Source organism: Setaria viridis, chromosome 9 (genome assembly GCF_005286985.2).
Source record: "Setaria viridis chromosome 9, Setaria_viridis_v4.0, whole genome shotgun sequence".
Classification (NCBI taxonomy): domain Eukaryota; kingdom Viridiplantae; phylum Streptophyta; class Magnoliopsida; order Poales; family Poaceae; genus Setaria; species Setaria viridis.
In genome coordinates, this window is record NC_048271.2 from 4,983,771 (window position 1) to 5,043,113 (window position 59,343).

General features: G+C 49.5%; 5 protein-coding genes across 7 annotated transcripts; 3 read left to right on the forward strand and 2 right to left on the reverse strand.

The window, feature by feature from the left end:
• The first annotated feature begins 404 nt into the window (after positions 1–404).
• On the forward strand, positions 405–4,622 carry LOC117839757 (uncharacterized protein At4g37920). 2 transcript variants are annotated; one of them, XR_011897140.1, is made up of 7 exons: positions 405–693; positions 969–1,243; positions 1,439–1,604; positions 2,046–2,287; positions 3,228–3,415; positions 3,597–3,833; positions 3,969–4,109. XR_011897140.1 is itself a non-coding variant. In XM_034720167.1 (6 exons), the coding sequence occupies exons 1-6, from the start codon at positions 474–476 to the stop codon at positions 4,180–4,182; spliced, it is 1,305 nt and encodes a 434-aa protein (XP_034576058.1). In that variant the 5' UTR covers positions 407–473; the 3' UTR covers positions 4,183–4,622. The 2 variants fall into 2 exon arrangements, 1 of the variants encoding a protein (XP_034576058.1); XM_034720167.1 differs by lacking the exon at positions 3,597–3,833 and having other exon boundaries at positions 407–693; positions 3,969–4,622.
• An 8,142-nt stretch (positions 4,623–12,764) lies between these two features.
• On the reverse strand, positions 12,765–15,806 carry LOC117836228 (uncharacterized). Of its 2 annotated transcripts, none has more exons than XM_034715614.2 (7): positions 15,546–15,806; positions 15,000–15,442; positions 14,688–14,771; positions 14,427–14,492; positions 13,865–13,930; positions 13,546–13,599; positions 12,765–13,450 (listed from the first exon to the last, which is right to left on the reverse strand). In XM_034715614.2, exons 2-7 carry the CDS (start codon positions 15,429–15,431, stop codon positions 13,160–13,162), a joined length of 993 nt encoding a protein of 330 aa, XP_034571505.1. In that variant the 5' UTR covers positions 15,432–15,442; positions 15,546–15,806; the 3' UTR covers positions 12,765–13,159. The 2 variants fall into 2 exon arrangements, with proteins under 2 accessions (XP_034571505.1, XP_034571506.1); XM_034715615.2 differs by having other exon boundaries at positions 12,765–13,417; positions 15,546–15,803.
• Positions 15,807–20,699: 4,893 nt separating this feature from the next.
• On the forward strand, positions 20,700–23,788 carry LOC117835351 (probable receptor-like protein kinase At5g61350). Its single transcript, XM_034714715.2, has one exon. The coding sequence runs from the start codon at positions 20,980–20,982 to the stop codon at positions 23,536–23,538; it is 2,559 nt and encodes an 852-aa protein (XP_034570606.1). The 5' UTR covers positions 20,700–20,979; the 3' UTR covers positions 23,539–23,788.
• A 931-nt stretch (positions 23,789–24,719) lies between these two features.
• Positions 24,720–27,019, reverse strand: LOC117835353 (origin of replication complex subunit 5). Its single transcript, XM_034714716.2, has 4 exons — positions 26,118–27,019; positions 25,528–25,953; positions 25,127–25,439; positions 24,720–25,045 (listed from the first exon to the last, which is right to left on the reverse strand). Exons 1-4 carry the CDS (start codon positions 26,894–26,896, stop codon positions 24,995–24,997), a joined length of 1,569 nt encoding a protein of 522 aa, XP_034570607.1. The 5' UTR covers positions 26,897–27,019; the 3' UTR covers positions 24,720–24,994.
• Positions 27,020–40,586: 13,567 nt separating this feature from the next.
• Positions 40,587–42,739, forward strand: LOC140221505 (uncharacterized). The gene is made up of 3 exons (XM_072291212.1): positions 40,587–40,760; positions 41,255–41,788; positions 42,023–42,739. Exons 1-3 carry the CDS (start codon positions 40,587–40,589, stop codon positions 42,737–42,739), a joined length of 1,425 nt encoding a protein of 474 aa, XP_072147313.1.
• The last annotated feature ends 16,604 nt before the right edge of the window (positions 42,740–59,343 follow it).

A 59,343-nucleotide genomic window follows, 5' to 3' on the forward strand; every position in this document is an offset into this window, starting at 1 on the left:
TATGTATAAATAATTTGATATGAATATTGCTTTTAGATACATTTAAGTATTTATTGGTAACATTTCATATATATATATATATATATATATATTTGTTATAATTTTTATATGAAAGGGCTAAGTTTTATTTTCGCGCCGGCACTCCAGATCTCGGGACCGGCCCTGACTGTGCCTTACATCCATAGATAGCCGCTATAGCCTTTGGGAAGCTTCGGGCTAAGATATTATCTTTTAGCGCTAACTTTTTTTTTCAGCTAATAGCCGGTTAAAACAGCTAAATGGCCCTTCGTTAAGCGCCATTGCAACATACACTCGGGCCGACAAGCAGCCAGGCGCCAGCCCAATATCACCGTGCGTTGGCCCAAAACAGAGGTACAAGAGCAGCAGCCAAGAATCCTAACCCTATCTGGCCCAATATCACCTCCTCTCGACCTCTTCCCTACGCCGCGGCGACGGCAGCGGCATTTGCGATAATGCGACCTCCGGTTGCGGCGGTTGGTGTGTTCCGATGCGGCGGGACCCGCAGCGGCACTGGCGACCTGCGGAGGTGGATGCAGCTGCGGCTGCCCCCGGCTGCAGATCCCCGTCTACTGCTGCTTGTGGCGGCGGAGATTGTGACTGGGGAGACCTGCAGGCTGCAGCGCCGGCAGCATCTGCGACGTGCGGTGGCGGGGGCTGCTGAGGAAAAGGAAGGTCAGCACTCCTCCACACCATTTGTCTTATCCAAAGCACAAGCAGACACCACATCTAATGAACTTTGTGTGTTGGTTCTCTGTTTTAGTGTTCTTCCGTCTGTTTCTTACAGATATATACTGAACTTTGTATGTTATGAAGGAATACCGCTAAATTGGAGTTAGAGCCGGCTATAGCCCGTTTTAGCGTTTTTAGCTTCTCCAGACACCTGCCGCTAAGTGACTTAGCCGGCAATTTTAAACATTGCTTACATCACGAGAAACATGTAATTGCAGGCTGTGTAGCTACTCCAGCTATTGCTAAAGCAGAAGACAAAAATGAGGCTGAAGTTGCGATGGGGCACACGATGACTGAAATCTGTGACAAGTTCATTGAGTTCTTCATGCACAAGAAACCAGAGACAAAGGACTGGAAAAAAGTATTGGTGTTTAGGGAGGAGTGGCAGAGGTATAGAAAACAATTCTACAAGCGTTGTCAAGTGCGCATAGATATGGAGACTGATTCTTCATTGAAGCAAAAGTTGGCTGTACTTGCTAGAAAAGTCAAGAAGGTAAAGTCCTTTTTTGGTCTCTTTATGCACCATCATCCAGTGTGCTTTGACGATTCTTTGTTACTGCCAGTTTCAGGATTTCAGCTATCTGTATTACACAATATTATTGTAGATTTGTAACCAAGCAATAGAAATGTTTAGGCACATTATCTCATAATTTTGTAATATTCATCATGCTTTTAATTATTTTCTCAGATCGATGATGAAATAGAGAAGCACATGGAACTCTTCACTGAGCTCAGAGATAACCCTGCTGATATTAATGCTATTGTTGCAAGACGACGAAAGGATTTCACTGGAGACTTCTTCCGCCATCTTAATTTCCTTGTGAATGCTTATAATGGCCTTGATGAGAGAGATGGTAACTATCTACCTTCTGTCATTCTTTTTATCACATGTCAAACTTCATTACTTCATTCATATCAAGGTGATTAGCTTCTAACATATATTCATACTATGATAAGGATATTGAAACTTACTGAGCTTGAGAACCTGATTTCTAGTTTCCTGAGAACATGGAGCATGATTTCTAGTTCAATTCCAAGTAGATCTCAAAAGGTGGATAAAAAGGTTACATGCACAACATAGAATTTATGTTTAGCCATTTAGGTCATCGTTATTTAGTCTTCTCTTTTGCTTTGTCTGGATGGTCTGCTGACCGGGTCAACATATTATCAGTCTAGTTATTGCCATCTTCTTTTGGTGCGAATTGACAAACAAATGAATTGCACTGTAGCTATTGACTATTGTTCTGGGTATTATACTTTATCTTATGGACTGATTAATTCTCAATATTATGCAGGAGTTGTCAGGCTTGGGGCTAAATGTCTATCTGCAATCCATGCATACGATTGTACACTGGAACAGTTGGACATTGAATCTGCTCAGTCAAAGTTTGACGATATACTGAATTCTTCTTCGCTAGAGGATGCCTGTGACAAGATCAAAAGCTTAGCTAAGGCTAAACAACTTGATTCATCATTAATTCTTCTCATTAACAGAGCTTGGGCTGCTGCAAAAGACTCTACAACTATGAAGGATAAGGTCGGTCTCGATGAAATATAAGCAATCGTGTTGGTTCACCCAGTATCAAACAGGGTAGACCATTAAGGCTAGAAATATAGCGATTTGTGCTTGAGCAATGGAAAACATAGGATATGGTATTACGTATAAGAAATATAAAATACAAGCAGTTTGGCCTCCTTGAAATTGTATGGAATACCACCATGCTTTATTGTTTGGTAAATTTACATGAAGTTTTGTTTTCATTTTTTTTCTATTTCCTTTGATACAGTATTCTTATTTTTAGTTCTATGTAAAACTTGATTATTGGTGAATGCTTAGTGATTTTACTTCTATTGTCTGTCACCATGTAATTTATCATTATACATATTCAGACTCGCAGCAGCTTGAGCTTCTTTGGTTGGCTAATATTACCTAACAAGAAATGGAAACAAGATTAAGTGTAGTAAAATACCATGGTTATAGTTAAGCTAGTGGCTCAACTAGTCCCCACATCTCCCTTTTTAATAGCCTATAGTTGTTTTTTTTGCAATGTCAGGATTATTTTCCATGTTCCTTTATAAAATTTTGCCATACATCATTGTATAATAGTATACTAATATACGTACTAGACGATTTCTATTCATGTAATGTACAAAGTAGGATAATCTGATCAAGTAAAGCATGCCTTTTATAAGTGCAATCTTATAATTTAGGATCTTTACAAATTGTAGCAAAGTAACTTGCATGATTACATGACATGAGATTTCCAGACTCTTGTTAGGTAGGTTCGGTTTCCAATTCATATTTGAGTTCCTAATCACCAACATGTTGTATAAAACCACGAACTAAGTTTGGAACTTACTGATAACCAGTGTATTAAGTATCTGTTAATATTTTGAAGAGATAAATGTATACTCTAGTACAAAATTAGTGGCTAAAACTTGTAGCTGACCTTTCCTTATTCATATGCATGGCTTAGGTCAAGGACATAATGTATCATATTTATACATCTACAAAGGAAAGCCTCAAGAGTATCTCACCTCCAGAAATGAAGCTTCTTAAGTATCTGCTGAATATTGAAGATCCTGAAGAGAGATTTGGTGCTCTTGCAACTGCTTTCTCTCCAGGAGATGAGCGTGAAGCCAAGGATGAAGATGCTCTTTACACGTAAGAATTTGTTGACAAAGAAGTGTGGTTCTTGATTTCATTGCCTGCAAAGCTGTTTCATGATATGGCATATTACTTTTGTCACAGTTGCAGTATTTCATCCCCTTTTTGTTTGCTTAAATAGTTATCCTTCAGGAGTGCCTAAATGAGTAAATGCTTGGCTGTTTTTCTGCATTCTTAGGTATCCATGAAAAGTAAAAAAGTTCAGCACTGTACACTATGCTATACGTGTTAAATGGTTAAGAGAAACATTGTTTGGACTCCATGTTGCACCAGATTTGCAAAAGAGAAAAACCACGTAATGATTTGTGGAACAATGTTCAGACTTGGATATGAGACTGAAATTCGAAGACCAGAATAAAGTGAATTCATCATGTGTGAGAAAACAAGCTGTTGAGCTAGATGCTACTGTAATATGGTAATATAAATAAATGGGTACCATTTTACTTTTTTGTTTGAGCTGAGGGCTAAGACGCTTGGTGTGATTAGCTATTTCCCATGTGTTAATCAGACATGACTTATTCAGCATCATTGATCTGTTCTTTGCATGCAGAACTCCCAACGAACTCCACAAATGGATCAAAATGATGCTCGACTCGTACCATCTGAACAAGGAGGAGACTGATTTTATGGATGCAAGGAAGATGAGCGACCCAGTAATCATCCAGAGATTAACTTTGCTCAAAGAGACGATCGAGGAAGAATACATGAAGCAGTATATACACCCCGACGAGCCAGAGTCCATGGACGACGAAGAATTAGAATGATTGATCAGAGCCAGAGTCCATGGACGATGAAGAATTAGAAGACTGATTGATCTGCCTATACACGTGCAAGCCGACCTGGAAACGAAACCATCTGGTGGAGATTCAAGAGGTAGCTAACAGTCAGCATTGACGATCCATATATAAGTAGATAGTCGATGATGCCCTGCTGCTGTTACAGATGGGATGTTGAACTATATAGGCATTGTCAGAAAGGTTCCCTGTGTTATAAAGGCGTAAAGTTCAGTGTTTTTTTTTTTTTTGCTGTAGGGTGAATTAGAAGCATGACATGATGCTGCGATTCTACAGGTTTTGAAACATGCGACGCTTAATTCTGCCCAGTCAAATGTAGGAGTAAACTGTTAACCAGGGCAGTAACTGTACTTGTGCAAGTGAGTGAGACAGATATGGTTATATGGAGATACTATAGCAAGGTTCCATCATCTTGTCTCTGGGTTGCCACTACTACACTTTCCCAAGGTTGATGTGTATGAATAGATGGGAGATGCTTTTTTTTTCGAGAATACGCAGGAGTTCACACATTCTCGATTAAAATTTAATCGTACATAATTCTCGAAAGTTTACCAGACATTCATTGACCCTTCTCATTGGTAACTACATGATATAATTACTACTCTTTCTGAGGTACCGCGATTTTGAATGATGTGGTCGATTTACTACTAAATACAATGGAGTTGTGGTTGATTTACTACTAAATTTGTGAAATATCAGAATTTGGTCAATGTTATTGTGAATTCATAGGTTTATGTTAATTCTTTATCAGCAAGTGTGTTTCTTGTAAATCATTGTCAGTAATTTACGTTCAAATCTTTACTGTAGATTAACTCCATACAGTAGTTAGCATATAGTAATTTTACTCACACAAATGATCTGTCTGCGCACTGGTGAACTAGTCACTAGTCAGTTCACCTCCTGAATCGCCTACCTCACCTGGAGCGGCTCACCGGCGATGGCGTCAGATCCCGGCTGCCTGCTGACGGTGAGACCCTGGCCAGGTCGTGTTTAGGATGCCAAGCGGTTCTGGTAAGCCCAATCTATCCCATTCTATCCATTTCATCTGATTTGATTGTAGTACGAATTGAAGCTGAAATCAGAATACGATTACGTGAGTTAATCCCCTCTCTCAATACAAGTAGTTCGATTCGATCGATTTCATCATCACTAATTTTAACATTTTCTTTGTGGCAACTCAAATGCGAATATGATTGGCACGACCTGCCCTTCTTTTTATCTTTTGCTCACGAAACTAAAATTTTAGTTATTTCAAAATTCTCGTAATTTCTCTCAGTGAGAGTCGATGGTCTTTAGGTGCATAGCGCTATTGTAAATATATCATACCATTTATTCAGTTTTTTTTCCATCAGTTCTCGTAATTTTACTGAAAACAATAATGGTAATTGTAGGAGACCTTCATGTTCCTTCATGTTCCTTCACCGCGGTAAATTCACCATATAATTTACTATTTTTAAGTAAGCCGATTTCAACATGTTTAAGAGTTGTTCATTTGTGTGGATATGTCCTTTATGTATCACGGAACTACAATTACCATTTGTGTCAGAACTTGGTCAGTATTTTTGTAAATTTAGGAATCCATGCTAATCACTTATCTGAATGGGTACGGACTTCTTAGCTTGCATCGATTCATCTGTTTTGTGCTTCAAATTTGTGACAAACCTCCAATTTTTATTGCTGCATGCAGAATGAATGTTGATGGATCTCCGTGCACCTCGATCCGGAACAGTACCAGCATCACCCGTACACCCATATCAGCTAATCGATTTTCCTGCAGTAGCAGATGGACCTCCGTCGCAGCGCACGCGCACAAGAGATGGAGCAAATTACTGCCAATGGAAATCCAGTTGTAAGCATAATCAGTGTTTTATTGTCTTATTTTATCAGCAGAAGGAAGCGGTAGACTACAAAGTGTCAGAGTGAATCCCTCTCCCTATACAGTAGATTGATTTCTGAAGATTGTGTTAGCATGAGCGTTATTCAGATCGATTTCATCATCACCTTTTTTTGGCAACTCAATCACAGGAGCAGCAACCATATTTTTTTAGCCTGCAAGCTAGTTTCCTTCTATTACTAATCGGCTACTAGAATGATCATTGCGTTCAGTAGGCAAAAACAATGTTAATTAGTCTTTGGTCATCTTTTGGGTCGGTGCTTCTTTGTTATCATCATGGTATAGTAAATGCATAGATTCTTGTTACTTAATTCTTGTAAATTTGGTTCCATATAAACCCAAGGCAGGACTATACAAAAGCATGATTGTCTTCTTGTCATCATTCTGACGCGACTGCGGTAATCATCTGAAGTTAAGTATTGTAAATCACATATAAGGGGGCACAGATTCTAGTAATTATGTATACCATAAATCACATACAAGGTACATAGATTCTAGTAAATCATTTAGAAAAACTCTCATAATAGATTCTTGGAGATCACAATTGGTAGATTTATTATGGTAAATGTAGAATCTTGGATTCGTAACAAGCAGTTCTGGTAGGCTATTCTCCTAACCAAATGACATTGGTAGTTCAATTTTAACACATTACGTCTACATGATTTCTTCATAGTTTTGCAATGAACGTATTATTTACTATTCTCCCTGTTATTTTGAGGTTTGCAGGGGATGAAACCTTCTGGCAGGTTCTGCAGGTTCTGGGCATGATGCACTCACTTAAGCAGCCGGCAGGGTAGATTCAATATCTGGCCTACCAGCTGCAACTGAATGAGTTCAATATTCCGTGCAGCATGACAGCAAACAAACACTCTGCATTGACTTAAATTTATCTGATTGCTGGGCGGCATGCAGCTGCCGGTGCATTTGAAGATACCAACGACGTGCTGCAATCAGCGTCTCGTTGGCCAAGAAGGACTGTAACTGTTTCCCCGCTATATCACCGCATGAATGAGGCAGGGAAAATGGAATGTGCTCCAAAGAGCTTCAGCCTAGAGGAAAAGCATAGCAGAAAACCTATGTTTGTGTTACATCATTCTAAGGCAATGCTGTACTTCCGTTATATTGACTTCTAGTAAACTGGCCATCACAATTTTATAGTCACTTGATCACGCCATATTGATAAATACCTTGTGTTGATTGATTCACTGTGGTAAAACGATGATGCCGCATTGTGGTAACCCATCATGAGTTCTGGTACAACTGAATGCGTTGTAGTAAATTGGATTCTAGTAAACTGGGCATTGCTTTGTAGTAACATGATCGTGGGGCAACATCGCGTGAGAGAAACTGGATGCATGAGAATTGCTTCAGCCGTGCAAGCAATCAAGCGTCGCTTAATGCCATAACGATGATCGCGCGCTTGACCGGTCCTCCTGGGATTACGCCGTCCGCCGTCCGATTAATGACGCCGATCAACTGGGCTCACGGGACGGACGGACGCTCGGCTCGCAGGCAACGCGCTCGGCTCGCGGGATGACGGACGGACGCGCCGCGGGCAACGCGCTCGTGCCCAGCGGAAAAATAAACTGGCTCACCTCGCTGGACGTGGGACGGATGAGCTGGATTGGACGGTTGGATAGCCTGTAATAGACTATATTTTATGGTCGGCTACGGAGTATATTCACCTTATATATGATAACATCATTAAGGGTAGCAAAAACCTATCATTTTCTAGTTACAGTTCTAGCTAATAAGCAAGCTCAACATGCATTTCATCGAAAACAATATTTAAACTACTACCTTCGGTCAAACTCCCGAAAACCCCCTCCTTACACAAGAAAGATCTCATCATGATCTGAAAGGATCTGGGACGTCGACTAGAGTGGTTGAATAGTCGAACTTAAAATTTTCCACAACTTAAACCAACTTTGTCAGCAAGTTCCGAAATTTCCGGAGATTTTTCCAAAAATTCCAGTTTTCCGTAAGTTTCGGAATTTCCGGAAAATTTTTTTTCCAGAATCTCCGAACATCCTGTCAATTCAAAATAACAAGCATCGCAGAAATTTTTCAAACTACCATTCAAGCATCCTTAGACAAATAAGAGTATTTCTAAGCATCCATAGCACACCTATTGCAAGTTTTCATGCTCACATAGTCTTACACACCATAAGACATAAAGACATGGTTCGTTCGAGATACATAAATCCATAAGTGGGGTACGTTGGAAGCATCTTATAATAACCTCCCTATCCTATTACACACCATATGCTAGAGGAACCCAGAAAGCTTTTACGACGTGAAAACCTATCCATATGCTCAATCCAGGCAAACTGGTCATGCGGCGGTCATTCTTGGCATTAGGTCCTTGCATTGAGGCTTTCCAGCGATATCGACCAGTCATTTGCATTGATGGCACATTTCTGACTGGAAGGTATAAAGGAACAATATTGACAGTTATTGGGTCCGACAACAACAATCAGGTATTGCCGCTTGCGATCGTATTTGTGGAGAAGGAGTCTGGAGATAGCTGGTATTAGTTCTTGAAGAGGGTGAAGAACATGATTGTGAAGGACATGGAGGGGGTTTGTCTCATTCATAATCGGCACAAAGGCATTCTACAAGCAATCGAAGACCTACATAATGAAAATCAGGAGCTTTTCAGGGTGGTGATATGGCCGAACTTGAAAAGTAGGCAGTGCATGAGGCATATGAGTGCAAACTTTCATAAGCAATTCAAAAACAAGACACTTATGACATTATTCAAGCGTCTATGCAGCCAGAATCAGGAGAGGAAATTCAACCTCCTGTGGAAGAAACTTGACGACCTTACAAAGAAACAATGCGAAGACCTAACCAAGAGGCTAGTCAACAGCGAGGTCGACCACCCTGTGTCTCTGGAGAACGTCGGGCTCGATGCTCCTAGTGTCAGGTGAAGACGGGGAAGATCCATCAAAAGCTTCTCAAAGTGGGTTGAGCATGAGCCAAAGAAAAAGTAGGTATTACTCTTTAATGAGGGAGGTGCTCGGTGGGGTATAATGACTACAAGGTACAGCTCGACGAGGGCCATTGCGGAGGCCCTGCTCGACGATGTTTCGCAGTACAACTAGGGTTCAGCTGTATTGGCGGCCACCTATAGGGTCTTTTCACGGGTTGCTGCATGGTAGCCTCGGCGGAGCCAATATTCCTTGGCTGCCCGTTGCTGCTTCAGCTGTGGTCGTACGAGCGGTTCCCGATCGGGCGGCCACGGATTGACATGTTCTCCTATTAGGAGCTGCCTTTGGAGCACAACAACATCGACAGACCCACGATGGGGTCGTTGTGGTGCTTGAGGAAGGTACGGTGCTTCAACTACAATTTTCATACGAGATTGTTAAAATAAATACAGAATAACCAAGAAATACGTTATAGTCATAGCTACCAAATTCTAATGCTTAATTTTTCTGACTAAATCAACATGTTATAAATTCTGTCATCAATCATTATTTATGTTGTATTTCACCATTTCACTCTGAATTCGTGATCTTCCCAAATTTATTGTTTACCATGGAATAAATTCATGAACTTCCTATGGAAAATGTACATTGCCTATGGTTGTTAGCAACCACCTTTATTTGCTGTAGGGATCGTGGGTTCGGGTGCAGACGAAGAAGTCGTACCCGGACTTCGTCGATCAGTTCGATGCTCTTAGCGACACCGACGTGAGGAGGAGACCCTACACCATTGACGAGGTACAGGCTCGTGCCCCGGATGGCCTCTCTTCGCTATGCCATCGGGACATGGAAAACTGGAGGACGACAAGGCCATTGGTATACGACATCCACATCGAGGACTACGCGGTTTACCATGTGATGAGGCAGTTCGGCCTATACCAGCAGTCCCCACTTCCTGTTACGTCTGTAGTCCTGACCGCCGTTCACAGGTACACCTCACCCTTTGATTCTCCTTCCAATAAGGATTTTTAGTTTACCTAACTCGCTGCACAATGGTTATGTTAGGGCTAGCCGACAGGGTGGTGGTGGTGGTGGTGGGCCTGGGGTCCAGTGGGCTCCGAGAATGGTTTAGTGGGTTGATATGTGGACGACCGCTTTAGATGAGGTGGTGCAGGAGGACCGTGCGCACGACGACGACGCTTTCGCAACGTACCTTCGGTGGTTCTTGCCTAGGACTAGGACGTGGGTCACGTACGTTCCGAGTCAGCCACCGACGGAGACCGCGCCTGTCACGCAGACGGTAAGTTTCTGCATCATTTGTTACTCAAACTGCATCATGTGGTGTGGCTAACTCCAACCCTATCCTCTTGCCAAAAGTACAATGTTATTGCAGAGGTCGCCACTGAGCTCAGGTATGGCGTTGACCACTTCCAGCAGCTGTCTATGGAGCAGCATGAGATGCTGTACAGGAGGGCTTTGGGCGCCTCCAGTAGGTTCTTGAGGGCCGTTAGCTGCCATGGCGGACGCGGGGACATCGTGCTTCCACCACGGGCTGCCTACCCCCGTTCATCCTCTCCAGCTCCTACCCACCCGGCCGGTACGTCCTGTCAACCACCCGTTCGTCCGCCGTATCCGGGCCCATGTACTGCACCACAGGCACATGCGCCAGCGGCCAGGACGTCCTGGGCCACACTGCCACCACCACCGTTTTGGCATGCCGCCGCCGGCCCGTCCACTCATCCGCAGTACGTGACCCCGACAGGTACATGAACGTTATTTAGTCATACACCATTGACGAAATGTTATCCAATTCACCTTACTAATAATTTATTAACACAACCCCGTAGATGTACGGAGCTTGCTCCACTGGGCCATCTTCTGCTGCACCAGGCACATAGCTACGCCACTACCGTGCGTGATGAATATATGTTTTCTATTCCATTTTAAATACGCAACAAAACTAACAATACCATTGCCTTGGTTGCACAACAGGGTTAGCAGACCGCGGAGGGGCTTCGGAGGACTTCATCGAGGAGGAGGGATAGAGGTCCAGCGTCCATGCATGGGTGGACGATCTTTTTAGATTTGAGCCTGATGTGATCGGTGCCTCGCAGTTGTGTGACGCCTCGGAGGCTCCTACACAAGACGCGACCCAGGAGCTCGCGACACCACCTGAGGCCGCAGCAAGACGTCCGCCTTGCGAGTTGCCCCACGGGAGCCCTTGACGTACGACCAGTAGCAGACCAGAGCAGCGCAGCGGGCAGCGAGACGTGGTCGTGGTCGGGGTGACCAGCCTCATTTCAAGCAAGGACGCATTTAGTGCGTAGGACCTCTTTTATCTTCTGTACGCTGGTGCAGGCTATCATGTGTACGATTGTATAACGTACGATGTGTGGTCATCTGCAGACTACTCTATATAGGTCGGGAGTTTAATGATTTTCAATGATTTCGTGCAATCACTCTACCTTTCTCAAAAATGTCATAAAAAATTAAAGTATAGCCTCGTATTACGAAGTTACGAAGGAAAAATAATTGATAAAAGTAAAAAAAAATGAAGGAAAAATAGTTGGAAGGGTGCTTATAGACGTTTCAACCGGCTATAGTAGCCTTACCACCAACTCAAACGGCGGAAGAGCCCTTACCGCCGTGCGAAACGACGGTAAAGCCCCGCCCACCAGGCGAGGCAGGCCCGCACATGGCGTCGGCACCCTTCCGCCATTTCATACGACGGAAAGGGCCATACCGTCATTTGGTCCGGCGGCATACATCTATTTTTGCAAATTTTTGTTTCGACTATTTATTTCTGCAAAATTGTAAAAAAATATAATAATAGAAAAAATTCCATGGATTGTCTTCACGAGAGCCTCTTTGTTCAAATTTACTACAAGATCGCACTCACAAGCCCACCAATTACCGTGATAAAGTAATAAAAAGGCCCAAACGAATCGAACTCTTTAACCCAGCAAGCAAGCAAGCAGTACGTTTTGGGCTTTCTTGGCCCACAACAACATTTAAGCCTGTGATGGTCAGGTTACCATTTTTACAATTTTACACCCTCTCTTGCCTTTGAAATAGAGTAAAATCCGAGTCGAAAAATCATCAGAGAACGCCGTCCTTTACATGAGCACGACCTTTCCACGGTCCTTTCCGAGCCACTGATTCCTTGCCTAGCCTTTTTGGAGCCACTGGCGACGCTTGTCCTCTCAACCGGCTTCGCCCAAAAGCTATGGAAGCCGATCGTAGCACTGCACGTTTGGTCGGGATGAACACTGCACACTCACAGTGACTCAAGGCCTCAAGTCTCCAAATGAGCGGGGAAGATTTATTCCTGCCGCTCTCACAGCAATTCGAGTCGAGAGGGAGAAGAAGGTAAAAAAAAATGGAAGAGCTAGCATAGTAAAAGAGGACCTCCTCCGATGGTTAGATCATAGAATATTTTCTTATATTTTAATAGTAGAGGGAAGAGTTGTCCCTTGATTAAAAGGTAATCTTATATTAAAAGATAATCTTATACATGTACTTCAAGATTGGTTCAATCATATACCAGCTATGTGCTAAAATAAAAGTGAGAGCTATGCGCTAAAAGCGAGAGGTTGTTTTCGAAGGGTTATCTCTTATAGGATTGTCTCTTGCTAATTCGTACCATCGGAGGACGCCTAAGCATTGTGCAGTTCCAACTTCCAAGGACGGCAAACCGATTATCAAGATCAAGCAGAGAGGAAATCGGATAACAGATACCGAAGCCGTCACTGCACTGCTCCCAAGCAAGCATCATCTCGGCTGCAGCAACATTCATTCAATGCCTGTCGTGAGGCGTGACACCACAGAGACATTCGTGCCCAAGATCTCGGCATCGTCGCATCGCTGTCTTCTCTCTACTGCTAATCTGAAGAAACCCCCCTCCAAAATATACACACCCCCTGCCTGATGCGCTGTGGCATCTGCGGAAATATGGATCCCCGCGCCCTTTTCCAGCAAAAGCAGCAGCAGCCCCTCCCAAAAGTTTTACTTTAAGCAAAAGTTGATGGGAGTACGGGAACTGATTAAACCCCTCCAAAAGAGCCTGATTAAAGCCTTAACCCCGCACATAATCTGTAAAGCTAAGTGTGTCGCGGTCGGTCAGCTAGGCCAGGTGCCCGTGGTGACCATGACCACCACCAGGCAGCGCTCCGACAGCAGCAGCAGCCTTGTTCTCCGCGGCCGCCTTCGCCATCCCCGCCGCCACGGACCAGAGGTCGGCGCCGTTGCCGTGGCCGTGGCCGTGAACGCCGCCGGCGACATGCTCCGTGCACGCGATCGGCACCAGGCACAGCCCCCGGCTCCTCAGGTCGCTCGTCGGCCGCGGCGGCTCCACCACCGTCCCGGCCGCGCTCTCCGGCGCCTGCCACAATGCAGCAGCAGAGTACGAGCACAGCTGTTAATAAAAAGTTCATAATTACTGGAGGTAATTAGGCTTTCTGAACGAAAGAAACACACTACTCCCAGTTCGGCTTGGAGTGCGGTGCTTACCGGAGCGTGCGCCGAGACCGGCTGGCGCTGCTGCATGTACGGCGAGCTCAGAGCCTGACACGAAGAAAAGCGACCAGAGCCAGTAAGTACCCAACAGTGCGTGTACCAGGCTACCAGCTACCAGACCAGCAGCCATCACAGTGCACGCCGGCGCGTACACGCATAAGATACAGACATTACTGCACTGGGAAACGTAGGCATGGCAGGAAACCAAGCATGGTGCACCGCGCTTGTTTGTATGTATCTACGTTGACACGAGCACATTGACACATTGTACAGACTAGAGAGAGAGAGAGAGAGAGAGTAGGAAACAGCGCACCTGAACCTGGTCGTGCAGGAAGCGTATGTATCCGAGCGCCTCGTGCAGAACGGAGGCGGTATCAGACTGGCAGCGGCAAAGCAGGACCGGGTCCATGCAGTTTACATCAACCCGTCAGTCAAAGGTCAAAAAAGAGGCGACAGGGTTAGGTTAATCAGACTGCCCTAATTAACTGCTGCTGTTACTACTAGTAGTACTCCTAGCATGTTGCATGCAAACAAGAGGACCGTACGGTGCCTTCATCTACGCATTGGTGACTGCTCATGCGTATCAATGTATGGCTCTCTGACCACTTCCTCTGGTTGCCTCAGAGTAGATATGTCAGGAAGCACTGGCAATCTGTGTTGCGCTGAGCAGCCTGCTTGCTTCTGCTGGTGTTCCAGTTTTATTTACAGCAGGATAAAGGAGGGTTAAAGTAAACAGATCGCAGCTACGGTGCCGCAGTTAATTCAGTTGTTACGACGCTTGCACTATCAAGGAAACGCGGAAAGGCAAGTGCAGGGAGCGAGTAAAGAGCGTATCGCCAAAAGCCTGAAGCTTTTGCCTTTTTCACTTTCTTTACCTTTCCGAATGGAGAAACCAGCTGCTGCAGAGCTATGATCCTCTCCCCGAGCTTCTCCTTCCTCACCTAACAAAAGTGAAGTTATTAATTTTTGACCCAACGAACTGACTGATTTGCAGAACAAGAACAGCTCACTAATTTTCTGAACCAAGGAAGAGCAGCTCACTAATTTGGTCTGCTGATCAAAGTGCCAGATTGGACCACAGTTGATTAGCACACCGTACTACTGGCACTCAACTCAAGCAGAGGGAAAGCACTAACCCTGGGCCTCTTGTTCGTAGCAGCAGTAGTAGCAACAGCAGCAGGCGCAGCCTTTCTTTGATCACTGCTTCTCGATCCCTTCTTCTGCACAAGAACAAACCCAACCAATAATCAACCAAGCAGGAAATTTTGTTAGAGTATAATACAGAACTTGCAGTGAGAATCATCCATGAACCGTGCAAAGGCCAACAGAAACACCATCCGAACCATCACTTGACAATGCAAGAAATCATCAGGCTTTTTCCTCAAAGAAGGCGTAAAGAAACGATCAGGTTCGCCGTAGCAACAGTTGCCTCAAGACTGAAAACGCACCTTGAAAGCCTGTGGCTTTGGGCTGGAGATGGCCGAGACTGTTGTCGCCGGCGGCGAGGACGACATGGAGGAGATGGAGGAGGAGCACTCCGTGGTTGGGCTTGACTTCTGCGGAACAGGAACAGCCATCGGAATCGCCTGATCACCGCCGTAGTACTGCAAGCCAAAGATGCCATCACCACCATGGTACTGCCCTTGGCCGGCGAAGCTCAGCATCTGGTGATAAGCCGGAGCCAGGTCGAGGTAGGAGGAGCAGGTAGGAGACGACGCGGCGGCGGGAGTGGCACTGGTGGTCGTGGCGGTGGAGACGACGCTGGAAGAGAAGTAGGAGGAAGGGGACATGCACAGCAAGTAGTCCTCTCCTCCGAGACCGAGCAAGTCCATGTAGCCTCGCCCTCCCGCCTCCGCGACGATCTCCTCTTCCTTCACCATGGTCACCGGCACTGCAGCAGGGGAGATGACGAGTCACGAACAAGGATGTGGGATGTGGCAACAAGATGGATGGCGATTTCAGATGCAAGAAGAAAGGGGAGAGACGATTGGTACCAGTCGGGGCGCTCTGTTCCGGTCAAAGAAGTTTCGCGCCTTGTAGCCTTCTGCCACAGCTCTGTGTCTCTGAGCTCCGTGTCTCTGTGCTCAGATTCATACACACTTGAACACGCCTCCACTTTTGAGGGGTTTTGGGAGAGCTGCACAAGATTGGAGAGAGACGGGGCGAGCTCAGATCAGATGGAAGGGGACCATGAGTCCATGAGTCGTCTGTGCTTGTTCGTTTCCTATCTATAGGCAACAACAATCTATTGACCACTGTGTACAAGAGAGCAGCACAAACACAAGGTTGGAGTGAAGGAAGCCGGATGTGGGACCAGATTGTCAGTGGAACATGCCAAACCGTAAATATTTTCTTTTGTTTGGAAAAAAGAACCATAAATGATCTCGAGAAAACATACCAAACCATGAATTGCATAATTATGCAAACATGAGTTGGGTTAGTGCACTTGATATAGTGTACTATCTCAACTCATGGACCATGCTTATGTACTTATTTCCCTTCTGACGACTTGTGGGTAAAACGACGTGAAAGAAATCAAAAGTTGGGCTGGTTCTGGCTTTCGGTTTTTGTTTGGCTAAAAGCAGCAAAATGTTAGATTTTTCTAGATCCATGCAAACAATGGCTGCAATTATACAACATATCAAGATAAGATTGAATATATACACTAGTATCTGGTAGTATTGAACACACACAGCAAAAAATAGTTACCCTTGGAAATAAAACCTACAAAACTTTAAAAAAAAAGCTATCAGCAGTACAATGTTATTTTAACAATAAAAATGCTACAAAATTTTACTTCCGATCAAGATCAACGCAGACAGCATCACAGCGGTACATTGCTATTTTAACATTTTTTTTGTATGGCAGCAAAATTGCTGCAACATCTTGAGCCTTGAGGTACGGGAGGTATGGCCATGGCATTTGTGAACGCTGCATGAAACCACCAGCTCCCTCTAGGCAAGCGTAGCCGCCGTGGCTTTATTCACGAGTTTGTGCAATTTGTGCCTGTTGGCTGTGCGTAGAGGAGGCGATTAGGTGCACAGATATGTCTGGTTTCTGGTCGGTCGTTTAACCCTAGCCTTGTCCCCGCATCGCCGCCTACGCGACAGACCAACGACCGCGATGCGCAGCGGGCCCACATGGGAGACATGTTTGCGTAGGACTTGTCGTTTCCCTTTTTTCTTGCTGGGACTTCGCTCTCTCCCTTACCTGTGATTCTCGGGCGGGCCGAACCCCAGGTGGGCTCGAAGTGCTCATGGGCTTCTTTCTTCTCTCTCTCTCTCTCTTCCTTCTCTCACGTGTGCATCCTACAACAGGGCTGGCTGGCTGGTTTGTTTATTCGGGCCTCGGATACTGTGGGGGTCAAATCCGACATGCCGAGAAGCCCTAGAAGAAGGCGTGGCTTGGCTTGTCGCGTGTCCTGTACCTGCGTACATCCAAGTTCCAACCTCGCGTGCGTCGGCTTGTCGCGCCTCTTCATACAATCGTACGTGATGAAGGCGTATGGTACAACCAGTGTACATCTACCAGGACAACGTGGTTTATATAAAAGAGATGGTTTTGGAAGCCTCAATGGCCATACCCAAGAGCTCCTCGACATTGACAACTAGGAAAGGGCAAAGGAACAGGAGGCATCTACAGTTGCTTTCTAGCGTAGGACGAACGGCTCAGGACCTTCTGTTCTGTGTAGGCATCTCGTGCTAGCTACATGAGTAAAGAAACGGTGCAAGAATCAAATGGATGGTTGGAACGAAGCCGGAGGTCATCCGTGATCCGTCAGACCAACCAGTACCAAACGAAAAAGGATCACTGCAGCATGCAAGGAAATGCAAACTGGTACTTGGACTGACGGGTGATGAGAAAGAATGAAAGATACGCATACCCAGATGAGCGCATAGTCAAATCCTTGGTCAGATCAGAAGGACGGGTCTTTAGGATCCTTGCTCCGTAGCTCCTACGACTTGTGCTTGCCTAACTGAGGCCGCAAATTCCAAATTCGACGTGTCCTTGCCATGAGGAAACGCGATGCACAGGAGCCTGGAAAAGAAAAACACGCAAGATCCAAAATTAACAAACTTTCAGAGGATGACTTCACGTCCTAACAGTTTTTCGCTTGGTTGGCCATTCAAAACCGGTTTTGGACATTAGACAGGCTACAAGCGCGAGGTTGGGCAAATTCAGGACACTGGCCCCTATGCAGACAAGAACAGGAGTTAGGCTGCCATTTGTTCGCGAAGTGCCACTTCACCGAGCAAATATGAAACGAGATAGCGACGTGGGTGACCAATGACGACCTCCGACCCACGAACTGGCCGCTGCAGTTTTCTATCCACCAATGGTGGACAAACCTAGCAGACTTCGCGAGTGACCTCAAATCCCTTATCTTCCTCGTATGCTGGGTTATTTGGAAGGAACGCAATGCAAGGATTTTCGATCGTCAAGAATCTACGTCACAGCAAATCACACAAACCATCAAGAATGAAGCCTCTATGTGGATCGCGACGGGGGCAAAACACTTTGCAGCTCTACCACGGCGTAGTTAGGACAGCTGCCGGCGCACTTCAATAAGTTTTTCTTCTTAAGCATGAGCGCTTTTCCACACCTTTGTGAAGCGTTGTAAATGTTGACTTTGTTTGCACCCATCTAGACTATCCTCTTTTTAATATAACGGCGCTCCCCTGCCGCCGGTTCGTTAAAAAAAAACTTCACGTCCTAATGTGGGCCTACTCACGGCGAATGAGTATTTCAAGCGATGGAAGAACACCAGTTGAGAGTTGAGTCAAACACTTCTTTTTTTCAGCCATCCACCTTCGCATTCGTCATCACTGACTCGCGTATCACGGTATCAGGTAGGTGATTTACAAGCTTTGTTAACTACTTAACTCCAAAGGCCTGTTCACCATAGAAGCCAAATAGTACTTTGCAGCATCCTTACTGCAAGATGCTTCTGCAGGCTGAGCTGTTAACATCATAACAGTCAAATAAGGGCCCATTAATCAGTTAGCGAAAAACATATAGTACAAAATCAGATTCGTTTCTTCCGATACAAACAGCCAAAAATATAGATAAATTTGAAATCCTGAATATATAAGCCTGTAATCAATCATAATCTGTTCGTACCTCTTAGTCATCATTTGTTAGGACGCAAACGGTTTGGGTTGGCTGCGACATAATAGAAGATACTAAGTACATCACAACCCAGACACATGATATGAGAATTATAGTATGCTATGAGTCATGAGATACCAAAAACAAAAGGACAATCGGTATGCTGCTCGTGAAGGGTGCTTGTGGAATGAGAGCGAGGTCGCACGGATAACAAGAACATGCCTGTGCATGTGTGTTCAGGTCGCAGAAGGTGGCCTACCTTCATTTGATTTTATCAAGCCTAACTTGTCTCCTTTTGTGCATGTATGGCCCAACAGATCACGGGTTCCCCATTCCTTTCTTGCCTACCTGGCTTGTAATTGGGCAAAGGATAAATAACAGCTGCTGGTCTCTTCCTTTTTTTAATTAGATCCAAAAGTTAACCCAGCTTTGTTTGTTACAGAAAGAGACAGCACAGGAAGAGATGCACTCTGCAGTCCAGTTCACAAATTCACATTCACTGCACATAACTATAAGATAGTACCCCTGTTGATCTCATTACCAAAGCACCTATCACCGGATTGGAACAGGTAACTTGTTAACTTAGGTAAGGATGGGCCCGGAATACTCCAGTTCAACTTGTTAACTTACAGTTCGAGCTAGACAAACTGAACAATTAATTAATTAAGTTGTACTGAAGTGGATACATGCATCGATCCGTGCCCATAGGAACAGGAAACTTAAAAAAGGCGGAGTAACCCAACATCTCAAGGGACATCACATCGGTTTTGGATAGCATAAAAAAACTGAAATATTGAGAAACACAGTTTGGAATATGGTGAAAAAAAATCACAAATGCTACAGCAATTTCTAACTTAGCAAAGCTTAAAGACACATACTAGCATTAACAGTAGTAAGGCATGCTCGCTTTTGTTTGTGAAGAAACGTTAACAATAAAGAGAATTATTTTTTTTTGAAAAGTAACAATAAAGATTACACCCATGGCACAACCCCAACTGGGCTTTGGTTTGTGGTCCAGGAAATCTGGAAGGCCCTAATCAGACAAACAATGGGCCTACACTGAGCCTGCAAATTCCATTGTTGTACAACGCAGCCATGCTAGGTACATGTGGTCAAACTACACTACGACAGACGTGCACCCCATGTTCAGGATCGCAGATCACACTTCTATTTTCCTTATTTATTTAAAACATGATAAAAAAAAGAATGAAAGGAAGGCTTTGACTAAACAATTGAATGGTTCGTATTCCTTTTCAAAGAAGCAATAATAAATGGATTGTAGCAGCTGAAGTTATTGGTGTGCCACTAATAAGCTGGTCAAACAAAGATATGTGAGCAGAGAAATGGAGAGCCACTTACGTGATCTACAGCTGCAGCTGTCCAACATGAAATCGGACATTATTTTGGACCAAAGTCACAAAGGTGCACCCTGTCTAGTTCAGCACATATAAATAAAATCAGAATGCCAAATACTCTTTGTTAGACCATAATAATCGATCATGTACAGGCAGATGGCTAATGACTTGGGTTGCATGATTTGCTGGAATAATGTCTGCATGACAAGGAACAAAATGAAAAAAAAGAAGAAGATGATGCTATCCAAGGCATTGCACAGGAAGATCAAGTTTGTGATTCCTGAAAGATATGCAAGCATAGTAACAAAGATAACTGTGTTGGGTTAGCGATGTCGATACAGAAGTAATGGGACACTAAATTTTAGGATAATAATAGCCATCCCTTATAACTGTGTTTGACAAACTAACCTTGTTTTCCAAAGCGACAATTTGATTTGTGATTACTTAAGCCATTAGCTGGGGGCCACAGCCAAGTACCAACCGGTGATTATATTGATTAGTTTTTGTGCTATTACCCTACAACAAACATCACAAGAAAAGAGCTCTCAGATTCCAAATCTTAACCTACTTGAAACAAACCAACACGATACAGCTAACTTTTAAGAAAACTAATGAGTGCAATACCTAGACAGCTCTACTTGAATTATTCCAGCCACAGTATATTGCAGCTATTGGCCTGTAGGCTCCCTTTTCAGAACACATTTAAACATCTACATGCCATCTGTATGAGCTCCGAAAAGAATATTGACGATAATGGTCAGTAACTGATTCAACATGATATTTTGGTAACAACCTGATCCATCTGGACGTGCACTCAACCAATACCATATATCTCAGTAATCAATCAATCCATTCCCTCCAAAAGCCAACCAAAGACCTCAGTCATCCCTGAATCCTTTCCCTCTTCTTCAATCCAGAGACCACTTTCCTCCCCCATGAGAAGTCACCACAAAGTTTTTGCTACATGCTAGTGCTTCTGATGCCAACATCAACAAAGATGGCCAGAAGCATGCTTGAGAGGAAGAGAGTACCAAAGTTCATCATCCTCTCCATCCTTGCCATTATCAGTATAACCAGCACCAATGCAATTGCATCACCGAAGGATTCATTTGTACCTCGAGACAACTACCTCATTAGCTGTGGAGCATCTGGTTCTGTGCAGCTTGATGATGGCAGGACATTCCGTTCTGATCCAGAGTCGGCATCGTTTCTGTCCACCCCAGTGGACATCAAGATCACTGCTAACAATTATCCGGCTGCTGCTTCACCATTATCCCCACTCTATCTGTCAGCAAGAGTTTTTTCGGATGTCTCAACTTATAGTTTCTTTGTCTCGCAGCCTGGTCGCCATTGGATCCGTCTCTACTTCTTACCTATCCCTGACAAACAATACAACCTCACCACAGCTACATTCTCTGTGTTCACTGACAATATGGTTCTTCTCCATGACTTCTCCATCATTGCCAGTCCCCCAAATCCTGTCCTTCGGGAGTATATTGTCGTAACCCAGGGAGACAACTTGAAGATCATTTTCACCCCAAAAAAGGACTCAATAGCATTCATCAATGCTATTGAGGTTGTCTCTGCACCACCCAGCCTAATTCCAAATACCACCAACAGCCTGCCTCCCCAGGAACAATTTGACATCTCCAACAATGCATTGCAGGTAGTCTACCGGCTGAACATGGGAGGTGCACTCGTGACAGCCTTCAATGACACACTGGGCAGGATCTGGTTACCAGATGCACCTTTTTTGAAGCTTGAGGCAGCAGCAAAAGCAGCTTGGGTTCCTCCTAGAACCATCAAGTATCCTGATGACAAGACCATCACACCACTCATTGCTCCAGCATTCATCTACTCAACAGCACAGCAGACTGCCTCGACAAATACCTCGCAAGCAAGATTCAACATAACTTGGGAAATGGAAGCAGAGCCAGGATTCAAGTACCTCATCCGCCTACATTTCTGTGATATTATAAGCAAGGCACTCAATAGCCTCTACTTCAATGTCTACATAAATGGCATGATGGGTGTGTCCAACCTCGACCTCTCAAGCTTGACAATGGGGCTTGCAGTAGCCTACTACCAGGACTTTACTGTGGACTCATCCAGCATCATCAACTCCACCCTTCTAGTGCAGGTTGGCCCGAGCACTACCGACTCCAGCAACACTGATGCCATCCTTAATGGACTTGAAGTCATGAAGATAAGCAACCAAGCAAACAGCTTAGATGGCCTTTTTTCACCAAAAACAAGCTCACAACTTGGTAAGAGGACACTAACCGGCATAGGTCTTGCTTTGGCAGTGATTGCAGCTGCATTGGCCATGGTAATATGCTGCAGGCGAAACCGAAGGCCAGAATGGCAGAAGACAAATAGCTTCCATTCTTGGTTCCTTCCACTCAACTCCAGCCAATCAAGCTTCATGAGCAGCTGCAGCAGGCTCTCCAGAAATCGCTTTGGCTCCACAAGGACCAAGAGTGGTTTTTCGAGCCTGTTTGCATCTAGTGCTTATGGACTAGGCCGCTATTTCACCTTCGCTGAAATTCAGAAAGCCACAAAAAACTTTGAAGAAAAGGATGTCCTTGGTGTTGGTGGTTTTGGAAAAGTTTATCTTGGTGTTCTTGAGGATGGCACAAAGCTGGCTATCAAGCGAGGCAATCCATCTTCTGATCAAGGTATGAATGAGTTCCTGACTGAAATTCAAATGTTGTCAAAGCTACGTCACCGACACCTGGTTTCACTCATTGGTTGCTGTGATGAGAATAATGAGATGATCCTGGTTTATGAGTTCATGTCAAATGGTCCATTGAGGGATCATCTCTATGGTGGTACGAACCTGAAGCCTCTCTCTTGGAAGCAACGCCTAGAAATTAGCATTGGGGCGGCAAAGGGCCTGCATTATCTTCATACAGGTGCAGCTCAGGGCATAATTCACCGTGATGTCAAGACTACCAACATTCTCCTTGATGAAAATTTTGTGGCCAAGGTTGCTGATTTTGGCCTATCAAAAGCTGCTCCATCCCTTGAGCAAACCCATGTCAGCACTGCTGTCAAAGGAAGCTTTGGCTACCTTGATCCAGAGTACTTCAGACGTCAACAGCTAACGGAGAAATCAGATGTATACTCTTTTGGGGTGGTACTCTTTGAGGTGTTGTGTGCAAGGCCAGCCATCAACCCAGCACTTCCAAGAGACCAAGTGAACCTCGCAGAATGGGCCCTTACATGGTACCGCAAGGGAGAGCTTAATAAAATAATTGATCCTCACATTGCAGGACAAATCAGGCCTGATTCACTTGAGATGTTTGCTGAGGCTGCTGAGAAATGCCTTGCTGACTATGGAGTTGACCGTCCATCAATGGGAGACGTTTTGTGGAAACTTGAATTTGCCTTGCAACTTCAAGAAAAGGGTGATGTTGTTGATGGAACCAGCAATGGGATCCCAATGAAGAGCTTCAATGCTTCAAGCTTAGATGACATGGAGAAACCTAGCAGTGCAATGCCGCCTGTTCAAGGAAGATAACAGTATCGTTGCACCACCAAAATCTGCAACTATCATAATGCAGTATTGCATTTTTATTGTCCATTCAGGGAAAATGATGCAGGCTCCTGACATAAAGCCATACATTATTTTTGTTTCTACTTTGAACATCTAGTTGTTGTGTAGTATCATTAAGGTTATATCAGATGAAATAGAGAGCATTGCGGAGCTGTTTGTAAACTAAACTGTAACATCGGATTCTTAATTTTAATTATTCTTGGAGATAAAGTAATTCCTTTGTCTACTGGACTTAATTCCCTGTATCATACATACCCTACTGCACCACATAAAAAATGTTGGGCCAAAAGGCACATCCTAATGCGCCACAATTTCTTAGGTAGTAAGAGGCATTTAAAAGCATGGTGATATGTTTGCATCATGCAGCCCTATCAGGTTGCCGTAGCTTAAAAGATATTATTGTAATTATTATGTACGACTTAATGAATAGCACTTATTACAGATCTTCACAACAAATTGAAAAATATGTATAGGATATACATTTTAGATAATATTTCATTAGACTGAATGGCTTACAAGGAAAGGATCATACCTTGTCTGTACCAGTTAACTTGGACAAGCAAGAACACCATGAATCAGTACATCAAAGAGCGCGATCATCTGCCAATGTTAAACTTCGAACCAGATACTGAGAGGGATTGGGGATATGCACTGCTTTTGATAGCTATTTTAAATGTCACACTAGTAAAAACAATCAGCCTGCAAATAACACAATGAGCTACACCAAAAAAGGGTAGTTTGGAGTTACTGTTGTTTGATCAATCACTTAATTATATATTACGTGCAGCCAAAGGAGCTCAATTGATTGCATAAGGTTGGTCTAAGTGTGACAAACATGACTAAAATATTTTTACAATGATGTGGATTTTACTAGGGAAGGCATAATTTTTTTTTAGAAAAAAAGGTGATACAATTGGAGGTTTGTGAATGGAAAATAAAATACTGACTTACATACAGATAAATACAGAAATATTGTACAAAGTGGCACTGATGTTTCAGACAGAATTATGGTGCCACACAAAAGTAGTTGTTGATATGATGCCACTGCATTCAAATATTTTAGAAAAGAACATCTAGTAATATAAACAAACATTGCAACATTCAATTGCTAGTGGTTCTTTTCTTTCTTTCTGAAGCACAAGTAGTCAACAAAATGCTACTTCTGAGGCATTTCAATGAAGCTCAGAAATGTTCAGTTGCCATTAGAACCAGGACTGGGTACCATACTCAATGTCTCCATGTATGAGCGAGAAATGAGATGAAAGAAAGTCAAGAAACTAAAGAACATGGGGCATCTAGCAATTTCTGTCCCTCGATGCTCTACCATCAAAGAAACTAGACAGATCTCAGGAAGCTATTACAATAGAATCTAAAGGCAACAATACGAGAGTTGTTACAGCCTAGACTAAGGATGCAAAGGCTATCTTCTGTAGATATACTTCGAGAGGGGAAAACTAACACTCCTGGCAACCTGTAAATAATATGACAAAGAAATCACAAAATGATCATAACACAACCAGTGTCATAAAGATGAATCTTACAAGAAGCTAACCTTGAGAGCTAAATCTTCATCAATGTTAGATCGATATCTAGCTGAGCCTTCTAGTGGGCAGCTCCGGCTTTTGGAGAGGAAATTCGAATTGCACAGTGTTGACAATTGCAAAAGAACATCTGACATCAAACCAGTCATTCCACTTCCATTCATCATACTATCAGGACATTCAACATCATTGAGAGCATCTTCTGACACTGATGTAATGCACTGAAATATAGCCAAGAGCCTCTCAAGAGGAAATGTACCAGGGCCTTTCATAAGCATCTCTTCAACCATGGTGTCCTTCATATTCATCGAGGCCTGAGAGCTCCTATACCAAGAACAATGATGTAAGCATTTAATAACTGATAAGATAATTAAAATTTTGGCAAGTCAAGAGATGACATCAGGTGGCATACTTTCTCTTGCGCCTATGATTATCCGACCCTCCAGTTGAATCGAACAAAGCTGCATCAAGAGTAGCTGGGTTCCTTGAAGCCAGGAAAGCTGACAATAGCAAGTATTTCGCAGAAACAGACATGTGAAACTCCAATTCAGTTGACAAACTATCTCTACTGCCGAACTGCCTTTTAGTGCTGGCCTTCCCACCAGAATTGCCATCCTTGAATTGATCCACAGAAGCCCTCATGGGAACACTGAATGTCTCGTTCAAAGCAACAGCCAAATGTGGTTGAATATGTTCAAACAACCTCCTCTTAATGCTCTCATCCGGAACTGCCTCCAAATCCCCTAGTGGTTCACAATACCTCCTGAAAAGTGGCTCCAGTGCAGCCCCCAATTCATCAACCCTCCTTGTTACCCGGAATAATGGCGTCAGCGCCACACTGCCAAGCAACAAGAGGAATGGAAAAAAAAATAGCACGATTTAGTAATCCCAATCCAACCATGCTGCTGAGGCATTACCAAACCATGCCAAATATACTGCTTGCTATTTGATTCTACCCGGGATCAAATTAACACAAAGCCAGAATTATGATGCATCCCTTACCTAAGGAATGATGCGTACAGCTTCGGATTAGGATGGCCTCGAATCAGGATATCGCGGACTTCGTCCACTGTGTAATCCGGGAAGTAAATGTGATTCGGTTCAACAGAGCCAGTCATGGAGTAGTAGGCATCAGGCGTTGCACTGCTTACATAGACGAGCACGACCTGAGGCAACCGGAGGAGATCATGGAGGCGGAGGATGAGGGCGAGAAGCTGGCCGCCCTTTTCCCAGCTCCTAACAACCTCCAAGTTATCGAACACCAGATACACGGCCTCGCCCTGGGCGCAGAGTCCAGCAAGGGCGTCGCGGAGGGCGGCGACGAAGTCCGAGGGCTTGTCGGGGACGCGCTGGCGAGATGAGGCGGAGGACGACGGCGGCGGGCTGAGTTGGGAGAGGAGGGACGCGAAGAGCGCACGAGGGGACGGGAGGGAGCGCAGTGCGGCGTATGCGACGCGCTGCGGACGGGGGCGAATGTGGCGGAGCGCGAGGAGGAGCGCGCGCGTCTTCCCCGTGGCGGCGCCCCCGTAGAGGAGCAAAGGGAGCGCCGGCGCCGGCGCCAGGAGCCGGAGGAGGTCCGAAGCCTGCGCGCGGCGGCCGGGCAACGCCTCGAGGAGCACGTTGATGGAGCTCCGCTCATCCTCCCCCTCCTCCTTCGCGGCGGCGGGGATGAGTTGGCGCCTGGGCGTGGATTTGGGCCTGGATTTGGACGGGGAGGCGGGATCGGACACGGAGCCGGCGGACGAGCGGGTGGTGCGGCGCGGGGTGACAGGCTGCGACATCTCGGATGGGGAAGGCGGCGGGCGGCACGCGGCGCGGATGTCGTCGGAACCCTAGGCGGCGAGAGGCGGGGAGCGGGTGGGAGGGGAACGGGCGAACGGCGAGCGGCAACCGGGAGTGGGGAATTTTTTGGGCGCGCGCCGGAGAGCGTCGTGGGCGCCTGGGCGGGAAGCTGCGGCGGCGGGTGTCGGTGCGGAAGCGGCACGGATGGGCTGGTCTCGCGTGGCCTTAAGGGCGATTTGATTACGAGCCGAAAATTGACGGACCGCTTAATGGGCCGGCAGTTCGCTCACACGGGCTGACGTGGGCCAACAACGCGCACTAGCAAATTGTTGGGCTGGGGGAATGGCAAGGTCCAGAATCCGAGATGTTTCTGGGCATTTCCGCATCTGAAATTCTGAATCACTCGCCCACTGCTATATCGGTATGTCCCGTTGATAGTTGAGCATTGTAGTTACTTTGTACGATTTGATGTAGGTCAAATTGCACATGGAATGGGTTTCTCTGACAACAAGAATTACACACCGCAGATTTTTCATACTTTAAAGAAACAAGGTATGTTTTTTTTTCTTGAAAGAGAGGCGCATTCAAATTTTCGAGGGAATTTGTAACATGAGGTTCGTAGTCAGTAGAGCTCGTGCTAGGTTTCTTCACAAATAGCCTCATGCTAATATCCTCCAAATTCCAAAACGTGGGTAAAATTATCTTATCCTGCCGGCCAAAGAGCATTTTGTTACTACTAGAAAACGATAGAAGCCAAAAACTCGCAGTTAGCATGCTCCGTATGTTTAACAATAACATGCATTCCAGTTGACCAAGTCTAACTCTAGCAGGTTTGTAGGGTCTTTGGGCATGTTCGCTTGAGATTCTCTGGTGGGCTGCAGCTGTTGCTGTAGAGCCCAGCCGTTCGATTGCGGCCCAAACAGTAACAGCCCAGCAGCCCGCCGAACAGTTGCGCTTATTTTTTAGGCCGCGTTCGCACCGCGTCTCCGCCTGGCTCCTCCCCCCGACAACAGCCTTTTCCCCGTCTCCTGTCGCCTCCCACCGACGCCCCGCACTTCGCCTGGCACCGCCGCCCACCCCGCCTCCGCCCGGCCCCTCCCCCGCCGCCGCCGCCCTCCACCCCGCCGTCGCTGCCCCACCCAGCTCCGCCGTCGTCGCCCGCCCACGAATCCGCCGCCGCCCATCCCGCCTTCGCCTGGCCCTCCCCCACTGCCCTCCGGCCCGCCGTCGTTGCCCGCCCACGGATCCGCCGCCGCCCACCGCGCCTTTGCCCAGCCCCTGCCCCGCCGCCGCCCTCCGCCCCACCGTTGCCGCCCCACCCATCTCCGTCGTCGTCGTTCACCCGATCCGCCGCCGCCCACCCCGCCTCCGGCCGGCCCCTCCCCCGTCGCCAGCCGGCCCGCCGACGCTGCCCTCCGCCCTGCCATCGTCGCCCGCCCGCCCACGGAGCTGCCGGCGCAAGGGCAGGAAATCACGTCTGGATCCACTGGCGCCAGTGGCTCCCCGGCATCGCTGGATTGGTACCTTCATTTGGCCATTTTGCATCTTACGATCTCATAGTTTCTCTCTTGATACATGGTTCCATCCTTATTCCTTGTGTTAGACATGTTTAATTTTAGTACAAATGATTCGGTTAACTGAAAGTGTTGATTTAGTTTAAACAACAAACTGAAAATGTTGATTTAGTTGAAGGAACAAACTGAAAATATTGATTAATTCTGTAGTCTTTCTCTGAACAAAGCTCTGACGGCACAAAGAGAGGCGCCAAAGTGAGCTCCCTCTGGTTGTTGCTCTTCACAGAACTGGGGACTGCAGCATCTGCAAAGGACATTGTATCAGTAAGTTTACGACTTATTCCTTAAACTTGCAGCTTCCAGCGTATAGAATGGAACTATAATTACCATTCTCTGTCAAGGGTATGTTGTAAACCTCATCGTCCATCGTTAGGGATGCTTGTGTCAAAACAACAGACGACCCTTTAGTTTCATTTGCCACGGTAGCTGGGCAATGAAGTGTGACTAAACCTGTGATGTCAGTTGCAGAGGTGTTCGCACAATGTTCAGAGCTAGAGTCCAGGTAGACATTGAAGTCAAGCGATTCATCTTGTGAGAGTATGATTCAGTTAAGGATCTGCTTTGCACAATATTGTTCACATAACAAAATAACAAGGAAAATGCTTTTATGTTTTCTTCAAAAGAGAACTGAACTCATTCTAAAGATCATGAAATCTATGCTCAGCTTCTTAGAAATTCATCAGTGCAGCTTCTTTAGGATAAGCTTGTATGTGCAGTTCTCTTCTATTCGTCTTGTGTGTGAAAATGTTAATAAAATATTTCTGCAGAAGAAAATTTTCATCTGTGCTTGGAATGTTGGGAACCACTGCACATCTTTTCTAGGTTACTACTGATGTTGTGAAAAATATCAAATTTTATTTGAAGGATAAGAAAGGTAGCTGCATTTAGAATGCAGAGAAAATCTTTTTAGTTTCCTTATCCAGGAGGTACACATGCATTACCATTTGTTTTTAGTTGATTTCTGGAAAAAGAAAAGGAAACTAAAAAGATTTTCTACATCATCATGGTCTCCACCTGAAGCCCGTCGCTACGAGCTGCATAGAACTCCTGCAAGACGCAAGCACAACGAGGCAAGCATCAGTTCCACCTCATTTGTGCACATTCTGATAAATCATATTTCCTATCTTGCATGTTGTCTTTGCTACTGCGTGTGTGCCATACAAACCTTGTAGTTAGGAAGGCATATGATTCAAACTTGCACACAGATGGATGCAGGCCGTACCAACTAGGATGATAACACTACAAAAATATTCCTGGACCTCTGCATTGATGAGAAGAATAAGCTCAACTACAACAAAAAGGGCCTAACTAAGCTAGGTTGGCACAACCTATACACAAATTTTAAACAACAGACGGGTAGGAAATATTCCTGCAAACAGCTTCAGAACAAATTTAATGCCTTTAAGAGGCAGTACAAGGATTGAAGAAAACTAAAGGACAAGAGTGGTACCGGGTGGAACAACAGTACCCGCACCATCGATTGCGATGATGAATGGTGGACAACCCGAATTGAGGTAACTACTTTTCATTCTAATAATTACTGCTTCCTATCATTTATCTTCTTGTTGGGGGGAAATATTAACGACCTCCTTATGCCCCTTAAACAAAGGTCATAAGGGTCTGGGTCCACCTGCGGCGACAGTGACCTCCGCCGACTCAGCATGGACAGGGAGCATCCCACTTTGTTTCGCCCGACCCATGGTCCCAGGGTCGGACACGCCCGACCCCTCACCGCTAAGTGTTGGGATACGAGGTAGGCTACGCTAGCGCAAATCAAAATTTCTACCGCGTATAACCAGGAAGAACTACCGTATAAGGATCACGGGATTACCACTCGACGCACTACTGGTGCGGAAGATGTAGATATGCGTCGATGCAGTGAAGACGATCACGTAGTCGTACGTAGTCGATCACGTCCAGCAGCTCCTCAGCAGCTCGTCCACGTGCACAGCAAGATCGCCTCCGGTACCGCGGCTCGTCGTCGGCTCGTCGTGGCTCGTCGGCGGCTCGTCGTGGCTTGTCGGCGGCTCGTCGATGGCTCGTCCAAGTGCTACAGGCGCAACACCTCCAAGGTATCCACACGTGCAGGGAGGAAGCGTCGCAAGCCGGACTGCTAGATCCGCGAGTTGCAACAGGCGAGGGCGTGGGAGGCGCGGCAGGTGTGTTTTGCCAAAAGGTGTCAACCCTAGGGCGCCCCCACCCCTCTATTTATAGAGGTTCCTGATGGGCCTCTGGATCCGAGGCCCATTAGTACTCCTAAACCTAATCCAACTCGGATCAGATCCGAATTGGGCTTCCAACCCCTTAAGTGTGTGACCCTATGGGTTCGGATACGTATAGACATGTCCCGAGTACTCCTACTCGGCCCAATAGTCGGTAGCGGCCTCTAGCAAGACGTGCCAACTCCTATACGCACACGAAGATCATATCAGACGAACCATCACAACATAATATACATGCTATTCCCTTTGCCTCACGATATTTGGTCTAGCTTCAAGCCGACCGCTCTTTCTCGATCCTGTGATTCGGAATCCCTTTGTAGGTTAAATCTTAACCGTACGTAGCATGGCCATGCATTTTCGGATCCGATCACTCGAGGGGCCCAGAGATATCACTCTCAATCAGAGAGGGGCAAATCCCATCTTGATTGACCATGTCTCATAGCATGCTTCTTGACAAACCCGAAAGCTACCTTTATAACTACCCTGTTACGGCGTAGCGTTTGATAGCCCCTAAGTAGGTCGATCCACATCTAGAATACATGCGACAATCTCAGGTCTAAGGACAAAGCGTATATGTTGTTTAAAGAGAGAACTACTTCTCGCGTTGGGTCAGTCCTAACACATGTCTCCACATGTGTCCACATTATTAGTTCAACATCTCCATGTCCATGACTTGTGAAACATAGTCATCAACTAATACATGTGCTAGTCTAATATTCATGTGTGTCCTCACATGAACTCCGACTAGGGACAACTTTAGAATAACCATACAAGTAAAGAGTTTCACATACAATTCACATAATTGCAAATCAATTCAAGTAGCCTTTAATGGATATTCAATGAACACAACATACAAATCATGGATACAAATGGAATATCATCATCTCTATGATTGCCTCTAGGGCATACCTCCAACAGTCTCCCACTTGCACTAGAGTCAATCTAGAAGGTACCTAATACCCATAGCTCTTACATGCGCATCATGCTTAGCCTGCGGGAGTGGTTTTGTCAACGGATCAGAAATGTTCAGATCCGTGTGTATTTTGCATATCTTGATCTCACCCCGGTTAACGAAGTCTCGAATGAGATGAAATCGCCGCATTACGTGTTTGTTCTTCTGGTGGTTCCTTGGCTCCTTTGCTTGCGCAATTGCCCCATTGTTATCACAGTAGAGATTCAATGGGCTGGACGCATTCGGGAACACACCAAGCTCAATGAGGAAATTCCTTATCCAAACACCTTCCTTCGCGGCTTCCGAAGCCGCGATGTACTCGGCTTCTGTCGTAGAATCGGCCACCGTCTCCTGCTTGGAACTCTTCCAACTAACAGCACCACCATTTAGCGTGAACACAAATCCTGATTGTGACTTTGAATCATCTCTGTCGGTCTGGAAACTAGCATCGGTGTAACCTGTTACAACGAGCTCCTCCTGACCTCCATAGACGAGGAACATATCTTTAGTCCTTCTCAAGTACTTAAGAATGTTTTTCACCGCTGTCCAGTGACTCTCACCTGGATCAGATTGGTGTCTGCTTGTCATACTTAGCGCATATGAAACATCTGGGCGAGTACTTATCATTGCATACATGATAGATCCAATAGCCGAGGCATATGGCACTCTACTCATGCGATCCCGCTCATCAGCAGTCGAAGGACACTGAGTCTTGCTGAGATGTATGCCATGTGACATAGGCAAGAACCCTTTCTTTGCCTCTTCCATGCTGAACCGCTTCAACACTTTGTCAATATAAGTATCTTGGCTCAAACCTATAAGCCTTCTCGATCTATCTCTATAGATCTTAATGCCCAGAATATATGCCGCTTCCCCTAAGTCCTTCATCGAAAAACTATTTTTCAGTGAAGTCTTTACGGACTCAAGCATAGGAATGTTATTTCCAATCAGTAATATGTCATCCACATATAAGATTAGAAATACTACAGAGCTCCCACTAACCTTCTTGTAAACACAAGACTCTTCTTCGTTCTTGGTGAAGTCAAACCCTTTGACCACTTCATCAAAACGAATGTTCCAACTCCTAGATGCTTGCTTCAATCCATAAATGGATCTCTGAAGCTTGCATACCTTTCCAGCATTTTTCGGATTGACAAAACCCTCGGGCTGTATCATATACACGTCCTCAGCTAGGTTTCCATTCAGGAAAGCTGTCTTGACATCCATCTACCATATCTCATAATCGAAATATGCAGCTATAGCTAGAATAATCCGAATGGACTTAAGCATCACTACGGGCGAGAAGGTCTCGTCGTAGTCAACTCCTTGAACTTGTCGAAAACCTTTTGCGACAAGTCGTGCTTTATAGATGTGAACATTTCCATCCATGTCCTTTTTCTTCTTATAGATCCACTTGCAGTCTATGGCTTTAACACCATCAGGCGGGTCAACCAAGTTCCAAACTTGATTGTCTCCCATGGACTCTATTTCGGATTGCATGGCACTCTGCCATTTTTCGGAGTCTGGGTCCATCATTGCTTCTGCATATGTCGCAGGCTCATTATTGTCCAACAATAATATTTCCCGCATTTCGCGGAGCCTTGCCGACCTTCGTGGTTGTGGCGGTGCTTCTCTTGCCATGGGTATCTCAACTTGTTCTGCTACGTTAGCATCACTCATTGATTCTTGCCCGATTGGCTCATCTTGAACTTCTTCAAGATGCACTGTCTTTCCACTCTTTTCTCCTTTGAGAAACTCTTTCTCTAGGAAAACCCCATTCCGAGCGACAAACACTTTGCCTTCTGATCGGTTGTAGAAATAATATCCCAAAGTTTCCTTTGGATATCCCACAAAAATGCACTTATCCGACTTGGGTGTTATCTTGTCCGACTGAAGTCGCTTGACAAACACTTCACATCCCCAAATCTTTAGAAAAGACAAACTAGGAACCTTTCCAGTCCATATCTCATATGGTGTCTTAACAACGGATTTAGATGGTACCCTATTTAGTGTGAAAGCTGCTGTTTCTAGAGCGTATCCCCAAAATGACAACGGTAGGTCCGACTGGCTCATCATTGATCGAACCATGTCTAACAAAGTTCGATTACGTCGCTCGGACACACCGTTTCTCTGAGGTGTTCCAGGCGGCGTAAATTGTGGAACAATTCCGCAACTCTTTAGATGATTGCTAAACTCGTGGCTCAAATACTCGCCTCCACGATCAGATCGTAAGGCCTTAATTTTCTTGCCACGCTGATTTTCAACTTCATTCTGAAATTCCTTGAACTTTTCAAAGGTTTCAGACTTGTGCCTCATCAAGTAGACATAGCCATATCTACTAAAATCATCAGTGAAAGTTATGAAGTATTGGAATCCTCCTCTAGCCGTCGTGCTCATTGGTCCGCATACATCACTATGTACGAATTCCAACAAGTCTACTGCTCTCTCAGGAAATCCTGTGAAAGGCGTCTTGGTCATCTTGCCTAGCAAGCAAGCCTCACATGTCTCGTATGATTCAAAATCAAACGAAGTTAGAAGTCCATCAGAATGGAGCTTCTTCATGCGCTTTTCACTTATATGACCCAAACGACAATGCCACAAGTAGGTAGGACTCAAATCATTAGGCCGAGACCTTTTAGCACTTACATTACAGACAGGTGAACCATCAAGATTTAAAACAAATAATCCATTCACAATGGGTGCAAAAGCCATAAACATATTATTCTTAGAGATCACACAACCATTGTTTTCACTCGCAAATGAATAACCATCCTTCATCAAACATGAAGGAGACAAAATGTTTCGACTTAAACTAGGAACAAAATAACAATTATTCAACTCCATAATAAATCCTGACGGGAGGTGGAGTTGCATCGTCCCGACGGTCAACGCAGCAACTCTTGCATTATTGACCACGCGGAAATCAACTTCTCCTCTTTCCACGCTTCTACTTCTTATCATTCCCTGCATCGAATTGCAAATATGAGCAACCGATCCGGTATCAAATACCCAAGAATTAATAATCATATCAGCGAGAAATATGTTGTCTATAACATTAACAACAAGCGTACCTGAGGTCGAAGTACTCTTACTTACGCCGTTCTTCAACGAAGCTAGGTACTGCTTGCAGTTTCTCTTCCAGTGACCAAGTTCATGACAGTAAAAGCACTCTTTATCTGGAGCAGGTCCAGCTTTAGCCTTGGGCGCTGGGTTTGGCTTGGACACTCCAGCCTTACCCTTCTTCTTCCAAGAATTGCCCTTCTTCTTGAAGGTAGGCTTGTTCTGTACAGCCATCACATGGCTGGTACTAGCACTTTTCTTAATGTCTACCTCTGCTGTCTTGAGCATACCACACAGCTCATTCAGACCCTTCTCCGTCCCATGCATATGATAGTTCGAGATGAAGTTCCCATAGCTAGGCGGAAGAGATGAAAGAATGAAGTCAGTGGCCAACTCTTTGCCCATTGGGAAGCCCAGCTTCTCCAATCGCTGAGTGTAACCAACCATCTTGATTACATGTGGTCCTACTGCTGCGCCTTCTGCTAACTTGCACTCCAGAAAGGCTTTGGACACATTGAACCTTTCGGTCCTAGCCTGTGTCTGGAACATGTCCTTGAGCGCCACGATCATATCGTGTGCCTCATGATTTGTCTCGAACTGCATCTGCAGCTCGGGCTCCATGCAAGCAAGCATAAGGCAGCTTACCTCAAGATTAGCATCAAATGCCTTCTTGTAAGCAGCCTTAACGGCAGCAGATGCATCATCAACAGGTACTGGTGGTAGTGGGGTGTCTAGAACATCTTCCTTTTTCTCAGCCCTGAGAACAATTCTCAGGTTACGGATCCAATCCGAGTAGTTTGTTCCATTCAACTTGTCCTTCTCAAGGACCGAACGCAAAGCAAACGATGCGGTGGTGTTGCTAGGTGCCATTTAATCTACAACAAAAGTAATGCAAAATACAATAAGACAAACGTATCCATGATAGAGCAAATTACATTAAACTATTTTAACAGAATCTACTCCCACTAAAATCAATATCCCTCTATTGAAACTTAGTGATTCAGGATCCACAACTAACAAGTCTACTAGTGAGCTTTAGCATCACCGCTAGCAAACGAGGTAGATCGGTAAGCAACTTTTGCTAATCATATCACATATGACTCCTGTTGTTGGGTGACATCTCTATGTCTCGGCGCCCAACCTTTATGCCCCAAGGTCCTTAACCGTTAAGATGACCTTGTTAAGCAAACCAACCCTTATGCGTGTAAGTGTCCGACACAAACCCGTCTAGTCAAGGAAAACTAGTGGCACCCTAATTTCATAGACCCACCACTAATTGTACAAGACATGGGACGGTGCAAGTTTTAGTTGGGAGGGCATACTAACTTAAACTTTGTGAGGGATCATTCTACTTCTAACATCACAGCATGCCGAAAGTAAAACATAAACAGAATAGCATTCACATAGTTGTGACACAGTATGTCCCGTTTTCATATGGTGATCTCCATCTCCATAGAACCTGTTCACCATGGTGATCTCCATCTCCATGTTCCATGTGCGCCATCCTCCTGGTGATGAGTCCTCCAAGAACTAGAGCATGCTATTACGCCTAATAGCTAGTAAAGAATCTAGTAATGAAGATTACATAGTTGCTTGGATCATCACAGATTGGTACGCAGACCATTAAATACAATAAAGTGACAACACATATGGCTCCTGCCGTGTTGCCGTACGCGCGACACGCAGGTCACGAATGAGTTACACACATGCATCACATACACAAGGGGGCCATACTGATCACAAGATACATGCATACATCCTGCAAAACAGAGTTAGGCGTCCTAACGTTCCAAACTTCGGAGGCCCGAAACTCCATCTTCCAAGCCGAATTTGGGAAATCTAATTTCGCCGAAAACGGCAAAGCCGTTGAATTTCATGTGTAACTTTTTCTGTAGATCAATTTTCGTATAGAAATCGCCTCGATCCGAGATCGTACCGAAAAGTTACGGCTGATTTACCGAAGCATACGCATACGGCAAAATCCCGACCCCGGCAGTAGATCCCATCTACCATTGCACATCTAATGCGCCTGGCGTATGACCCTGGATCTCGATTCGACCAATCATATTGATCTTCGCTCACTGCAACTAGATTTACATGTATCACTTAAATCCGATGGCGGAAACCGACCGGTAGGAGTATGTCGTTACACTACCATTGCAGCAAGGGCACGAAATCAGGATATAGATCAAACAGAGAACTCGCATATCTCCATATGCACACATCCCGAATCCAAAACTAAGCAGCTACGGCTCTGATACCACTGTTGGGATACGAGGTAGGCTACGCTAGCGCAAATCAAAATTTCTACCGCGTATAACCAGGAAGAACTGCCGTATAAGGATCACGGGATTACCACTCGACGCACTACTGGTGCGGAAGATGTAGATATGCGTCGATGCAGTGAAGACGATCACGTAGTCGTACGTAGTCGATCAACGTAGTCGTACGTAGTCGATCACGTCCAGCAGCTCCTTAGCAGCTCGTCCACGTGCACAGCAAGATCGCCTCTGGTACCGCGACTCGTCGTCGGCTCGTCGTGGCTCGTCGGCGGCTCGTCGATGGCTCGTCCAAGTGCTGCAGGCGCAACACCTCCAAGGTATCCACACGTGCAGGGAGGAAGCGTCGCAAGCCGGACTGCTAGATCCGCGAGTTGCAACAGGCGAGGGCGTGGGAGGCGCGGCAGGTGTGTTTTGCCAAAAGGTGTCAACCCTAGGGCGCCCCCACCCCTCTATTTATAGAGGTTCCTGATGGGCCTCTGGATCCGAGGCCCATTAGTACTCCTAAACCTAATCCAACTTGGATCAGATCCGAATTGGGCTTCCAACCCCTTAAGTGTGTGACCCTATGGGTTCGGATACGTATAGACATGGCCCGAGTACTCCTACTCGGCCCAATAGTCGGTAGCGGCCTCTAGCAAGACGTGCCAACTCCTATACGCACACGAAGATCATATCAGACGAACCATCACAACATAATATACATGCTATTCCCTTTGCCTCACGATATTTGGTCTAGCTTCAAGCCGACCGCTCTTTCTCGATCCTGTGATTCGGAATCCCTTTGTAGGTTAAATCTTAACCGTACGTAGCATGGCCATGCATTTTCGGATCCGATCACTCGAGGGGCCCAGAGATATCACTCTCAATCAGAGAGGGGCAAATCCCATCTTGATTGACCATGTCTCATAGCATGCTTCTTGACAAACCCGAAAGCTACCTTTATAACTACCCTGTTACGGCGTAGCGTTTGATAGCCCCTAAGTAGGTCGATCCACATCTAGAATACATGCGACAATCTCAGGTCTAAGGACAAAGCGTATATGTTGTTTAAAGAGAGAACTACTTCTCGCGTTGGGTCAGTCCTAACACATGTCTCCACATGTGTCCACATTATTAGTTCAACATCTCCATGTCCATGACTTGTGAAACATAGTCATCAACTAATACATGTGCTAGTCTAATATTCATGTGTGTCCTCACATGAACTCCGACTAGGGACAACTTTAGAATAACCATACAAGTAAAGAGTTTCACATACAATTCACATAATTGCAAATCAATTCAAGTAGCCTTTAATGGATATTCAATGAACACAACATACAAATCATGGATACAAATGGAATATCATCATCTCTATGATTGCCTCTAGGGCATACCTCCAACACTAGGCTCCGCCTCGCCCGACCTATGGTCCTAGGGTCGGACACGCCCGACCCCTCGCCGCAAGGCTCCGCCTCGCCCGACCCCGGGCGCAGGGGTCGGACGCATCCAGGCCCACAAGACAAGGATCTGCCTCGCTCGAGGGTGGGCAGAGACCAGCAGACGAGGGCCCAAATCTCGTGGGGCCCCGCCAACCTCGCCATAAATGCGATGCGGCTCCGGCGCGCAGAAAGGTGCCCGCGCTCCTCGACGTGACTCGCCACAGTATTCGAGGGGTACACTGTAGCCACGATCGCACAGGCTACAACGGCACCGTCCTAATCCGTTGCCTCCCCTGTTCGCTGTAGGGCACTCATTACCCACGCCCCCTAGCACAGGAGGGAGCACCGCCCGGTTTCGCGCTTGGTCCGGCGGCAGAGACGTGTCGGCTGCGCCTCCCGGTCAGCACGCAGGGCTACAGAGGTCAGCCGTTGTTGGGGGGAAATATCAACGGCCCCCTAATACGCAGCTTGAGGAAACCAACCTGAAGGCCCGGGCCCATCAAAGCACGATCAAATCATCGCCTCGCCCGACCCAGGCGTCAGGGTCGGGAGCGCCCGACCTCCCACCGCGAAGCCTCCGCCTCGCCCGACTATAACCCCAGGGTCGGGAACGCCCGACCCTATACCGCGCAAGTTCCGCCTCGCCCGACCCCGAGCGAAAGGGTCGGGCGCGTTGAGGGCCACGGGGTCAGAGTCCCCCTCGGATGCGATCCGCGTAAACAGGACAAATCCTGTGGGTCCCCCCGTCGGCCTCACCATAAATGCGCCACAGAGCTGGCAGAACGCAGGGCGACCGCGCCCCTCACGCAACCCGGCGCAAGTACCAGTGCACAACCGGCCTGTGTGAGCTACAGTGCCGGCGGCCGGTTTCTATTCGTCGCAGGGTACTCATGACCTACGACGACCGGAGGCAAGCTAAGGGGCGGCCCCGTCCTCGGGTCCCGCACGCCCTCGGGCCCCGCGCAAGCGGCAAAACAGGCGTGAAGCTCCCCCTCTCTACAAGCCATCGTCAGAGCGGCGGTATCCACCATCCTCCCTAACGGACGGCAAGGCGACGACGAAACCCCCTCATCATGATCTATCCTGATACCTACGAACGTCGAAGTAGCTACCTGCGAAGAGCTACAACACTTGGCATCCGGCGGCCACCCCTTCGGGCATGCACGACGGCACGCGTTCAGGGTCGGCAGGATGTCGGGTGCCAGGGGCCTCCCCCCTTTTTTCCCGCCAGGCCCGCCAGGCCTTTTTACCATCTCACTCTTTACCTTTTACCCGGTCCCAATTGTAACTCCGGCCGGCCCCTTGTGATATAAAAGGCGGAACCTAGAGCCGGAGAACGGGGGAGAGCGAGAGAACGATCGGCATCTCGAGAGATCAACACTCCTCCTAGAACATAAGAGACCTGGGACCAGTCCCTCTCTCGCCTGTCTGTAACCCCCTACTACAGAATCCCCGCGCGGGCAACACGAGCATCCTCGATACTGGACGTAGGGCTCCCTTTGCCCGAACCAGTCTAATCCGTGTCTCCCGTGCAACCATCTGAGGCTCACGCGCATAAAAGAAATTCACTAGTCTAAGTCCTGATCCGCCGATCTCGACAACGACAGTTGGCGCGCCAGGTAGGGGACCTTTGCGCGTAGATCACCAAGTCTCAGATGGCCAATCGCGATCGCAGCTTCGCTCCGGGCTCCCTGATCCGCTTCGGGAGCCTGGGCTTTCTGGCCACCGGGAACGGGATCGAGCTGATCCCTGTCCAAGTCCTGCCCGCTCGTCCTGCCGCCCTCGGCACCACCGCCAGGACGACGACGACGAGCGGTCGGACACCAGCCGGAAGGGCCTCACCAGAAGGATGGCTCTTCGTGCTATGCAACGCCGCGGGGGCTCATGGCCGCCTCCTTACGCGGTCCCTCACCACGTCGTCCGCGAGCAACGAGCTCGTAGGCGTGGCAAGGGCAGCCTCCGACACTAGCTCTAGTAACAAGAATCCTGACCCCTCGCGCGAGTGCTTCATGGCTGACGCGCACTCCGAGGGGTCCAACGGCGATGGTGCCGAGGGGAGGCAACGGCCTCCCCCCTCGCGCGCCGCAGCTACGACTGGGGCCCTACTCAGGGCGCCAGAGGGCTCTCTACTGCCGGAAGAGCACATGGGCGCACGCCGAGAAGTAGAGCACCCCCACCATGAGGGAGGAGCGCGACAACGAGCGCGCGACGTCCAGGAACGCATCTGTGCGGATGGAGAGCGTCCACCGCTCTTCGCCCGCGCCAGCCAGAACGTCGCCGCTGCGGCGGTGCTGCTCCGACAGCTACCCGAGCCGGCAACGCCTGAGGAGCGACGGGCGCGCCAAGAGATGCGTAACCTACTTGAGTGCGCCGCCGTCCAGCAGGCGGAAAGTTCGGCGTCTCGACGACGCGGCCAGAACGCCAGTAGGGCAACGCAGGACGCCCCCCCGGAGCGGCGGGGGGAATCTGTCCATCAACCCCCTCCGGAGGCGAATCCAGCTGCGACCGCCCAGCGAGCACCGCCACTCGCGATAGGCGAGGCACGATCCATCCACCAGCGCGTCGGTCCCGTTCGCGACGCCCGCGACACGCTGAACGCGCGGAGACGTTCCCGCGCGGACAGGGCGGACGGGGCGGACCGTGGCTACCACGTCCACCGTGGCGGACGCTACGACAGCGGGGAGGATCGCAGTCCGAGCCCTGGAGCAACTGGACCTCGAGCCTTCTCTGCGCGCATCCTGAACGCGCCCTTCCAGCCGCGCTTCCGGCAACCTACGAGCTTGGCCAAATACTCGGGGGAGACCAACCCTGGAGTATGGCTCAGCGATTATCGACTCGCATGTCAGGCCGGCGGGGCGGACGATGACCTGTTCATCATCCGCAACTTACCTCTGTTTCTGGCAGACTCCACGAGAGCCTGGCTAGAGCACATCCCTTCAGGACGCATTCGTAACTGGAACGACCTGAAGGAGGTTTTCGTAGGAAACTTCCAAGGGACGTACACTCGCCCTGGCAACTCCTGGGACCTCCGGAGTTGCCGCCAGGGGGCGGAAGAGTCCCTCCGGGATTACATCCGGCGCTTCTCCAGAAAGCGCACCGAGCTCTCCAACGTCGCCGACGCCGACGTCATAGGAGCTTTCCTAGCAGGGACCTCATGCCGGCCCCTCGTCCATGAACTAGGGCGCCGAGGTCCACGAACCACGGAGGAGCTCCTCAACATCACCACTAGCTATGCCTCCGGCGAGGAGGCTGTCGGAGCGATCTTTGATCGTTCCAAAGGCAAGGCAAAGCGGGAAGAGGACGCCGGCGAAGGCACCTCCAACCGCCAGCAACAGAAGAAGAAGAGCAAGCAGCGGCGCGAGGCCCCCCTCGTGGCCGCAGTCGAGCGAAAGCGAGGGCAGCCGCCCCCCGAGGGCACACCCGGCTTCTTCGACAAGTTGCTCGAGGGACCGTGTCCGAACCACGAGTTCCCCGTCAAACACGCCTACAAAGACTGCAACCTCATGAAGAGGTTCTTCGTGGGCAACCCGGTGAAGGGCGATCGGAAACGGAAGCCCGATGAGGAAAAGAAGGGCGACGAGGAGAAGGAAGACGGCTTCCCTAAAGTGGACGGCTGCTTCATGATCTTCGGGGGACCCGCTGCGTACGACACCAGGCGCCAGCACAAGCTAGAGCGTCGGGAGGTTTACGCCGCCGAGCCGGCGACCCCGACTTTCCTGGATTGGTCCGCGCCGGCCATCACCTTCGACAGATCCGACCACCCTGGACGCGTCCGGCATCCAGGGCGCTATCCTCTCGTCGTCGACCCCATCATTGGCACGACGCGTCTCACCAAGGTACTCATGGATGGGGGAAGCGGCCTCAACCTCCTCTACGCTGAAACCCTCGACGCCATGGGGATCGACCGCTCCCGTCTCCGTCCTAGCAAGGCCCCCTTTCATGGCGTTGTGCCAGGGAAGCAGGCGACGCCCCTCGGGCAGATCGACCTGCCCGTCACGTTTGGGACCCCTTCCAATTACAGGAAGGAGGTCCTCACCTTCGAGGTGGTGGGCTTTCACGGAACCTACCACGCCATCTTGGGCCGCCCGTGCTACGCGAAGTTCATGGCAATCCCCAACTACACCTACCTCAAGCTTAAGCTGCCGGGGCCCAACGGAGTCATCTCGGGCGACATGGTGGCCCAGCTTGAGGAAACCGTTGAGGATCGGTCCGACGCCAAGCAGTCAGGAGTCCCCTTCAAGCCCACCGAAGGTATCAAAGAAGTCCCCCTCAATCCCGGTTGTTCCAGCGCAGGGGTGGTGCGAATCAGCGCGGCCCTATCTCCCAAATAGGAAAGCGCGCTCGTCGGCTTCCTCCGCGCAAACAGCGATGTCTTTGCGTGGAAGCCCTCGGACATGCCAGGCATCCCGAGAGAAGTCGCCGAGCATTCCCTGAACATCAGGGCCGGCTCTAAACCGGTGAAGCAGGGCTTGCGCCGTTTCGACGAAGAAAGGCGCAGGGCCATTGGCGAAGAACTCGAAAAGCTCCTGGCGGCTGGCTTCATCAAGGAAGTACACCACCCCGAGTGGTTGGCCAATCCTGTTCTTGTACCGAAAAAGAATGGGAAATGGAGAATGTGTGTCGATTATACTGGTCTCAACAAAGCGTGTCCAAAGGATCCGTTCCCTTTGCCGTGTATAGACCAAATAGTCGACTCGACAGCCGGGTGCGAAACACTCAGCTTCCTCGATGCATACTCCGGCTACCACCAAATCGTGATGAAGGAGGCCGACCAGCTCGCCACCTCCTTCATCACCCCCTTCGGCCCCTACTGCTACGTCAAGATGCCATTCGGCCTCAAAAACGCGGGGGCTACCTTCCAGCGATGTATGCTTAAGTGCTTTGGAGATCTCATCGGGCGAACCGTTGAGGCTTATGTTGACGACATCGTGGTCAAATCCAGGAAGAGCGATCAGCTTGTTCCCGACCTGGAGTTAGCCTTCGAAAGGCTAAGGGATAAGCATATCAAGCTTAACCCAGAGAAATCCGTGTTCGGTGTCCCAAGGGGCATGCTGCTAGGCTTTATCGTCTCCGTACGCGGCATCGAGGCGAACCCGGAGAAGATAGCGGCCATCAGCGGCATGGGGCCGATCCGGAACATGAAGGGAGTGCAGCGCGTCTTGGGATGCTTAGCATCCCTAAGTCGCTTCATCTCGCGCCTCGGCGAGCGAGGACTCCCCCTCTACAGGCTCCTGAAGAAATCCGACCGCTTCGAGTGGACCAGCGAGGCGCAGGAGGCGCTCGACCGGCTCAAGGACCTCCTGACAAAGGCCCCGATCCTGGTTCCGCCGGCCGACGGTGAGACCCTCTTACTCTACGTCGCGGCAACCACCCAGGTGGTCAGCGCGGCCCTCGTGGTGGAGCGGGAGGAGGAGGGGCACACTCTTAAGGTGCAGCGCCCGGTATACTTCATCAGCGAGGTGTTGTCCGAGTCCAAGTCACGATACCCGCAGATCCAGAAGCTCGTCTACGCCGTCCTCATCACGAAGAGGAAGCTGCGTCACTACTTCACCTCCCATCCGGTAACGGTCGTCTCTTCATTCCCGCTTGGTGAGGTCATCCGGAACCCAAATGCAACAGGGAGGATCGCGAAGTGGGCGGTCGAGCTTATGGACCAGGGTATCACCTACGTCCCCCGCACCGCCATCAAATCCCAGGTACTTGCCGATTTCGTGGCTGAGTGGACGGAGGTGCAAACGCCGCCGGTGGCAGAAGAGCAGGAGTTTTGGACGCTGTACTTCGACGGGTCGCTGATGAGGGCCCGCGCCGGAGCGGGCCTCGTTTTCGTCTCTCCGCTGGGTGTACACATAAGGTACATGATTCGCCTCCATTTTCCTGCATCCAACAATGTCGCTGAGTATGAAGCCCTTCTCAACGGGCTTCGCATCGCCATCGAGCTGGGCATCCGTCGACTGGACGTCCGAGGCGATTCCCAGTTGGTCGTCGAACAAGTCATGAAAGAGTGGAGCTGCCATGACCCAAAGATGGCCGCCTACTGCAACGAGGTACGTAAGCTCGAGGACAAGTTCGACGGGCTGGAGCTCAATCACGTCGCGAGGCGCTTCAACGAAGCCGCCGACGAGCTCGCTAAGGCGGCGTCTGGCCGGACGCCCGCCCCCGACGGCGTCTTCGTTAGCGACCAGCTGAAGCCTTCGATCCGCTACCCGGAGCCAGCAGCGGTCGGCGGGGCATGCCCAGCCTCGGGGTCGGGATCCGGGCCAGGAGAGGTCGGCAATACGCCACCTATCCTAGACCCGAACACCCACCCCGAGGGAAACGACGCCGCCCCGCCCGACCCGGCCGCGGAAGCCAAGCCCTCCGACCCCACGGTTATGGAAATCGAGGCGGGTCCCGCGGCGGGGGCCGACCCCCCGACCGATTGGAGAGCCCCATACCTCGGGTACCTTATCCGCGACGTGCTCCCAACTGACAAGACCGAAGCCCGTAGGATCACGCGCCGAGCGAAATCCTTCACCATCATCGACCAAGAGCTTTACAAGCGAAGCCACACGGGGATCCTCCAGCGCTGCATCCCGATCGAGCAGGGAAGGGCGCTGATCCAGGACATCCACGCCGGGGCCTGCGGTCACCACGCTGCGCCAAGAACACTGGTGGGCAATGCCTTCCGGCAAGGTTTCTACTGGCCAACCGCGGTCGCGGATGCTACCCAGGTAGTCCGCACTTGCGAAGGATGCCAATTCTTTGCTCGCCAAACCCATCTGCCCGCACAGGCGTTGCAAACCATCCCCATCACGTGGCCGTTCGCGGTCTGGGGGTTGGATCTCGTCGGACCCTTCAAAAGGGCGCCCGGGGGCTTCACCCACCTACTCGTCGCTGTCGACAAGTTTTCCAAATGGATCGAAGCAAGGCCTGTGGCGCAGATCAAGTCCGAGCAGTCGGTACAATTCTTCACCGACATCATCCACCGCTTCGGGATCCCGAACTCCATCATAACCGACAACGGTACGCAGTTCACCGGAAAAAGATTCCTCCAGTTCTGCGATGACCACCACATTCGAGTGGATTGGGCGGCAGTTGCGCACCCCCGCACGAACGGGCAAGTCGAACGAGCCAATGGCATGATACTCCAGGGTCTCAAGCCACGGATCTTCGACCGCCTTAAAAAGTTCAGCGGACGATGGGTTGCGGAACTCCCAGCAGTCCTCTGGAGCCTGAGGACGACCCCCAGTTGGGCGACGGGATTCACCCCGTTCTTCATGGTTTACGGGTCCAAGGCCATTCTGCCCACCGATTTGGAGTACGGATCACCAAGGGTAAAGGCATACGACGAACAGGGAAACCAGGCGTCGCTCGAGGACGCACAAGACCAACTCGACGAGGCACGAGACGTAGCCCTCCTGCATTCGGCTAAGTACCAGCAGGCCCTACGGCGTTACCAAAGCCGCAGGATACAAGGCCGCGCCTTCAACGTTGGAGATCTAGTGCTCCGCCTCGTCCAAGACAACACGGGTCGGCACAAGTTGACTCCCCCTTGGGAAGGCCCGTTCATCATCGCACAGGTGCTACGGCCAGGCACCTACAAGCTGGCGACTCCCGACGGGCAAATCTTCAGCAACGCCTGGAACATAGAACAGCTAAGACGCTTCTATCCATAGCTCTTGTTCATAATTTATACATAGCTTTGCCCCCGTTTTCGTTTAAAGCTCAGGGGTATCCGACCCTGGCCTCGCTCCAAGGTCGCATACCCCTCGGGGGCTACCAGTTTTGTTCTTCTGTTAAAAAGAAACCCTGAGCCACCTTGGCTCAGGCCTTTTCGTTTAAGCTCAAGGGTATCCGACCTTGGCCTCGCTCCAAGGTCGCATACCCCTCGGGGGCTACCAGTTTTGACCTTCACGAAACAAGAAGGCCTTTTTCTTTTAAGCTCAGGGGTATCCGACCCTGGCCTGGCCCCAGGATCAAACACCCCTCGGGGGCTATCGGGGGCGCCGACCCCAGCCGCTGGGCACCGCCAAAAAGAAAACGTTTTTTCTTCTTTCAGAAAACCGGCCACTCCCTTTTGAAAAACCTTTGGACAGAGAAAGATAAGGATGCACGAACGGTACTCAGCCAAGTTGCGATCGGACTGCGAAAGGCCTACGCCCCAGCGGCTACGGTACCCTCGCTCATCAAAAACTTACTGACGCACCCGGCAACGCATCCAAACGCTTTCAAAAAAACCAAAGGAATAACAAAGGGAAACGGTTTCCTTAGCAAAATAAAAAGTCATAAGAACAGGCCTGTATGGCCAACGCAAACAAGTTCGAAACGACTGACTTAAATACAAACGTCTTTTGGGCACATGCCCGGTGCAGTTAATTAACAGAAGATCGGCCGGAGCGGTAGTCCCAGGGTCGGCGACGGCGGCGGCTTCAGGGTCGGCGGCGGCAGGGGCCTCGGGGCCAGCAGGATTGGCTTCAGGGTCGGCTGGGGGAACGGCTTCATCCTCCAGAAGCTTCGCGAGGGCCTCCGCCGGCCCAGTCACCGCGGAGTCAATCTCGTCCAGCTCGGCGTCGGTGTAGCCGACGCAGTACCCCTCACTCATCGCGACAAAGTTAATGTCGGCATAGTGAGAGCCGAAGACCCCGAAGGCGCGCCGCACACCGAGGTGAAGCGCGTCCACGGCAATCTCACGACGGCGACGGCGCACTTCAAGAACACGGGCCGACAGCGAGCTCGACCCTTCTTCCGGAGCAACACCGAAGTCCTCGCAGACGACGCGGACCGCATCCCGCAAGGTGCCATGCTCACCGCGCTCCTCGTCGAGCAAAACCCGCAACCTGGCAAGGTCCTCTGCAGGAGCCGATCAAGAAACCTCACCAAGTTAAAGGAAACGAAACACCAACAGCACGGAAATAAAGAAGCAGAAAGAGCCTCACCGTCGGCCTTGGCCTTCAGCTCGTGTTCCCGGGCGACACTGAGGGACACGGCAGTCTGGAGCCCGTCCACCTGCAAACGGAATTGGTCGTGTTCCGCTCGAAGGGCTGCATTCTCCCCCCTCAGCCGCGCCAGTTCCTCAGCGTCCCGGCGGGCCCGCTCGGTAGCAGCTGCCCTTAGCCCCTCGGCGTCATGGCGCGCCTTTTCCATAGCAGCCTGGAATTCCTCAAGGTCAAGGCGGGCCTTCTCCGCGACAGCCTGGAGCTTGGCCTCGGCACGCCGCGCCCCCTCTAGCGCCGCCTGCTCGCGCCCCTCCAGGTCGCGAACGGCCCCCTGGGCAGCACCGAGCTGCAAGGCCAGACCCCTGGAACGCTCCCTCTCGGTGTTGTAGTGCGCCCAGAGGTTTCGCTGCCGCCGGAGGAAGTCGGATTTCTCCAGGCTGGCCTCCGCAAGAGCCTGCAAAGCAACATGACGGTAAGACAAGAAAGTAAAAATAAAAGAGCTCATCACCGAGCGGCAAAAGCAAACATACCTGGTTGCCAGGGACTACGGTGTCAGCCAAAGCTCCCAACGCCGAGGTTAGCGCCGCCTGAGCCCGGGCGACGCCGCCATGCACCACCTGCCACTTATGCCACTCGGTGGCATCATCCAGTGCGTAGAGGCGCCGCGGCGGGTCGTCGCGGGATGACCAGCGGAGGATGTGCCCTCTCCACGCCCCGGGGACGGAGGAAGCTGAGGGTGGAGCAAGGCCCGACTCTGACATCGTCGTCGACGATGACAGTACGACGTCAGAAACCCCCAGATCCGCCGGCGGCTCCGGCACCTCTGTGGGCACCTCCATCCCAGCCGCCGGAAGCGCCCCCGTGGGAGCAACCAGGACGGAGACCTCGGCCTCCGACACCGGTGCCTTCACCCCCGCCGCACCCTCGGGAGCCAGCGCCCCCTCTGCCTCCGACCTCGCCACGGCAGCGGGGGCATCCGCCCTGCCCACCGCCGTCTCCGTCTCCTCCGCCTCGTCGGTGTCGAGGTCAATCACCTCCCCGGCTTGTGGGCCCGGAGGAATCGCGGCCCGAGCCGGAAGAACGACCGGTGGGGCCGCAGGTGGAGTGGGGTCCGCTCCCCCTCCTGCGGCCGACCCCGCCGCCGTCCCGACGACCGGCTCCCCAGCGGCCACCTCCGCCGGGGGACCTGCGGCCACGCCAGGAACCCCGCCAGTCACCGCTGGCAGAGTGGCGGCCCGTCCCCCGGAGGAGGACGACGACCGCAGCATCTTCTTGGGCGCCAGCCGCGGGCTGACACCACGGGGAGAAGTGCTGCAACGTCGACGGATAGGCGTCAAACAGAAACATATGAAAGGAGAAAGAAAAGACGACGTGCGGAGAGAATCAACTTACACCCTCGAAGCGCAGGGGCGGCGTGCGCGCTTCGACTCGGAGCCAGACGCCGACCCCGAAGCGTCTGGCAGTGACCGCTTGTCGCCGCCCCGTTGCCCCCCGCCAGCAGGCGCGGCGGCGGGGGCAGCCCCCACGGATCCCCGAAGAGCCCCCCGAGCGAACTCCTGGGGGGCGCCCCGCGCCGGATCCAAGACCGCAGTAGGGGCGGGCTCTGAAGGCCCCTGAGGGACGCTCCGGCTCGGCGCCGGGGCGACATCCCTCGCCGGCACCAAAGGAGCACCCCGCGCCTGCTCCTGAGGGGTGCCCTGGGACGACCCAGAAGGGGCGCCCCGCGTCCCTCTCTGGGGAGGGTCCTGTGCCGACCCCCGGGGGACGCCCTGCGTCGCCCCCTGAGGAGCGGTCCGCGCAGGCTCCTGGAGCACGCGCAGCGTCGGCCCCTGAGGCACGGCCCCAGGACCGGGGGGAGCCGGATCCCGCACGGGCGCTCCCGCCGACACACCCCCTGCTGTCATCTGCGGGGGTGCGTCGCGAATCACTAAAGCCCCCGAACGGGGGGCAAACAATTCCACTTCCTCCTCCTCCTCTTCTTCTTCCTCTTCTTCTTCTTCATCGTCGTCATCGTCGTCAGACACGACCGCCCCTCTCCGCCGCCGTCGGAGCTCCTTGGCGGCCCTCTGCCGCCGCTTCTCCGTCTCCTTGTCCTTGCGGCGTTTGTCCTTCTCCGCCTGGATACGGTTGAGAGCCCTCCGTGCGGCATCCTCCGGCACCGGCGGGAGAGAGTCCTTAACCCGGGTCAGCGAGCCCTGTGAGGCGAAAAAGAGGACCCACATCGGAACAACGAGACGGCAGAACATCAGGGGGGAGAAGTAGTGACCCATATGCCTTACCAGGTCCACGAAGCCCTGCTCCGGGCGCATCGGCGGGTGCCCGGGGACCGGGTACTCGACATCCTTGTCCTCCAGCGCCTCCCGGAGCCGTTGCTGGATCTCGGAGGCGGCGAGCGCGCCTATCGCCAGGACGGTGCCATCGGGCGGCATGTCAGGGGTCATGACGCCAAGGGGCCGGATCCAAAGCATCAGCGGCACCACCCGCCGGGCGTGGTATGCGCCGATGACACCGGCACCAGTGAGTCCCTCCCGCTTCAATTGCCCGATGGCCTGCAGGAGGTCGGAGAGCTTCTTCTTCTCCTTCTCCACCGGCCCGTACGCCCACACGTCGGGCGCCGCGTCGATGGTGCGGCCGGTGAACGTCGGCAAGGGGGAGTTCGGGTAGTTCTTCACGTAGAACCACTGGTTGTGCCACCCCTTATGGGACACGGAGGTCTTCACCGTCATATACTCCTTGGAACGAGTATGACGGAGGTGGATGCCGGCGCACCCAATCGGCACCGGAGGTGACTGTTGCTGGCTTCCGGCCTTCCCGGACTTCTGATAGAGGCTCACCGTGAAGAAGTACTTCCACAGCTCGAAGTGGGGCTCGATCCCCAGGAATCCCTCGCACAACACGACGAACGCCGCAATGTGCTGGATCCCGTTGGGGTTGAGGTGCTGGAGCTCGAGCCCGTAGTAGTGGAGCAGCCCGCGGAAGAAGCGGCTCGGAGGGGAGGCGAATCCCCGCTCATGGAAATGGGCGAAGGAGACGACGTAGCCAGCGGGCGGCGACGGAACCTGCTCCGTCTCCGGCAGCCTCCACTCGTCCGCCGCCGTCTTCTCGCAGAGGAGCCCCTTCCGCACCAGACCTTCGGCGCGCTTGGCGGTGAAGTGGGAGACTCCCTAGGAAGCCATCGCCAAAGAGGGAAGAAGACCGGCGGAGACGAAGACGAAACGCGCGGCGAATGGCAACGGGAACAAGGGAAGCAAAGCGAGCGCAGGAGAGCTAGAAGGCAAGAAGGCTTGAGCGCGAAAGGAGAGGAACCAGAGCGGCGTGTTCCAGCTTTTATAGGAAGAGTACCGGGGAAGCCAAACCGACGCTCCGGCCGCCATAAATACGGCGCCAGGTACGCCCCTGCCACGCCCGTTTCCTTTCGAAAATCGCGCGCACGATCGGCCGCGAAAAAACATCCTATCTTCCTCGATCCGCGGGACGGCGCTTCCATAACTCCACTCCCCGGGCTTCGCACCCACGACGCTCCGCCCGACCGGCCCTGGCACACCAACCGCTCCGCTCCGGCCCAACGACCACAGGGAGGTAAGAAAGGGATACGGGGCTGAAAACGCCCCTACGGCCCAATACGGTCCAGGGGTTCGAAAGCTGGCCCAACACGGGCTCGACAGCTGCCCCAGGACATCCCCGAGCAAGGGGTGAGAAGGGACGGGCCCGCTAGCGGCCAACACCCAGGCGAGCAAACGCCAAGGGCGCCCCAACCTCACGTTCGAGTCCCGCTCAGTATAACGTTCATGGTTTTTCCACGGGGAAAGGCAACGAGCCCTCGGATCCAACCGAACGGACCCGAGAACTATATGAACTGACTGGCGGGAAATTGGAGTACGCCACCAGCTTGGCCCGAGCTGGACCCCCCCGAACGGGGACCGGGACTCCACTCGAACTTACCCGTTCGCAGCTCAAACGAGCACCACGGTTCGTCCTACGCGGATAACGTGGCCCGGCTCAACCCCTCCGTCCTAGCGAACGGACGCTTGAGGGGCAACGATCAAAAAGTCGACCTGGCCTCCCGATCGGTTTCCTGCAACGAGCAGGAGCTCGGGGGCTAGCCTCGCAAAAACTACCACACGAGTGGTCACAAACTGATAGGTTCTCTCAAGCATGGCGAAAACGAAACAAGTACGCCATGGTACAGGAACCGACGGCAAAACAGCGAAAGAAGCCTCCGGAGGAGCACTCCTGCTCCACCACAGGCTCGGGGGCTACTGTTGGGGGGAAATATCAACGGCCCCCTAATACGCAGCTTGAGGAAACCAACCTGAAGGCCCGGGCCCATCAAAGCACGATCAAATCATCGCCTTGCCCGACCCAGGCGTCAGGGTCGGGAGCGCCCGACCTCCCACCGCGAAGCCTCCGCCTCGCCCGACTATAACCCCAGGGTCGGGAACGCCCGACCCTATACCGCGCAAGTTCCGCCTCGCCCGACCCCGAGCGAAAGGGTCGGGCGCGTTGAGGGCCACGGGGTCAGAGTCCCCCTCGGATGCGATCCGCGTAAACAGGACAAATCCTGTGGGTCCCCCCGTCGGCCTCACCATAAATGCGCCACAGAGCTGGCAGAACGCAGGGCGACCGCACCCCTCACGCAACCCGGCGCAAGTACCCGTGCACAACCGGCCTGTGCGAGCTACAGTGCCGGCGGCCGGTTTCTATTCGTCGCAGGGTACTCATGACCTACGACGACCGGAGGCAAGCTAAGGGGCGGCCCCGTCCTCGGGTCCCGCACGCCCTCGGGCCCCGCGCAAGCGGCAAAACAGGCGTGAAGCTCCCCCTCTCTACAAGCCATCGTCAGAGCGGCGGTATCCACCATCCTCCCTAACGGACGGCAAGGTGACGACGAAACCCCCTCATCATGATCTATCCTGATACCTACGAACGTCGAAGTAGCTACCTGCGAAGAGCTACAACACTTGGCATCCGGCGGCCACCCCTTCGGGCATGCACGACGGCACGCGTTCAGGGTCGGCAGGACGTCGGGCGCCAGGGGCCTCCCCCCTTTTTTCCCGCCAGGCCCGCCAGGCCTTTTTACCATCTCACTCTTTACCTTTTACCCGGTCCCAATTGTAACTCCGGCCGGCCCCTTATGATATAAAAGGCGGAACCTAGAGCCGGAGAACGGGGGAGAGCGAGAGAACGATCGGCATCTCGAGAGATCAACACTCCTCCTAGAACATAAGAGACCTGGGACCAGTCCCTCTCTCGCCTGTCTGTAACCCCCTACTACAGAATCCCCGCGCGGGCAACACGAGCATCCTCGATACTGGACGTAGGGCTCCCTTTGCCCGAACCAGTCTAATCCGTGTCTCCCGTGCAACCATCTGAGGCTCACGCGCATAAAAGAAATTTACTAGTCTAAGTCCTGATCCACCGATCTCGACAACGACAGCCGTCCTCCGCGACGTGCACGGCTGCGGCACCCGGACATCATCGTCATCATGCATGACTACAGCGGTCGGACGCCACACACATCTCGCACGCTCGGCCACGACGGTCGACCGGAGGGTCGCCGACAGGGCCCAACGACAGCCACCCCCGTCCGGCGGTCACGCCGATGGGAGACAGAGACCGGAAGGGAAGGCGGCGACCCCGGGGACTCGGTCCTTCCCCCTGTGCTTTACTTGCTTATCTCTTTTACTTCTCCTGGCTCCTGGCTCAACTGTAACTCTCGTCTCTTCCTTGCGCTATAAAAGGAAGATTGGGGGGACCGAGCACAGGACAACTCTCAAGCCAACTGAACTCACACTCTCTCCTCACGAGCACCAGTGCACACCCAAGAGACTTAGGACAACTTTCCTCTCTCGCCCGTTTGTAACCCCTACTGCAAACTCTGCACGAGTAACACGAGCTGCCTCTCATACTGGACGTAGGGCTATTCCTGCCCGAACCAGTCTAACCCCGTATCCTCTCGTGCAAACCATCCGAGCCTTACGCGCATAAAAACAAATTCACTCGCCATTGTCTTGACTCGTAATTCTTGACAACAACATTTCTGCTTTCAATGAGGTGACCTCGGATTGCCGTCATGCTTACATATTTCCTATTTATGACTTATAGGAGAATGAGGCAAACAAACATTTCCGTGGCAAGGTATTTCCATTCTATGATGAGTTAACCACACTTTTCGGGACAACGAACACAGAAGGCGGTCCAATGTTGTGTGTTGGTGAAATTGGAGATAGAACACCAAGTTCTGGAAGTGAAGGCAACCCTCACACTGCGGCAAATGAAAATGTTGCCTGGCTGGAGGACAATGTTGGACGATCTAGTGTGGGTCGTGTGTCGCAAAGGTCAGGAAAGGAGCATGTTGTTGACAGCCCACCACCCAAGAGAACTAAGAGCATGGAGTACTATGTCGAGCGCATATCCGAGAGCATGATGCAAAGGACTATGAATGAAAGAAATCTAATCAGCCGTGAGGAAGAGGAGGTTATGGAAATGTTGCACCTTATAGAACAAGATGGTGTACCAAATGGGTCCGAATTGTACTTCATAGCTACTGAGCTGTTTAGATCGCCAGCCTAACGTGCATCTTATAGGAGCATTACCGCTGCAGAGAACCGAATTGCATGGCTCCGATGGACTTGGAATAATGTCAAGAGAAAAATAGTACCGGTCCATGATTAGAAAGTCTTTTGCATCTACCTAGGAATGTATGTCTGTGTACTGTGACCATGGCATGATGTGGCATCATGTCTCTAATGTGAATTATGTTATGTTAGACTTGGATTATTCATGCTACTAATCCATATAAATTTGTATCGTTGGTGCTACTGTTGTTTTTAACATTTTGCAAATTATTGTGTACAACCTTCCAGTTTAGGTATACAATAACAGTATGTACTTAAATAGCTTAATAATTAGGTATGTGTTTGATAGCAACATGTACTTGAATAGCTTAATAATTAGGTATGTGTTTGACAACATGATTTATTTTTCAGCTTCAAGGTATCCATAATGAATGAGGTAGCTCTCAACAAGTCAAGATCAAATGGATCCTAAAGGTACGCAATAAAATCATATTTTCAGATTTAATTACCTAGGATTTTGGAAAGAAAAGAAAAGATGGTATGCTTTTCATATGTTCGTCTTCGAACTAGCATATCTAGGCCTAACAAAGAATTAGATTCTTTTCAGATCGTTGATTGAATGAGCTGGGATCATTGGCAGTTGTTATGGTCTGAAAATGAAAGGAATGTCAAGCTCCGAAAATTCGAGCAACACCAGCACCTCACCAGCAAGGTTGAACGATGAGTGGTCTACCTGGTGGGATATGGGTGCAACCATTGGCGTGTTAGCTGCGTATGCATAGTCTACCTCAAGTGGATGTGGAGTGCAAGATGGTCCATTGCATTTGTAGGAATTGACTGGCCATCAATGGGTTGCTATTAACCTTGCTGACAGTAAGAAGTGCTACAAAAATTTTCGTCTCCATCCATCTGCATTTCAGTTGTTGGATTCAATCTTAGTGTCCAACCATGGGCTAAATTCCACACGACAATGTGATTCAGTTGAGGCATTAGGGATGTTCCTGTGGGCATGTGGCACAAGACAATGCCAGAGACAAATGTCAGATAGATTCTGTAGGTCACTAGACACCGTGAGTCGGAAGTTCGGTGAAGTGTTAGATGCCGTGGTCTCTTTTGCATGTACTATTATTAGGCCAACAGATCCATTGTTCAGGTGTGTGCATCCTAGGCTGCATCAATTCTCACTATATTTTGATGGGTGCATAGGAGCTATAGATGGAACCCACATTTCGGTGTCAGTCCCTAAGCACGCACATGATGATTTTATTAATAGAAAGGGGTTCACCAGCCAGAATGTCTTGGCCGTTTGTGACATGGGCATGAGGTTCATATTTGTCGCTACCGGGAAGAAGGGTGCTGTGCATGACACTGTTGTTTTGAGGGAGGCTTTAAACCAAGCTGAGCATTTCTCTCACCCACCCCAAGATGAGCTTATTTTGTTTGTAAGGTTTATAGTAACTAACATATGCGACTGCCATTCTAAATTGCTTTTTATATAACAATGTCGATACGTAGGAAAGTACTATTTGGTGGATTCTGGTTACCCACTGCGTGAGGGTTATATGGCACCATATCGCAAGGTCAGTTACCATTTATCGGAGTTTAATGCTAAATGTCCTGAGAATTTGAATGAAATTTTTAACTACCATCATTCGTGCCTTCGGAATCTTGTGGAATGGGCTTTTGGAGTGGTAAAGAATAAGTGGCAAATTCTAAGAGGTATACCGTTATATACTATGGAGAAGCAATCAAAGATTATTGTTGCATGCTTTGCGCTACACAATTTTGCATTGGACAACAACAAACCTGGAATGGTTGGTACTGACATGTTTGGTCATGGCATCTACCTGATTAGGACTGGTGATGAAAATGACCCTGCATCAGATTAGTTAGTCGCTACTGCCAACGATGATATTAGTAAAGTTCGTGATTGGGTTGCAGCAGGACTTTATGGGTTGACATGATGGAGATATTTTCTCAATTTGCTAATTTGTTGTTATGAATGTAACCTATCAATTTTTTTCTAATTTGTTAGTGCTGAAATGTTCTAATTGTATGCATATCATTTATTTTCTGCATGTTTGCATAAGCTATGGTAAATGGAGTTCATTTCAATTTATGGTTTCAAATGGTTGGATGTGAAATGAAAATGGCACGTTATTGATCGCTTGTTTAAAGTACACAGCTAGCTGCCGTTGCTGCATGGCTACAGCTCATGCAGCAGCTGGTTCCTAGCTGTGCAGCCACTGTAGCAGCTGAATGGCTGGCTCATAAGTTGCAGCAACAACCACATAAGCTGCAGCAACAGCGAGCTCAAGCGAACACACGGATATTTTCTTTCAAAATAGGATTATTTAATAAACTCGTTTTTCTTTCTTTTTTTATTTTCGTTTCAAAACAAATGCAAAGTTTACGGTCCTCGACATGCCCTGAATGCATGAAATTCCCGAACTATTTTCTACCAGCATTTTACCAACAACAAAACTGACAACCTATTTTATGCATGAAATGCGATCTATAGAATCTAGATTGTGGCTGCGTGGTTGGTCAATTCACCGTGCTAACTAGAATCCCACGACGGCAGGAACAAAAACTCCGAAACGACCCGTGAGGCGGAGCACTTTTCTTCCATGGCATTGGCATAATGGCATGTGCCATTTTGATCCCTTCGCGTGATGACTCGTCGCCGCTCAACGGTAAACGCACACGCGCAGACGGCTGAGAAGTGAGAAGATTGCCCAGCCAGAGCCAGCTACATACCACTGCACCGGCCACCGGGCCGGGCACCGCGCGCTCGCGTTTCTTCCGATCTCCCCGCTCGCGTTCGATGCCTTCCCCTGAAAGCAACCCCTGATGGAGTAGTTTACTATACGCAAACCCAATCCATGTAACCTACTGCGCCAATTAAGAATCTTTCCTTGCTAACAACGAAGGTGTCAACCAAGAACGAAACATCTCCTCGCGCTGTACGTTCTTGCGATGATGCGTCGGAGAAGGGCGAGTCACGGCGTGCTGACAGGGACTTGCCTTGGCATCATGCTGCGCCGTCTTTCCACATCAACATGATTACAAAGGCGACAGGGCGACAAAGTGCCCAAAGCAGCAGCAAACAGTTTTCTCCCCTCTTTTTTTTTTCTAAAAACATAAAACAAGTACCTTACAAACCCCTACCTGATGCTATGTGGCGAATGATGAGATGTGGCATGTTATTTTTCATATAAAATGTCAATTGGGATTCTATATAGCATCGACCGCATTTTAATTTGTCGATGCGAACACTGTGTACAGCACTGCAGTTTTTTTTAGGAAGGCCAATTTTTTTTCCCTTCTGGACGTGACTTGTGAGAGGTAGTACGTAGGAACCGCCACCATGCTCCTGTTCCTGGTCAAAGTCGACGAACTATTTACTGCGGGAAAGGAACGGTACGGTGAATAGTAAAAAAGGAGGGATGGTAAAAAGTAGTGGCGGTTGATATCATCCGCAGCATATGTTACTCTAACCTCTGACTTTCACAAAAAAAGGATGGTAAAAAGTAGGAGATGGTCAGTCACTCCACTCGTTCCTCTCGCCTACTCCGTCCGTTCCAAATTACAGTATTTTAGCTTTTTCGCATCTAGTTTACAAGCATGTGGTTATTATTTGCACGAAGGGTTCAACGAATGGTAATTACCGCCAAAATTCCCTAGCTTGCTCAAGCCTACGAACAAAGCAATATGAAATTCCTCTGGAGATCAAGGACGAGTGGACGACGACGACGACGGCGACTAGCTAGTACACTCACCTTACTCAAAAAAAAAACAGCCTTACCAAGTTTTTTCCCCTTCTTTTTTTTTTGAAGGGAAAAAGGTCTGCACTAAGCAAATTCATGGAAGCACTAGGCTCCACGTGCAGAGTTCTACCACGCACGTCCGTTCCCGTTCAGACGGCTGCGAGAGAAGCACGCGGAAGCTCTTTCCGTTACGGTTCAGGAGTGGAGTCAGCCGTGTCTGAAAAGGAACAGCAAATTGACGAGTCGACGCGGAGCGTGTCGTAGACTTGCTGCTGAGTTCGTTCTATATACCTAAAAAAAGCGGGAAAAGGGATAGTAGTTAGTAGAGAAAAGGATTAAATTCCACATGCTCCCTCCCTCAGTGTCCACATCGGAGCAGCATCTGCACTGATCCCCCAATACTGACACCACTACTACTGCTCCAGGTCGTCGTCTCCTTCCCCGGATCGATCGGAGCCCACTACAAATACCCATCTCGCATTTCGCAAATCCATCGGCCGGGCTGTCAGCAATTGCTGTGCCGGATTGGAGCTAAGCTTCTGTTGCTTTGCTCACTTCTCTGCCAGGTTAGTAAAGTGTAAAAATACTCACATCACACACTGTTTTTCCATGTTTGTTTTCTGTTATGGCTTGGAAGTTTCAGCTTCAGCTTCAGCGATCGCACGTCCATTTGCTGAGAGCACATCAGAGATGTACCAGACAGCTATTCCCATCTCTCATTCTTTTTCCTGGCGTCGGATTTGACAATTCGTGGGCTGAGCATGCCGTGGCCCTACATGGCGACCACGCCACCAGCAGACAGACAAGCCGGGCAGGAAAACGAAAGGGAGAGGCCTCGGATTATCATGATGCGCCCTCCCATTTGAATAAAGGCCTCGGCTTGACCGCTTGCGCTGCACTGCACTGCACCATCGTTCTTTTATTCCTTTAGCGTTTTGTTTTTCTTGGCTCGTTCAGGTTGAGAGGCCCTTTTCAGCAGCTGGCTGGCCTGCAAATCATTTGCTGAAATGGAATGAAAATCCCCTCTGCGGTTGCATTGGCTTGCAGCTGTCCGCCTTCAGAAAAAAGCCACTTTTTAAAAGCTTTTTTAATAGAACTAATAGTAGCATTATGCTACTAACCCATATTGCGGCACCAATTATAGGCGATATTTTTGCTCAGGTGTCCGCGTCAGTAGTCTCAGTCTCAAAGCTTTGGAGACGCCACACGACGAATCCAAAGATTTCATTTTTTATTCCCCTCTTTGGAATGAATATTTCGCCAAGATTTGCAAGTCACGCGGAAGGCAGAACCAACAATCAATCAGCTGCATATTTTTCCTGACAGGATCAGTGTCTTGCTTTCAATCCATTAGGGGGCGTTTGGTTTCTGCTGAGCATAGCCTAACATTAGTTGCTTGTATGCATCCCTGCAGATAGAATATGTTTGGTTGCTCGCACGAGAAGCGTCGCATGAGATAAATTCAAGACAAGTGTTATAATGATATTTATTTATACAAATATATTCTAATACCTCTTAATTTACATTACTAAGTCTTAATGAGCTTCAGAAAATACTAATATTACTTAATATATACTATCACGTATTAATACCGTCAGTAGCTGTAAGCGAACTCGCATGTAGCGAGCCAGGCCGAGCGCGCTCTTTTGCATGCGGCTGGACAGGCCCAGGT

What these genes read in the sequence shown, in the direction of transcription:
- LOC117836228 (XM_034715614.2), bottom strand. Translation starts at nt 15,431, where the DNA reads ATGGTGAAGGAAGAGGAGATCGTCGCGGAGGCGGGAGGGCGAGGCTAC. An exon ending in CAAAGCCACAGGCTTTCAAG is followed by an intron (nt 14,772 to 14,999) that starts GTGCGTTTTCAG and finishes GTTCTTGTGCAG; the next exon opens with AAGAAGGGATCGAGAAGCAG. An exon ending in TCCTGCACGACCAGGTTCAG is followed by an intron (nt 13,600 to 13,864) that starts GTGCGCTGTTTC and finishes TCTTCGTGTCAG; the next exon opens with GCTCTGAGCTCGCCGTACAT.
- LOC117839757 (XM_034720167.1), top strand. Translation starts at nt 474, where the DNA reads ATGCGACCTCCGGTTGCGGCGGTTGGTGTGTTCCGATGCGGCGGGACC. An exon ending in GGCTGCTGAGGAAAAGGAAG is followed by an intron (nt 694 to 968) that starts GTCAGCACTCCT and finishes ATGTAATTGCAG; the next exon opens with GCTGTGTAGCTACTCCAGCT. An exon ending in TGGCCTTGATGAGAGAGATG is followed by an intron (nt 1,605 to 2,045) that starts GTAACTATCTAC and finishes AATATTATGCAG; the next exon opens with GAGTTGTCAGGCTTGGGGCT.
- LOC140221505 (XM_072291212.1), top strand. Translation starts at nt 40,587, where the DNA reads ATGAGGGAGGAGCGCGACAACGAGCGCGCGACGTCCAGGAACGCATCT. An exon ending in ACGGGCGCGCCAAGAGATGC is followed by an intron (nt 40,761 to 41,254) that starts GTAACCTACTTG and finishes CTCGCATGTCAG; the next exon opens with GCCGGCGGGGCGGACGATGA. An exon ending in AGGCCCCCCTCGTGGCCGCA is followed by an intron (nt 41,789 to 42,022) that starts GTCGAGCGAAAG and finishes AAAGTGGACGGC; the next exon opens with TGCTTCATGATCTTCGGGGG.
- LOC117835353 (XM_034714716.2), bottom strand. Translation starts at nt 26,896, where the DNA reads ATGTCGCAGCCTGTCACCCCGCGCCGCACCACCCGCTCGTCCGCCGGC. An exon ending in CTGTACGCATCATTCCTTAG is followed by an intron (nt 25,954 to 26,117) that starts GTAAGGGATGCA and finishes GTTGCTTGGCAG; the next exon opens with TGTGGCGCTGACGCCATTAT. An exon ending in AATCATAGGCGCAAGAGAAA is followed by an intron (nt 25,440 to 25,527) that starts GTATGCCACCTG and finishes TTCTTGGTATAG; the next exon opens with GAGCTCTCAGGCCTCGATGA.
- LOC117835351 (XM_034714715.2), top strand. Translation starts at nt 20,980, where the DNA reads ATGCTAGTGCTTCTGATGCCAACATCAACAAAGATGGCCAGAAGCATG.